The sequence below is a fragment of the Triticum urartu genome, chromosome 3A (genome assembly GCF_056163025.1).
Source record: "Triticum urartu cultivar PI428250 chromosome 3A, HENAU_Tu73, whole genome shotgun sequence".
In the NCBI taxonomy this organism is placed as follows: Eukaryota; Viridiplantae; Streptophyta; class Magnoliopsida; order Poales; family Poaceae; genus Triticum; species Triticum urartu.
Window position 1 is genome coordinate 704,407,061 of NC_141875.1, and position 72,089 is coordinate 704,479,149.

The 72,089-nt window shown below is 43.2% G+C and overlaps 2 protein-coding genes, 2 long non-coding RNA genes and 2 pseudogenes across 4 annotated transcripts; 5 read left to right on the plus strand and 1 right to left on the minus strand.

Annotated features, from left to right (window-relative positions):
* Positions 1 to 20,828: 20,828 nt before the first annotated feature.
* LOC147981903 (uncharacterized) lies at positions 20,829 to 21,482 on the plus strand. The gene is made up of 3 exons (XR_015599953.1): positions 20,829 to 20,947; positions 21,066 to 21,135; positions 21,228 to 21,482. It is a non-coding gene; the product is annotated as an uncharacterized LOC147981903 (long non-coding RNA).
* Positions 21,483 to 21,718: 236 nt separating this feature from the next.
* Positions 21,719 to 22,725, plus strand: LOC147981904 (uncharacterized; annotated as a pseudogene).
* A 4,839-nt stretch (positions 22,726 to 27,564) lies between these two features.
* LOC147981905 (uncharacterized) lies at positions 27,565 to 28,422 on the plus strand. The gene is made up of 2 exons (XM_087516141.1): positions 27,565 to 28,104; positions 28,201 to 28,422. Exons 1-2 carry the CDS (start codon positions 27,565 to 27,567, stop codon positions 28,420 to 28,422), a joined length of 762 nt encoding a protein of 253 aa, XP_087372267.1.
* Positions 28,423 to 32,013: 3,591 nt separating this feature from the next.
* Positions 32,014 to 32,984, plus strand: LOC147981906 (uncharacterized). Its single transcript, XR_015599954.1, has 2 exons — positions 32,014 to 32,692; positions 32,846 to 32,984. It is a non-coding gene; the product is annotated as an uncharacterized LOC147981906 (long non-coding RNA).
* Positions 32,985 to 53,407: 20,423 nt separating this feature from the next.
* On the plus strand, positions 53,408 to 54,270 carry LOC147981907 (cell number regulator 11-like). The gene is made up of 4 exons (XM_087517239.1): positions 53,408 to 53,511; positions 53,632 to 53,703; positions 53,786 to 53,995; positions 54,105 to 54,270. The coding sequence occupies exons 1-4, from the start codon at positions 53,457 to 53,459 to the stop codon at positions 54,170 to 54,172; spliced, it is 405 nt and encodes a 134-aa protein (XP_087373365.1). The 5' UTR covers positions 53,408 to 53,456; the 3' UTR covers positions 54,173 to 54,270.
* Positions 54,271 to 55,677: 1,407 nt separating this feature from the next.
* On the minus strand, positions 55,678 to 56,183 carry LOC125547261 (uncharacterized; annotated as a pseudogene).
* Between the last annotated feature and the right edge of the window lie 15,906 nt (positions 56,184 to 72,089).

The following is a 72,089-nucleotide window of genomic DNA, read 5'->3' on the forward strand; positions in this document are numbered from 1 at the left end:
ATGGTCCAGTACTAACTCGCTGTCTCTTTCGTCCTACTAAAGGCCCACAGTATAGTTGGGCCATATGTAGCCCGAACTTAATATCGGCCTGTTAACGACCCGTGAAATCAAATGGGCCCACCTATTGCCCGCTTCGATGTCGGCCTGTTAACGACCCAGGTGGTAAGAGGGCCAACCATTAACTTTCGGCCTGGTAACGGCCCATTAACTTAATGGGCCCACTAAAGTTCATACATGTCTGTCGGCCCAATTAGATAATTTGAGCCCATTACAACGAGCAATTATGCACATGAGCAAAACCGATCAAGCAAAGGTACGGCATACAGGAAAAAACATTGCACATGCAGCATATATTACAGGGAATTACATCCACTGGGCAATCAAAGATTGATGCCGGTGCAAATAAATGAATAGAACCTAACGTTCTACAACGTCACAATCTGCAACCTCAACACGGATGACGCCCATAAGCATGTGGGCAAGTTCTTACTGCTTTGCTACACTGTCTCTGAAAACATTGATCAATTGTTGTTGTGCAAAAATGTGCACCTCTGATTCCTCCACCATTTCCATCATTGCTTCAGCCATTAATTGGTTCACAAACATACATTTTTTCTGTTGCATTTGAGACAAAGGAAACTAAACAGATTCAGATGGCGATTTTGGCAGGCTTGTATTATTGATAATGGAGAGTGCCTCGACCACTGCATCATAACATAAATTAGGAGGGGAACCGAACAAATTAATCAAGAGTTATTGACATATTACCTAGCCTAGATTTATAGGAAAGAAACAATGGAGTTGCCTTGCTGTTTTCAGAGTTTGCCTTCTTATCTTCAACAGCCTGCACCAAATTAACACGCTAACATTTCTATCATTGGCCAGGTTAGATAATAGGAAAGCAACATTGACACAACGAACGTTTGGGCAACCAGACCACACCAGCCTACACCAAATTAACACAATATGGCATGGCTATCATCAACTAGGTAAGGTAATATGAAAGCAACATTGACATAATGAATGAATGGGCAACTAGTGCAGCACTACAATTCAGTAATGTGCATGATATGAGATAGTACACTCATGCAGCTCAGTATGCAAAACTACCAGGTAGTTTTCCTTACAAAAATCAACATTGTTGCCTTTAGGGTCTGTTTGGTTGAAGACTAGTGTGGCCAAGCCAAAGTGTGGCTAGCCACACAAGTGTGGCTGAGAAATTGGACGCCAAACTTTGGCAAAAGTTGGCAAGGAATTGTCTCTATGACAAGTGGGCCATAGGGGCAATAAAGTGTGGCAAAAACCAAACACATGCCAACTAAACTGTGGCTGGGAACCAAACAACCCCTACATTTTGCTACAACTAAATTTAGGTCAGATAAAGGTTGGATTCACGCTGATTAACAAAAGACATACTAATGTAAAAATATAGTGATATACAACAGGTACTTACGTCAGCATTGGAGCACAGAGAATTCCGCAAGATACTTTTCTCGAATACGATCCCAGTGCATAAAGTCTTGTATCGTTTAACCTTATTTTCTAAAAGAGAGATGGGCAAGAAACATGTAGAAAATATGATCAGAATGCTATAAAATTTCATGATGCAAGGATACACACACGCTTCTTAGAATGGAGTTGACACATTTTTGCTGGACTTGAGCGGACTAGTTCTTTGGACATTGGAATCTGCTTATTATTAGTAGGAGTTGGGTTTCTCTGTGCTGGAGCAGTATCTATGAAAACTGGAGTTTGTTTACTATCTCATGGCATTTGGATCTTTTGCAAAGACCTGGTTTGTAACCCTTCAGATTCTAACATAGCCGTCTTCCCCTTACATGCCTTATATAGAAGAATGATGCTTCAATTATAAAACATGCCACAACAGAGATGGAATAGGTACTGAAGAATAGAAAGGCATGGCATATCGACATGTATTCCCTCCATCCGGTAATAAATGGATGGGTCTAGGCGTATTTCAGTTCTAGATACATCCATTTTTATCCATTTCTGCCACATTTAATTCGGACGGAGGCAGTATGATGCAAGAGCTAGGGATACGACAGGACAACAGTGAAAAAACACTACTTGAATGTAAAACTATATGCTAGAGGAATACATACAGAGAAACACTAAGGCAACATATGCGTGTATGATTGGGAAACTAAGATGGCATTGCAACAGAACACTAGAACAACACTTTAATGTAAAAAAAGAACATGGTATGGTAGACAGATGAAGTACATACTGATGAATAACAATGCATAAGATATTCAGAAACATGATGTCCAAACTAAGCAGATGGCATTGCGATAGAGTAGAATGACAATACTTGAATTTGAAAACATGTTATCATGAATGGAATAGGTACTGAAAAACAGGAGGGCATTCCATATTTACATGCATGACCAGCAGGCTAAGCACAAGGCATAGCAACAGAGTAGATGTACTCCAGGACATTATATGCATGTTGTACCCATATCACGGGCCAAGTTAGAGCAAGGACCTTGTGGGGTGAATAATATTCATCATCTTTCTACAAGCCTTGTGAAGAACTGCATTTACATGTTCCATCCTATTGGGTATCATTGACGCCAAGTTTGTTGGCCGTTACATTGCCCCATGAGGTTCTTGTGGATAAATCAGTGTGTGCAATTATATCTGACATGCATGGAAGACAACTAGTAGTTAGATTTATCTAATGAGTGCCTGTAGGAGACAACATAAATAGTAGGACTGGGGTTAACTAGCAGCAACGGGTCTCGAAAACTAAAGGGAGAACACAAATGAAAGATACAGAATATGTATCGTTTGTACTCGAGATTAACTAGATGATACACAAAAGTATTAAAGAACAACATAGGTAATACTAGAAGTGGTATAATACTAAATCACCAGCCTGTGGGATAGCATTGGCTGATGGATGATAACTATGGAACAACGTTACCTAAAGAACAAGTCTCTTAGCTGAACTATGGAACAAGGTTAACTCCTAAACAAGACCCGCAAGAGATCAACATGAATATAAAGTGAAATGTGATAATATATTTTCCATGCTTAGATGAATAATAAAGCCATAAATGTTGCACACAAGTAATATGAGGGTACAACCTATCTGGCCGCCATCCATAGGAGTGAGCATCATGTGCTGACTTATCGGTGGCCTTGCAGTTGTTGTGGCTGTCCATGTCGGGCACGCGCATTCGATGCGGGGAACTGTTGAGTGGGGACTATAGCTCCCTTTTGTTGTATGCTTCCCTTGTTGGAGCACCTGCGGTGAGTCGGAAGATGGTGTGGCTGAAGATGCAGAAAATGCATAATGTTAAGAATGACACATCTCTCTGATTTGAAGAAATACCCTAAGAGATCAACATCAAGGTACGAGAGTGGTCACACGTCTGTTGACTGAAGACTAAATTGGGGTCACACGATTTTGTTTTATTTTGGTACTTTCCGATCTACGTCGGATGGCTTGATTGCCATCTTATGCCTCCCGGCTGACACAGTTCGGAATCTTCCTCGAAGAGCCAGCGACCACCGGCAGAGCAGCTTGCCTCCGCCGTCCGTGGCCGCGAGATCTCCGACCAAAACCCTGCTCCTCACCCCACCGCACTGTCGTGGTTGCGCTGTCCTCGACCAATCCACAAAGACTCGCCGTCATCCAGATCCGACGGCGACAGTACCTTCAACCCACGCAACTCTAAGATAGTCATCTAAGTGCTGCTTCCGCGGTGAACTTGCACCCCCGCACCCTTACGTTAGAAACCAGCTAACCGACAGCCTAGGATCTCCACCGCCTCGAGGGGTGCTGCTTCCCATTATGAATCGATTGGCCCAGAATAAAAATTCAGACAACTGACGCCTAAATAAAGTGATTTGATGATGGTGCGACCTATCTGGTGGCCCGGTGAAGTAGGCAACTCTAGCTGCCGAGTCGATGAGGCCGGCGCGGTTGCGGTGGCTACCGGCGGCAGGGAAACAGAGATGTCGCGACGGTCGACGGCTACGGGGAAGCAGCGATGGGGCTCTGGACGGATCCGAAGTTGGAGCCACTCCGGCACCGTGAACAATGGAAGGGGTGAATCGGCACCGGTGCAGTTCACGCGGCCATCGTCGAGGCAGCTCCGGCAGCACGGAGTAAGAGTCACATGGCCCAGTGCACGACGACAAATGGAGAGCGTCTCCGACATTAGGGAGGAGGGCGACTGTGAATTTGGTGCGGTGGGGGCGCCATGGAGGAGGGGCTGAGGTTTTGCGGCTGGGGAGAAGGGAGATTTCAGGGAGAAGGTGATTTGGCGCCCACGAGGTATGAATAGGGAATTGGGAGGGGGAACCATGTCTTACGGACGCATTTGTCTAAAATCTGGGGGAGTTATAGTTCTACCCCTCCCTTTAGGCTTCTCGGCTTGGGTCTGTGTACTGAGGGCCGGGGATAGTAGAGTAACTTTGCTTCTCCCAAATAGTGGGCGCGAGCGATTTCGGGCGAGGAGGGCGTGTTTTGAAATAGTGGGCGCGAGCGATTTTAGGCGAGGAGGGCGTGTTTTGAAATAGTGGGCGCAAGATATTTCGGGTGAGGAGGGCGTGTTTTGAAATAGTTGGCGCAAGCGATTTCGGGTGAGGAGAGGGTGTTTTGCCGCCCATGGTTTATAAATTATTTGGCACATGTCATTTCGGCCGAGGAGAAGGCGCGCTTGGAGGAAGTGTTGAACCTACCCTCGATGTACAATGGGCCAATTGATGCGTGTCCCACATAGGCCAGTAATTCTGCGTCTCCAATTTCTTTCCTCGGGCGAATTCCACTGAGCAGAGGGTGTTTAACGGTTCATTCAAATTTTGGGAGAACGAGCATCCACGTCTACCTTACCAAGTCGTTCGAATCAAATTTTGAAATATTAGCTTGCCACTTCTTTTTTAGATGGAGAGATGATGCTCGGGAGTAATGTGTTTTTACATGCTCGGTGCTAACGATTTACTATATGACAAATATTTAACCCACTCAAAAACGGGAATCAAACCCAAAATGAAATATGTCGATTCAATGAAATAGCTCGTTCACCAGGTTAAAATAGTGAACTAAATCCAAAATTGAACACCTCAATCGAGTAGCATGTTGTACAGTATTATAGTACTCCATGAACATGTTCAAAGTCAAATTAATGAACTTGTTTGATACGCATATCTCCGTTCATGTGTGGATTGCAGACAACATGTTCTCCAATTTAAATATTTGAATGCAAGTTTGTATCGAAACATGGTTTAATTATATCAGTCTTTGATGCATAAAACGCGACCTCCCCGTCTCCCGGACTCCTGCTCTCTCTCTCTCTCTCTCGCCCACACTCTTCAATTCTGTCACACGCATCCAACACACAAGCTTGTTGGTCCCTCTCCCTCTCTCTCTCTCTTTGTGTGTGTGTGTGTGGGGGGGGGGGGTCTTTCTAGTTCGCATGCATATATACTCCATGTGTAGGTCTCTCTCAGACACTATGTATGATTCTCTAGTCCAAGCTAAATATCTTGGGTGCATTCTGATGTCGCTTGAAGCTACATCGGTATTTCCCCAAAGAGGAAGGGATGACGCAGCACAACGGCGGTATGTATTTCCCTCAGATATGAAACCAAGGTTATCGAACCAGTAGGAGAACCAAGCAACACAACGTAAACAGCCCCTGCACACAAATACCAACCACTCGCAACCCGACGTGTTAAAGGGATTGTCAATCCCTTTCGAGTAACGGCGCCAAAAACGGTGCGCGGATGGGAGAAAGTTGTAATAGATTAAATAAATAGATCGCAAATAAAATAAAGTGCAGCAAGGTATTTTTGGGTTTTTGGATTAATAGATCTGAAAATAAACACAAATAAAAGCAGATCGCAAAGGCAAACATATGAGAAAGAAGACCCGGGGACCGTAGGTTTCGCTAGTGGCTTCTCTCGAGAAAATTAGCAAACGCTGGGTAAACAAATTACTGTTGGGCAATTGATAGAACTTCGAATAATCATGACGATATCCAGGCAATGATCATTATATAGGCATCACATCCAAGATTAGTAGACCGACTCCTGCCTGCATCTACTACTATTACTCCACACATCGACCGCTATCCAGCATGCATCTAGTGTATTAAGTTCATGGAGAAACGGAGTAATGCAATAAGAACGATGACATGATGTAGACAAGATGTATCTATGTAGAGATAAACCCCATCGTTTTATCCTTAGTAGCAATGATACATACGAGTCGGTACCCTTTTTGTCATTGGGATCAAGCACCGTAAGATCGAACCCACTACAAAGCACCTCTTCCCATTGTAAGATAAATAGATCAAGTTGGCCAAACAAAACCCAAATATCGGAGAAGAAATACGAGGCTATAAGCAATCATGCATATAGGAGATCAAATAAACTCAAATAACTTTCATGGATATAAAAAGATATAACTGATCATAAACTCAAAGTTCATCAGATCCCAACAAACACACCGCAAAAGAGTTACATCTTATGGATCTCCAAGAGACCATTATATTGAGAATCCAGCGAGAGAGAGATAGCCATCTAGCTACTAACTACGGACCCGAAGGTCTACAAACAACTACTCACGCATCATCGAAGAGGCACCAATGGAGGTGGTGAACCCCATCCGAGATGATGTCTAGATTGGATCTGGTGGTTCTGGACTCTGCGGTGGCTGGATGAATATTTCGTCGATGCCTTTAGGGTTTCTGGAATATTGGCATATTTATAGAGCAAAGAGGCGGTTCGGGGGGCACCCGAGGTGGGCACAACCCACCAGGGCGCGCCTGGGCCTCCTGGCATGCCCTGGTGGGTTGTGCCCCCTCGGGGCACCCCCAGGTGCAGCCAGGGTGCGTTGTGTTCCTTCTGGCCCACAAAAATTCTCCGTAAATTTGGAGCATTTGGACTCCGTCTGATATTGATTTTCTGCGATGTAAAAAACATAGAAAAACATCACTTGGCACTATGTCAATAGGTTAGTACCAAAAATGATATAAAATGACTACAAATGATTGTAAAACATCTCAGATTGATAATATAACAGCATGCAATAGTAAAAAATTATAGATACGTTGGAGACATATCACATTCATCATACGCACACAAATTCCCTGGCTCATTGCCCGTAACTCTCTCATGAACCACTCGGTCGTCTCAGAGCTCTTCCCTCTCTCTCTCTCAAACTCTCCATCTCCCTAGGTCACACATACACATGGTAGACCCATCTAAAAATCTATATCTCTCCCTCGTTCTCTCTCCATCTCACACGCACACACACAATCTCATGCCTAGACAAGTATTATGGTCTCTCACTCAATTGTAGGAACACACAGTCCCCCCTATATGTATATGACTAGCTAATTCTTAGTCTCCATCACAAACATGTGCATGGTCTATCTCGATTTCTCTCGGGGCATCTTTCTATCGCACACGCACCTCGTCCCTCGATCTCCCACCCATATAGTCCCCTAACGATCTCGAGGGGATCTCTCTATCACAAACACACCCTCTCTCCCTCCCCATACGTCCATCTTCTCCACGCGTCCCTCTCGACCTTTGTTCCCTGTTGGCCAGACCTCTATTGGACATGTGCTATAGGGGTGTCTCTCTCCGTTGCAAACAATCATGCACTACCTATTTTTGTGTATCTCCTCACCACGCTTTTCTATCTCGGAGATGCATGCGTGATATGTTTGCATAAGAAATGAACACACACACACACACACTCTCTCTCTCTAATTTATCATTTGTTGCCCCTTTCTCTTTCCCACACGTACTATTTTTGCACACTCACTCATTCTCCTTCACACGCACTTGATCTCTCTCAACTTAGGCACTCTCTTCGGTCCATAGCATATAGATTTATTGAAAAGTCAAACATCACAAAGTTTGACCATGTACGTGGAGAAAAACATTTACATCTAGAACGGCAAACATATACCATTAGATTCATCATGAGATGTAGTTTTGTATGATGTATCTTTGGTATTGTAGATATAAATAATATTTGCGTAAAACTGGTCAAAGTTTCCAAAGTCCGACTTCTAAAAAATTTATATGCACTGCATTATCGAGCGGATGGAATATCTCTTTCCCCCTCTCAGCTATCTGACGCACACCACTCAACCTTATCGGGGATCCTCTATCACTCTCAAACTTTATATCTTCCTGGTTCACACATACACATGTCTCGCTCGCGCTACATAGACCCATCTAACACTCTTCGCCTTTGTTCTCTCTCTATGTGACACGCACCCCTCTAAGTACCATAATCCCTCACTCCATCATAGGCGCACGCACTCCCCCCTAAGTATGACTATCTCTCACTAGCCATCAGGAACACACATATTGTCTCCTTCAATCCATACGTCTATCTCGGTATCTCTGGGGGTATCTTCTATCACGCACACACCTTCTCACTCGATCTCCCACCCATGTAGTCCCATCACGATCTTCAGGGGATCTCTCTATGACAAACATACTCTCTCCTCCCCATGTCTGCAGTTTCTCCGTACGTCTCTCTCGACCTCTCTCCCTTGTTCGTCATACCCCTCTTGGCCACGTGCTACGGGTCTTCCTCTCTCGGTTGCAAACAACCACACACTATCTCCTCACCTTGCTTCCGTTGTCGAAGATGCATGTGTGATATGTTTGCATAAGACACACACACTTTTTATCTACTTTTATCGTGTGTTGTCCATGTCTCTTTCACACACGCACACACACTTTTTTCAGTCACTCTTTCTATTTCACACACACATACCCTCTCTCTAGTTAGGTAGTCTCTCACGTCCATAAGCATATGGATGTTTTGAAAAGTCAAACCTCACAAAAGTTTGACCAGGTATATGTGGAGAAAAACATTTACATCTAGAACGATCATTAGATTCATCACAACATGTACTTCATACTATTATTTATCTTTGGTATTGTAGATATAAGTAATTTCTTTATAAACTTGGTCAAAGTTTCAAAAGTTTGACTTTAAAAAAATGTAGGCACTACATTATCGAACGGAGGGAGTAGCTCTTTCTCTCTCTGCTATCTCTCACGGGCCTCCCCTCTCACTCGAACTCTCTATACCGACAGATTATAAATTATAGATACGTTGGAGACATATCAACATCCCCAAGCTTAATTCCTACTCGTCCTCGAGTAGGTAATTGATAAAATAAATAATTTATGAAGTGTCAAGTGTGAATGCTAGCAAAGTGCATAAGTTTGATCAATGATAATTTCAATCACTTTTCCTAGCATCATAACAGCAACTCTTTCTCATAAAACTCATCATGACAAAGTAGCAACCAATTCACATGTTAAGGTTCAAACAATGAATTCTCGTGAAACTCAACAACCTATATTCTTAGTCACCAAACAATTGCAATTCAACTTATTCAACAGAGTCTAACACTAGTAGAAAACAAGCCTTTAGTCCCGGTTCCAGAGGGCCTTTAGTCCCGGTTCTAGAACCGGGACTAAAGGGTCGGGACTAAAGCCCAAAGCCTTTATTCCCAGTTTGCTTATGAACTGGGACTAAAGGAGCTCCACGTGGCTGGTTTCTGGAGCTCCACCTTTTGTCCCGGTTGGTAACTTCTTTTTGATTTTCAAATTTCTGAATTATTTGACAATTTAATCTCTAATCATCCCTCATCACCGCTCAAGTATGCACCACTCATTCCAAATCACGCTTAACTTTCGAGTTCTATTCTCCCTGGTTTCCAAGTGTGCACTTGCTGTTTTCCTGACAATAGTAAGCTGTCAATCCTATTAACCCTTAAGAGTTAAACTTGAGCATGAAGCACCGTTTGAGTTTGAAACTATTATTCTAAAAAACAATAATTAATTAGTAACACTAATATTTCTTGAATAAGTAGTTTGACCAAAAAATCAAAAAAACTTAAATTTGAGGATATTTTTTCCTTTCAGAATTTGAGGATTCTAAAAATTTGCAAAACGGCCTACGGTAGTCGAAATCGGAACCGGATTTTCATGCTGAATATTTTTGATATATTATACTTTTTTCGACATCGTATGCAAAAGTTATAGCCATTTTACTTTTTCATAACACTTTTTTGCAAAACATGTAGAAATTTATGCTTTTTAGTTTTCCTAACTAGTAGATGTAGTAACATAACTACATCTCGAAGGATTTTATTTTTTGAAGTTTTTATCATTTTGTTTTGTTTTTCCCAAAACTGAAATGGCGATACGGGGGGGGGGGGGGGTAGAGTTTGATGGTGTCCAACAGAAGCATACTACAACATGGTGTCCATCCAATCCTACCGTCGACTACATCTGCTAGCACCATCCTAGCCAGAGTCACAACTAAGGTTAACCAAGCCAGAGTCACGTTCTATTAAAGTGGCAAAAAGAATTACTTTTAATATAGCAAAACTAATTCTATCAACTATTATTAAAGGCTAAACAACTATTAATACAAAACTTTAGCAAAGTTAATATTAATTACTTATAAAAATTATATACTTTTGTCTAACAAAAGCATACTACAACATGCTAAAATCTATAGAAAGAACTAACATGTTAAAGCCCTGTTTTCTATTAGTGTAAGTAAGAGCTCCACATACTCAATCATCATATAGTCTTCCATGATTGCTAGTACTCCATATTCTTAAATAAATGGCATCCATCGAACATAGAGAAAGATAGGGGCTTAATGTTTCGCCTCCCAACTCATTTATCATATAGATAATTGTCAACAATAATAAATCATGATCAAATATATTTGACTGGTCATTGCCTTGATCTTTCCCCACCACATGATGCTTGCCAACTAGAGAATAGTTCAGATTGAAATGAGAATCATACTATTGAATCCTTGAATAAAAGTAAATACTGAAAAGTAAAAGATAAGCCCTTCACAGAGGGAAGCAGAGGTTGTCATGCGCTTTTTATTTGGATGCCCAAGCTCTTAATGCAAAGGAACGTCACGTTATATTGCCCCTTATGATATCAACCTTTATTATGCAGTCTGACGCTTTTATTACTTTGTCATCACAAGTTCGTACAACGCTCAATTTTCCCTTACAATAAAAGATCAAACATATTTAGTAGCAATTTTTATTGCTTTATGCACCTATGGCAACTTACTTGGAGGATCTTATTCAATCCATAGGTAGGTATGGTGGACACTCATGGCAAGAAACTGGGTTTAAGGGTTTTTGGATGCACAAGTACTATCTCTACTTAGTACGAATTTTTGGCTAGCAAAAGATCCTACGCAAACACCACATGTTGGAGGATCCATGATAATATAACTTCGATGCAAATATACACAACCATAACTCATCACGTTGTCTTCCTTGTCCAACTTCAACTAATTTGCTCAAGTTTGAAAATAATTAATGGGTATTCACAATCATACAAGATTTCTAATATAATATATTTGTATGTGAAGGTTCTCCTCTTTATATTAATCATTCATGAATTGCTTGTATGACCGATATTGTGATTGTCAAGCTTCAAAAGATTTCACTTTCTAAACCCAATGTGAAGCTGCTACTAGGCATGATATGAACATATAATTTCAACTTCATGATATTCAATTCATTCAACAATTTACTCATAGGATATAAGTGAAGCACAAGAGTAAATGATAAACAACTCCAAAAAGATATAAGTGAAGATCAAGCGAGTAGTTATGTAAATGGGTAGCTATTTGAGGACTCTCTTTTATTTAAAAACTTTCAGATCTAAGTATTTTATTAAAACATCAAGCAAAACAAAATAAATGACATTCCAAGGATAGCACACATCATGTGAAGAAGCAAATACTTAGGCTCAACCTATACTAACCGACAATTGTTGATGAAGAAAGGTGGGATGCCTACCGGGGCATCCCCAAGCTTAGATGCTTGAGACTTCTTTAAATATTATGTTGGGATGCCTTGGGAATCCCCAAGCTTGATCTTTTGTGTCTCCTTAATTTCTTTTATATCACGGTTTTCCTAAATCTTAAAAACTTCATCCACACAAAACTCAACAAGAACTCGTGAGATAAGTTAGTGTAAATCAATGCAAAAACCTTATCATTCTCTACTATATCAAATCAATAAAATTATTATTTAACATTGCATACTAAATTCCTTTGCATATTTAATACTCCTATCCTCAAATAGAATCATTAAACAAGCAAAAACGTGCAAACAATGCAAACATAACAGCAATATGCCAAAAACAGGACAGTCTATAAAAAATGCAACAAGATCTATACTTCTTTAACTCCAACAACTCTGAAAATTTGCCACACGGTAGAAAATTTATCATAGCTTATTCTTCAAAAAGTTTCAACATTTTATCACATTTTGACTATTCTCGGGAATTTTTGCAACAGCGATAAGCTTTCTGTTTTGAAACAGCAACATGTAGACTTACAAAAAAACATGGCAAAGGCTATACTTGACATTTTTATTGAAATAAAAGATGCAAAACATTATTCTAAATAACATCAAGCAAATCCTAGAAAAATAAAATGACACTCCAAGCATAACACATATCATGTGACGAATGAAAAAAAAGCTCCAAGTGAGGTTACCTATAATGTTGGAGATGAAAGAGGGGATACCTTCCGGGGCATCCCCAAGCTTAGTTGCTTGGATCTTCCTTGAATATTACCTTGGGGGTGCCTTGGGCATCCCCAAGCTTAGGATCTTGTCACTCCTTATTCTCCTCATATAGATATCTCACCCAAAACATGAAAACTTCAATCACACAAAACTTAACGGAACTTCATGAGATAGGTTAGTATGATAAAGGCAAATCATCCACTTTGGTACTGTCAAAGACAAGATTCATAATAGTTCTCACACAATGCCTGTTGTACCTTATCATTTCCACAATTTATATTGAGAAATATAAGGAATAGGAACTAGAAAGCAAGCAAACTATGCTTTGAAAACGGAATCTGTCAAAAAACTGAATAGTCTGCAATGATCTGGAAACTACGTATAATACTGTAACTCAAAAAATTCTGAAAATTTAGGAAAACGTAGGCAATTTTTATATCAATAATGTGTCATAAATTCAGGATTTTATCACATTCCAGTGAATTTTCGAAATTCTGCTACTGGACGCAAAAGTTTCTGTTTTTCAACATGAACAAATCAACTATCATCCACACTATCCCAGAGGCTTTACCTGGCACTTTATTGAAACAAAAGCTATAAAACATGATTATTACAGTAGCCTAATCATGTGAAGACACAAAAACAGTAGGTATAAGTGTTGGGTTGTCTCCCAACAAGCGCTTTTCTTTAATGCCTTTCTAGCTAGGCATGATGATTTCAATGATGCTCACATAAAATATAAGAATTGAAACATAACGGGAGCATCATGAATCACATGTTCCTCTGTCATAATAATCTTCAGTAACATCATGAATGTATTCATCAATATAACTATCATAGAAAGCATTCCTTTCATGATCCACAAGCATAGTATTTTTATTACTCTCCACACAAGCAATTTTATTCTCATTCAAAATAGTGGGAATATCATATGAAACTCGAATACTATAAATTGTTTCCACATTAAAAGAGTAATGTTCAGTAAAAGGATATTCAAAACTATGACAATAATTATCACTACTTTTTATAACATAAGTATCATCACGATACTCATCAAAAGTAGCAACTTTGTTCTCATCATAGTCAAATGAAACCTCTTCCAAAATAGTGGAATCATTACTAAATAAAATCATGAACTCTCGAAATCCACTTTTATCATTATAATAAAATTCAACACCCTCCAAAATAGTCGGATAATCATTATCTAAAGTTGACACTCTTCCAAACCCACTTACATAAAAATTACAATCATCATAAATAGGAGGCATGCAATCACCATAACAAATTTGACCATTCAAAGTAGGGGGACTAAAAATATCATATTCATTAAGAATACTATCCCCAAGCTTGGGACAAACATTAATTGTAGCAAATAAATCCTCAAATATGTCATACTCATCAAACATAGCATCCCCAAGCTAGGGCTTGGCATATCATAAGCATAATCACTCTCATCATTAATAGTATGAATAGCACCAATAGGATAACAACTATTATCATCATAATTTCCCAAGTTGGTGCCAAAAAGATTTTCAAGATTATAAGAAGTATCATTATCTTCCCAATCATAATCATCACAACAAGGAATAGGCATAAAAAATCATCATCAATAGTTCTTTTGAACATTATGCCATAAGATAAAGAAGCAATATCATCATCAAGTGCATCATCTTCCACAATTATTTTTGATTCATTTTCATGAGGCACATCAAATAGTAGGAGCAACATTATTTGGGAGAGATACCTTTTTACCTCTACTCTTTCTTCTTCTATTCTTCTTCACCACATCATGTGTGGGTTTAATTAAACTTTCCGAGCTTCTTATTGATGAGACTGGTTGAATAGGGAGCTCCTTCTCATCACCTATTTCATCATGAGAGCCAATAGAAGGGAAAGTGGAAATCTTTACCCTTTCATTAGTATTCCTTTTATATTCTATTGGTTTGTCCATCTTTCTATAGTTGGCAATATAAGCATTTTCATTGCAATTTACCATGCAAAACATATGGATTTCTTTCAAATTAGTTTCAACATGGTCTGTAAATATGAATGCTTCAAACCAACCATTTTTATGTGACAATTCTTCACACCCCAAAAATAAACAAAGTTCATTATAAAGTTCAAGGGTGATCAAGTTATTGCAATATTTGGACATGATTCGATCATGAAAAAGCATGCATTGGAAATTAAGGTGACCAATTTTATTGCAAGGTTCACAAGTAATTGGATAAAGAGAACATAATTTTGTAGAAAATCCATCTATCACTTTGAGCAAAAAATAGGTTCTATCATATTTATGCTTCTTACAAAATCTATCATCCCTACAAGGCATGTCTTCAAAGTGTCTTTCCACTCCACAAAAATTGGCATGCTTATAAGAAACCGTTTTGTCATGACTTGTGCAATCATAATTAGCATTTTGGATATTCATAGAATTCATACTAACAACATTGCAATCATGCTCATCATTTTTGCCAATCATTTTATTGAATTCTTCTTCTATCAATTGAGCATAATTTTTCTTTCCATCATTTTCAAGAAAGACATGATAAAGATGAACACTACGAGGCCACCTCAATTCCATTTTTGTTGTTTTGTTTTACAAACCAAACTAGTGATAAACAAGAAACTGAAATATTCAATTTCAAGACTTAAAGATATACCTTCATGCACTCACCTCCCCAGTAACGGCGCGGGAAAAGAGCTTGATGTCTACTACACAACTTATTCTTGTAAACTCGTGTTGGGCCTCCAAGCGCAGAGTTTTGTAGGACAATAGCAAATTTCCCTCAAGTTGATGACCTAAGGTTTATCAATCCGTGGGAAGTGTAGGATGAAGATGGTCTCTCTCATACAACCCTGCAACCAAATAATGAAAAGTCTCTTGTTTCCCCAACTCGCCAAATACAATGGTAAATTGTATAGGTACACTAGTTCGGCGAAGAGATGATGATACAAGTTTAGTAATGATAGTAGATATTGATTTTTGTAGTAGTAACAATAAAAAAATAGCAAGGTAGCAAGTGATAAAACGGATCACAAATGGTATTGCAATGCTTGAAAATGAGGCCTAGAGTCCATACTTTCGCTAGTGCAATCTCTCAATAGTACTAATATAATTGGATCACGTAACCATCCCTCAACGTGCGATGAAGAATAACTCCAAAGTTCCTATCTAGCGGAGAACGTTGATGTCTACTACGCAACTTTATTCTTGTAGACTCTTGTTGGGCCTCCAATCGCAGAGTTTTGTAGGACAATAGCAATTTTCCCTCAAGTGGATGACCTAAGGTTTATCAATCCGTGGGAGGCGTAGGATGAAGATGGTCTCTCTCAAACAACCCTCCAATCACATAAGAAAGATTCTCTTGTGTCCCCAACATACCCAATACAATGGTAAATTGTATAGGTGCACTAGTTTGGCGAAGAGATGGTGATAAAAGTGTAGTAATGATAGTAGATATAGATTTTTGTAATAGGAACAATAAAAAACAGAAAGGTAGCAATTGATAAAATGAAGCACAAACGGTATTGCAATTCTTGAAAACAAGGCCTAGGGTCCGTACTTTCGCTAGTGTAATCTCTCAACAATGCTAATGTAATTGGATCATATAACCATCCCTCAACGTATGATGAAGAAACACTCCAAAGTTCTTATCTAGCAGGGAATATAAGAAGAAATTGTTTGTAGGGTACGAAACCACCTTAAAGCTATTCTTTCCGTTTGATCTATTCAAGAGTTCGTACTGAAATAACGCAAAGTTATTCTTTCCGTTCGATCTATCCAAGAGTTCGTACTAAAATAACATCATATGATATGCATCAACCAACTCTAATGTCACCTAGAGACTCCAATGTCACAACAAGTATCCATGAGTTAATTATACGATACGCATCAAACAATTTCAAATTCATAATACTCGATCCAACACAAAGAACCTCAAAGAATGGCCCAAGATTTCTATCGGAGAAACAAGGACGAAAACATGCATCAACCCCTATGCATAGATTACCCCAATGTCACCTCGGGAATCCGCAAGTTTTGTGCCAAAACATATATCAAGTGAATTAATATAATACCTCATTGTCACCACGGGTATTCATATGCAAGACATATATCAAGTGCTCTCAAATCCATAAAAAATATTCAATCCAATAAAACGAAATCTCAAAGGGAAAACTCAATTCACCACAACAAGATAGAGAGGGAGAAACACCATATGATCCAACTATATTAACAAAGCCCGCGATACATCAAGATTGTGACATCTCAAGACCACGAGAGAGAGAGAGAGATTAAACAAATAGCTACCGGTACAAATCCTCAGCCCCGAGGGTGAACTACTCCCTCCTCACCATGGTGGCCGTTGGGATGATGAACATGGCCACCGGTGATGATTTCCCCCTACGGAAGGGTGCTGGAACGGGGTCTAGATTGGTTTTTCGTGGCTACAGAGGCTTGCGGTGGCAGAACTTCTGATCTATCGACTCCCCTAAGGTTTTTGGAATATTTGGGAATTTATAGGGCGAAAGGCGGTGCGGGAGGCCACCGAGGTGGGTACAACCCACCAAGGCGCGCCTGGGAGCCCAGGTGGGTTTTGCCCCCCTCGGGGCACCCCTCTGGAACTTCTTTGGCCCAATTTGTGCCTTCTAGTCCATCAAAAATCTCCAAAACTTTTTGCTGCATTTGGACTCCGTTTGGTATTGATTTTCTGCGATGTAAAAACAAGCAAAAACAACAACTGGCATTGGGCACTATGTCAATAGGTTAGTCCCAAGAAATGATATAAAGTTGCTATAAAATGATTTTAAAACATCCAAGAATGATAATATAACAACATGAATTCTTCATAAATTATAGATGTGTTGGAGACGTATCAAACGTAAGAGAAATTGTTTGTAGGGTATGAAACCACCTCAAAGTTATTCGTTCGGATCGATCTATCAAGAGTTCGTACTAAAATAACATCAAGTTATCATTTCCGATCGATCTGTCAAGAGTTCGTACTAAAATAGCACCATATGATACACATCAACCAACTCTAATGTCACCTAGATACTCCAATGTCACCGCGAGTATCCGTGAGTTGATTATACGATATGCATCAAACAATTTCAGATTCATAATACTCAATCCAACACAAAGAACCTCAAAGAGTGCCCTAAGATTTCTACCAGAGGAACAAAGACGAGAACGTGCATCAACCCTTATGCATAGATTACCCCAATGTCACCTCGGGCATCTGCGAGTTGAGTGCCAAAACAAATATCAATTGAATCAATATGATACCCCATTCTCACCACGGGTATTCATAGCAAGACATATATCAGGTGTTCTCAAATCCATAAAAGTATTCAATCCGATAAGAATGAAATGTCAAAGGGAAAACTCAATTCATCACAACAAGATAGAGAGGGAGAAACACCATATGATCCAACTATATTAACAAAGTCCGCGATACATCAAAATCGTGCCATCTCAAGAACAAGAGAGAGAGAGAGAGAGAGAGAGAGAGAAAGAGAGAGAAAGATTAAACACATAGCTACTGGTACAAACCCTCAGCCCCAAGGGTGGACTACTCCCTCCTCATCATAGTGGCCACCGGGATGATGAAGATAGCCTCCGGTGATGATTTCCCCCTCTGACAGGGTGCCAGAACAGTGTCTAGATTGGTTTTTCATGGCTATAGAGGCTTTTGGTGGCAGAACTTTTGATCTAGGGTTATTTCTGATCATTTCTCTATTTATAGGATTTTACAGCGTTGGAATCACGCGAAGATGGGACTCGAGGTGAGCACAACCCACCTGGGCGCGCCTGGGCCTCCTGACGCTCCCAGGTGTCACGTGCTCACCTCCTTCACCTCCTTCCAAGAAAATCATCAAAAAGTTTTGTTGCAATTGGAGAACTTTTATTTCTGCACAAAAAACAACACCACGGTAGTTCTGCTGAAAACAACGTCAGTCCGGGTTAGTTCCATGCAAATCATACCAAAACCATATAAATTTGTAGAAAACATGGCATGAGTACTTCATAAATTATAGATACGTTGGAGACGTATCAGCCCTTACTAATCTTCTATATCTAAATAGTCAGGCCGCACTAACCTTTTTTTTGAAACATAACCTCTGTTGCAAAGATTTCTGTAGCATAACATATGTTGCAAAAGTTTCCGCAATATTATCTTTGTTGCAATGGTGAAGGGTGTCGGTCAACCGCTCGATTGCGTTAGATCTGACGTCTCGTGACCCAACCGATCTTTTAAAAAGATCAGCTGGCGGACATGTAGCATGCCCTTAATACAAGACATAAGCTTTCATAGTTCTCCATACGTCACCTCTTTATATCCGTTAATTTTGTTTTAACAATAAAAATAGATGGCTGAGATTTAAATGTAGAGGTACATAACAGATCGGACCGGAACAGAGAAGATCTCTAGATGATCGTACGTCTCTGGATCAATTGATCAAAACTTCCGACATGCGTCCAACGAGGTAGGCTGTGTTATTTTCCATGGATCGAGGGAGGATGAGGAGTCTCCCACTGTGGTTTTTCTAGATATTTCATCTAGTTTTCATTCACAATAATACGTTTTGTCCATCCCTTTTATATCATGGGCGGGACTAGGCATGAACGAAATCGCGACCATAATAAGCGCTCGATATTTCGGCTCGTTTTGGCTCGTGCTCGTTAGTTAATGAACCAAGCCAAGTAGTATTTTTTTCCTCGTTAAGATTAATGAACTTAACGATTGAGCAAACGAGTTTCATGAGCTAACTCGTTTAGCTCGATAATTTTCAAAAGTTTGACATGAGACCCCTAGTTCGAATTAGCCCACTAACAAAAGAGTTGTTAGTTAGCCCAGCCTAGGGGGCTAGCGCCCCAACCCACTTCAGCACTTCTACTAGACCTAGGACCTAGCCGCCAGGAGATCCTTGTTTAATTTATTCCATCCTGAATTTTTAATGGGGTCATGGGATCTTCTGGGTTGTTTATTACCTTCACGAGCACTCGTGAATTTTCGCGACTATAACGAGCCCATAACAAACCGAGCCGAACCGAGGTTTTAGCTTATTAATATTAACGAGCTTAATGATAACGAGCTTAACGATAATGAGCTTAATGATAACGAGCCAAATGAGCCGAGCAACTCGTTAATCCAGCCCTGGCCGGGACTACATGCATCTTCAAAGCCATGGACCTGAGGCGGCGAGTTCCCATGAGGGCGGCGTGGAGTACTCCTACTTGGGCCTGAGGTGCCACGGCGCTGGCGGGAGACACATCCTTGAGGCCGTTGACCTGAGGCTCGCCGCCAGCGAGATCATGGAGGGCGACCCTCCTGATGTTGGGCTAGCGTGCAACCAACAGAACCCTAAGAGCGAAGGCCATGGTACATATCCTGGCAATGTCGACACCAGCGTTCATGTGGTATGCGCCTAAAAAAATCAGGATGCAATCCCCTCCTCTGATCTGATCTGATTCTAGCCAGATTTCACTTAGGCCTTGTTTGGCGCACAGGGTTTGGGGAGGTTTCTAGGGGATTATCCCCGAGGGGGCCAGAAACCCCACAATTCCCCGCATGTCCATTTGGCGGATAGGGTTTGTTATGGGCAAACCCCTTCGATCCACTAAAATCCCCCTCAAACCACGTGGTTTTGAAGCATCGAGGGGGGCCTCGCGGAATCATGGGGCGAGAAGGGACAAGACGGCGACACGGAAGGAGACAAAATCGCCTCCTCGACACGACACCACCGGGACCTCGACGCCGGCGTCCACCTCCTCCAGAGTGGTGTTCTCTCCCTTCCCCACCCCCGCTCCCCCTCCTAGGGTTTCTTGCAGTGGCGGAGCGCTCCGGTGGGCGAGGTATGGCACCTGCCATACCTTGATTATTGGCAAAAAAATTTTATACATATGTATCTTTCACTCGGCCCAGTTCTGCCTCGACCACAGCCAGGCCCAGGCAGAGCCAGTGGTGGCCTCGAGTGCCCTCTGCCCACAAGTCCACGACCCCACGTCCCACCCACCTAAAAAAAAGAAAACGAACGACCAGGGCACGCTCCTTCCCTGCCCGAGACCCAAACCTAGCTAGCGCCTAGCGTGGCGGCGGCGGTGGCGGCTTACCTGGCGGGCGCGAGGTCGCGAGGACCAGGGCACCAGGCGGGCGCGGGCGGCGGAAGGCTGGGGGCTTGGAGCCTTGGAGGGCGGCGGCTCCAGCGGCGCAGCAAGCGACGGCAGCAGCAAGCGGCGGCTCCGGCGGCGGCTTCACCAGCAGCTCCGGCGGCCACTCCAGTGGCGCGGCGGCTTCAATGGCGGCTACAGCAGGCGACGGCCACAGTCGGGGTTTGGGATTCAGGTGAGACCAACTGACCAAACTCTGAACTTTGATGGGCAGTAGCGTTTTTTCTTCTGTCAAAGTGTCAATTCTTCATGGACAGAAAGGCAGTGACTAATAAGATGCCCAACCGGCTCAGTTTTGTCTAGATTGCTAGAAGATGGAAGGAAAGGGAAAGGGACTAGTAAATCCAAAGAAAAGAGGAAGAGGTAATTTCTCATTTTTCTGAAAATTTTGTAGCAATTTTGAATAGCCTTAAATTCAACCATATTTTAGTGATATATTAATCTATTCATTGCAGATTTGAAAAAGTATTTTGAAGTGCTTGGTAGTGGCAGCAACTCACAAACAAATCCAAGCACCCGCGAAAGTGTCAATATTTCAGCAAATGTCAATCATCAAGATCAAGTGACTTCCATGGAAGAAGAGCATGAAAATTTGATGCCAACCGAACAAGTGGAAGAACAAACTGCAGATTCGGTCGAAGCTATAGTAGAAGAGAATGTTGAAGTTCACGGGGTTGAAGGTACAACTATTTTTAGTGAAGATTACATAAATGGTGATCCAGGCCTTCGCATTCCACTTGATAGTTTTGCCCCCAACATTAGAGATGATGTTAGATTTACTTATATCCGAATGGGTGCAACTCAACCAACTAGTTGCACTTTCCCCCCAAATAGAGATGGAAGATGCTTCCGGCCACAATGGTATAAGGATTTTGAGTGGTTGGAATATAGTGTGGATAAGCGTAAGGCATATTGCTTCTATTGTTATCTTTTTAAGCATGACCGAATGGATGATAAATTTGGGCATGATGTTTTCTCCAAATTGGGTTTTGACTGTTGGAAAAATGCGGTTGCAGCATTCCGTAAACATGTTGGTGGGCCATGTAGCATCCACAATATTTCAAAAACAGCATGTGATGATTTTAAAAATCAAAGGGCAAGTGTGAAAAGTAAAGTTACAACTTACAGCAAAGGTTCACTAGTCAAGTATGAAACTCGTGTGGATACATCTTTGGCCATTGTAAGTTATCTAGCATTGCAAGGTGAACCATTTCGTGGACACGATGAATCCAGTTCTTCTTTGAACAAGGGGAATTTTTTGGAGCTACTTGATTGGGTGAAAGAAAGAATTCCAGAAGTGAAGGTTGCATTTGATGAGCTATGCCCTAAGAATGCCCAAATGACTTCCGGAAAAATTCAAAAAATCCTTATTTCCCATTGTGCAAATGCGGTCACCAAAGCAATCAAAGAAGAGATGTGTGATTGTCTTTTCTCTGTCCTTATTGATGAGTGTCGTGATATATCAGTGAAAGAACAAATGGCTGTGGTTATTAGGTACGTGTTTAAGCTTTTGAAGTGTCTATGTGCTTTTTGATCATTTTGTTCTATGTGGAGTGGTCAACTAATTATATGACATTTTGTAGGTACTTGAGCAAACAAGGAGAGACTATTGAACGATTTTTAGGTATTAAGCATGTCCCGGACACAACATCTGCTTCTTTAAAGAAGGCATTGTTGGAGGTTTTTGCAAAACACGGTCTGGTTGTTGCGCGACTATGAGGGCAAGGGTATGATGGGGCATCTAATATGAGAGGAGAATTCAATGGCCTTCAGAAGTTAATTCGAGATGAGAACTCATATGCTTTCTATATCCATTGCTTTGCCCACCAACTGCAGTTGGTAGTTGTTGCTGTTTCGAGATGCTGCAAGGGTGTTGAGGATTTTTTTTGAATATGTGACCATGATATCTAATCTCAGTACGTCATCTTGCAAGAGGAAGGATAAATTGCTTGACAAGCAAAAACAAGTTCTTTTGGATAAGATTAGGGGAGGTGAGATGCCCACAGGAAAAGGGAAAAATCAAGAAACATCATTGGTCAGACCTGGAGATACAAGATGGGGCTCTCATTACACAACCTTATCTCGCATTGAATCAATGTGGGATGCAGTCATAGAAGTTTTGGGCATTGTTGAGGATGATGTGCGTGTTCCATGTAGAGCAGGAGGTTTGGTTCATCAAATGGAGACTTTTAGCTTTGTGTTCATCCTGAAGATGATGCTAAAGATCCTTCATATGACAAATGATTTGTCTCTTCTATTGCAAAAGAAGGATCAAAATGTTGTTCAGGTATGTGATCGATCATGTTATATGTATCTACTCTGCTTGATATATTTTGTTCATGTAAACATACATGCATCTAAAATTGTAATTGTCTCATTTCAGGCAATGTCGTTGGTTACGGATGTGAGAACACGTTTGATCAACTGGAGAAATGATGGTTGGGAGCCACTCTTGGAAGATGTCAAAGCCTTTTGCCCCAAAAACGACATTCCAATACCAAATATGGATGACATGTTTACAAAGTGGGGAAAATCAAGAAAAGGTGGACGAAACAATATCACAGCTGATCATTTTTTTTCGTGTGGACACATTCTATGCTGCCATAGACTCCATCACCACAGAGTTTGATCATCGTTTTAATGAGGTATCTTCAGAGCTGCTCCAGAACTTCTCTTGTCTTGACCCAAGAAACTCCTTTTCTAGGTTCAATGTGAATAAGCTTGCTAGACTCACAGAGATTTATTATGAGGATTTCTCAGATTATGAACGTGAACATATAGTTGATAACCTCGAGCTATTCATTATCCATATGAGAAGAATTGAAGAATTTAGAGCTTGTCATGATATTGCAAGCCTAGCTAAAAAGATGGTTGAACTTGAAAGGCATGTCATGTTTCCTGCTGTTTATCGCCTCATTGAGTTGGCATTGCTACTACCGGTAGCGACGACAACAGTTGAAAGAGCCTTCTCATCAATGAAAATCATCAAGACTGAGTTGCGCAGCAAGATGTCTGATGGCTGGCTTAATGACTTGATGGTGTGTTACATTGAGCGAGCGATCTTCAAAAGTATTGATCTTGATAAAATTAAGGAAGATTTTCAGAAGGAAGGTAGGGCACTGCCATTGCCTGGGTCTTCTACACTCCATTAAAAGCTTCATTATCGGTATGTTTTAGGTTGTTTTCCTATTGAGACATGTCTACATTTCCATTGTATTTGGTTATTCATTCGTAGTGTGTAACTGTGTATTGTTAGTGTATTGACTCTTTGATTCGCATTAAAAAAAATCTTAATGAGACTTCGCCACACCTTAATTTTTTTCTGTGGTCCGCCTTTCTTGCCACGGACACTCGCCCGTCTCCCACTTGCCGCCACCGCCAATCTATTCTTTTTGTTGTGAGCCGACCAAATCGATCCACACACAATCCATGCTTTCTCTTACTATAGATTGAATTGCTGGAGTTGGGGTGAGGACAAGGGCTGGTGTAGATCTCAATTTTGGGCCCTGGATTTGCTGCCTGCAAGATGTTAGCTTAAGATGTTCAACCAGAGAATGTTTCCTGCGACTTGTCTCTGATAATGGCCGTAAAGTAACTATCCTATGCAGATTGTTATCTCAGCTATGTTTCAGCTTGCTTGCATTGTAGGCGTCCAAGTTGTTTAGCATGCTCCAGATTTTCTAGCAACCTCTACCCCTGAATCAACTAAACAATGACTTCATGTGCAGGTTCTTGCTTACTTGGTTGCATACAACAGCTTTTGATGACTTATAACAGTAGTTAGGTGCTCATTGCCTACAAATTTGTGGCTCTAGAATTTGGCTTCAGACCTGAACATGTACTAGTTTTATTAGCCAAATTGTAATGGATCCAGTAACCATGCGCAGATGAAATAATTTGCAGTGCCCCAAGACGGTAGCTAGTCCCCCAAAACCTACAGCAATTGTATCACTGTCCTTATCTGAATGAACTAGTTGTAATCGCATACTAGATTAAGTTGTTTGTTGTCAATGTTCTCTCTGTATGCTCAAGATCTTAATTGTCTTTTTTGTCAAAACTAAATCTTAAGATATAGGGCCTCATGGTTTGCAACGGAGAAAGTACTTGACTTAAATATTTACTTGTAGTAATTGTACACTTCTTTCTTTGTATCTAGAGGTAAGTTTTCTAGGAAATGTCATGTGCAGGTGTGAAGGGCGATCTCTCCGGAGCTCGACTTCGTCTAGCCAGTACCACCACCTCAGCTGCAGATGCGCCATCTCCTCCCTCGGGTACCATCGCCACCTTCACTGCTACTACACTAGTATTAGCTACGCCGGAGCTATGTTGAGGCCGGGGAGGGGGCTAGCTGCCCCCCACCCTTGTATCAATTCCTAAAGCAAAAAAATTTAAGAAAGGCTTACATTAGAATTTTTTTAGCATTTGCCCCCCCCCCCCCCCCCCTCTCAATCACTGATCATTTCTGTTTCGCGCCCCGGTGATTTTTGGCTGCTTCAGCCACTGATTATTAGTACACCATGATCCACTGAGCTGATTGTGATGTATGTACAGTAGTAAATAAAGGACCAGTGCACTCTATGGATGATGATTTTAATGGACCACACACACATGATTATTATTAGCTTCTTTTTTTCCTTTCAATTTCTTGATTTGAAGACTCTATGATTTGAATCACTCTTGATTAATCTGCCCGTGGAGGATGACAGTGGCGGAGCGCTCCGGTGGGCGAGGTATGGCACCTGCCATACCTTGATTATTGGCAAAAAAAATTTATACATATGTATCTTTCACTCGGCCCACTTCTGCCTCGACCACAGCCAGGCCCAGGCAGAGCCAGTGGTGGCCTCGAGCGCCCTCTGCCCACAAGTCCACAACCCCACGTCCCACCCACCTAAAAAAAAGAAAACGAACGACCAGGGCACGCTCCTTCCCTGCCCGAGACCCAAACCTAGCTAGCGCCTAGCGCGGCGGCGGCGGTGGCGGCTTACCTGGCGGGCGCGAGGTCGCGAGGACCAGGGCACCAGGCGGGCGCGGGCGGCGGAAGGCTGGGGGCTTGGAGCCTTGGAGGGCGGCGGCTCCAGCGGCGCGGCAAGCGACGGCAGCAGCAAGCGGCGGCTCCGGCGGCGGCTTCACCAGCAGCTCCGGCGGCCACTCCAGTGGCGTGGCGGCTTCAACGGCGGCTACAGCAGGCGACGACCACAGTCGGGGTTTGGGATTCAGGTGAGACCAACTGACCAAACTCTGAACTTTGATGGGCAGTAGCGTTTTTTTCTTCTGTCAAAGTGTCAATTCTTCATGGACAGAAAGGCAGTGACTAATAAGATGCCCAACCGGCTCAGTTTTGTCTAGATTGCTAGAAGATGGAAGGAAAGGGAAAGGGACTAGTAAATCCAAAGAAAAGAGGAAGAGGTAATTTCTCATTTTTCTGAAAATTTTGTAGCAATTTTGAACAGCCTTAAATTCAACCATATTTTAGTGATATATTAATCTTCTCATTGCAGATTTAAAAAAGTATTTTGAAGTGCTTGGTAGTGGCAGCAACTCACAAACAAATCCAAGCACCCGCGAAAGTGTCAATATTTTAGCAAATGTCAATCATCAAGATCAAGTGACTTCCATGGAAGAAGAGCATGAAAATTTGATGCCAACCGAACAAGTGGAAGAACAAACTGCAGATTCGGTCGAAGCTATAGTAGAAGAGAATGTTGAAGTTCACGGGGTTGAAGGTATAACTATTTTTAGTGAAGATTACATAAATGGTGATCCAGGCCTTCGCATTCCACTTGATAGTTTTGCCCCGAACATTAGAGATGATGTTAGATTTGCTTATATCCGAATGGGTGCAACTCAACCAACTAGTTGCACTTTCCCCCCAAATAGAGATGGAAGATGCTTCCGGCCACAATGGTATAAGGATTTTGAGTGGTTGGAATATAGTGTGGATAAGCGTAAGGCATATTGCTTCTATTGTTATCTTTTTAAGCATGACCGAATGGATGATAAATTTGGGCATGATGTTTTCTCCAAATTGGGTTTTGACTGTTGGAAAAATGCGGTTGCAGCATTCCGTAAACATGTTGGTGGGCCATGTAGCATCCACAATATTTCAAAAACAGCATGTGATGATTTTAAAAATCAAAGGGCAAGTGTGAAAAGTAAAGTTACAACTTACAGCAAAGGTTCACTAGTCAAGTATGAAACTCGTGTGGATACATCTTTGGCCATTGTAAGTTATCTAGCATTGCAAGGTGAACCATTTCGTGGACACGATGAATCCAGTTCTTCTTTGAACAAGGGGAATTTTTTGGAGCTACTTGATTGGGTGAAAGAAAGAATTCCAGAAGTGAAGGTTGCATTTGATGAGCTATGCCCTAAGAATGCCCAAATGACTTCCGGAAAAATTCAAAAAATCCTTATTTCCCATTGTGCAAATGCGGTCACCAAAGCAATGAAAGAAGAGATGGGTGACTGTCTTTTCTCTGTCCTTATTGATGAGTGTCATGATATATCGGTGAAAGAACAAATGGCCGTGGTTATTAGGTACGTGTTTAAGCTTTTGAAGTGTCTATGTGCTTTTTGATCATTTTGTTCTATGTGGAGTGGTCAACTAATTATATGACATTTTGTAGGTACTTGAGCAAACAAGGAGAGACTATTGAACGATTTTTAGGTATTAAGCATGTCCCGAACACAACATCTGCTTCTTTAAAGAAGGCATTGTTGGAGGTTTTTGCAAAACACGGTCTGGTTTTTGCGCGACTACGAGGGCAAGGGTATGATGGGGCATCTAATATGAGAGGAGAATTCAATGGCCTTCAGAAATTAATTCGAGATGAGAACCCATATGCTTTCTATATCCATTGCTTTGCCCACCAACTGCAGTTGGTAGTTGTTGCTGTTTCGAGATGCTGCAAGGGTGTTGAGGATTTTTTTGAATATGTGACCATGATATCTAATCTCAGTACGTCATCTTGCAAGAGGAAGGATAAATTGCTTGACAAGCAAAAACAAGTTCTTTTGGATAAGATTAGGGGAGGTGAGATGCCCACAGGAAAAGGGAAAAATCAAGAAACATCATTGGTCAGACCTGGAGATACAAGATGGGGCTCTCATTACACAACCTTATCTCGCATTGAATCAATGTGGGATGCAGTCATAGAAGTTTTGGGCATTGTTGAGGATGATGTGCGTGTTCCATGTAGAGCAGGAGGTTTGGTTCATCAAATGGAGACTTTTAGCTTTGTGTTCATCCTGAAGATGATGCTAAAGATCCTTCGTATGACAAATGATTTGTCTCTTCTATTGCAAAAGAAGGATCAAAATGTTGTTCAAGTATGTGATCGATCATGTTATATGTATCTACTCTGCTTGATATATTTTGTTCATGTAAACATACATGCATCTAAAATTGTAATTATCTCATTTCAGGCAATGTTATTGGTTACGGATGTGAGAACACGTTTGATCAATTGGAGAAATGATGGTTGGGAGCCACTCTTGGAAGATGTCAAAGCCTTTTGCACCAAAAACGACATTCCAATACCAAATATGGATGACATGTTTACAAAGTGGGGAAAATCAAGAAAAGGTGGACGAAACAATATCATAGCTGATCATTTTTTCGTGTGGACACATTCTATGCTGCCATAGACTCCATCACCACAGAGTTTGATCATCGTTTTAATGAGGTATCTTCAGAGCTGCTCCAGAACTTCTCTTGTCTTGACCCAAGAAACTCCTTTTCTAGGTTCAATGTGAATAAGCTTGCTAGACTCACAGAGATTTATTATGAGGATTTCTCAGATTATGAACGTGAACATATAGTTGATAACCTCGAGCTATTCATTATCCATATGAGAAGAATTGAAGAATTTAGAGCTTGTCATGATATTGCAAGCCTAGCTAAAAAGATGGTTGAACTTGAAAGGCATGTCATGTTTCCTGCTGTTTATCGCCTCATTGAGTTGGCATTGCTACTACCGGTAGCGACGGCAACAGTTGAAAGAGCCTTCTTATCAATGAAAATCATCAAGACTGAGTTGCGCAGCAAGATGTCTGATGGCTGGCTTAATGACTTGATGGTGTGTTACATTGAGCGAGCGATCTTCAAAAGTATTGATCTTGATAAAATTAAGGAAGATTTTCAGAAGGAAGGTAGGGCACTGCCATTGCCTGGGTCTTCTACACGCCATTAAAAGCTTCATTATCGGTATGTTTTAGGTTGTTTTCCTATTGAGACATGTCTACATTTCCATTATATTTGGTTATTCGTTCATAGTGTGTAACTGTGTATTGTTAGTGTATTGACTCTTTGATTCGCATAAAAAAAAGTTTAATGAGACTTCGCCACACCTTAATTTTTTTCCGTGGTCCGCCTCTGGAGGATGATTTTGTTGTTTGTTTCCTGAAGTCATCCTTCCATGTGCCACGTGTTTTTTTACTCGTTCAGTTATGTGCTTACGAACGAGTGTTGTGCGGTTGATTGGAGTACTTGACAAGAAAGTTTTATTATGACCACCGTTTATCAGTTGTGTGTATTAGACAGTAGACGTATCAGGAAGTAGACTCTAGAGACCATATTAGGCGGTGTCCGTTTAGGAAAGTATGCTAGATTTTAGAGTCTATTAGATTATTTATTTGATATATGTAACTTAGCATTGAAAGAAAGAACAACCAACATTCTTACTCAAGACCAGCACTAGTATTGCTCGAGCAAAATACATGATGCCACTAGCAGTACTCAACATGTAAATTCTGCAGCAACAAGTCTTTGCTACTAAACAATCATCGGAGTACCCAAAATAGGCCGTTTAACTTGTACACTTAGGCCACAAAAGACTATTGTTAGCCCCAACTATAGTTAACTCTGTCCAAAATACTATCTAGAAGATTTGCACATGCTAAAATAAATAATGAACATCACAAGATGGAGCTGTCAAGAGTTGGGTGAAAGTGAAGATTGCATTGCACTCTTGAAACTCCAAGTTTGCTCGACAGCTGATAGTATAAACAACATAAGTCAGTTTTGATCAAACATGCATCACCAATTCATGAACGCATCCAGCCATCATCCACACATTAGAAAACTGAAGAAGAAAAAAAAAATACATACTTACTATTCTTTAGACAGCCGACGGTACAAACAACATCAGTCAGTTTCCATGCAATTAGAGGTGAAAACAACATCAACTATTTGAGGTTAAAAAGAGGTAAAAAAATATATGTTGTACATGATCGAGTCCATAAATTCAACACTTAGCATTGAAAGAAACAACAACCAACATTCTTACTCAAGACCAGCACTAGTATTGTTCGACCAAATTAAATGAGTACTCAACATGTAAATTCTACAGCAACAAGTCTTGCTACTAAACAATCATCAGAATACCCAAAATAGGCCGTTTAACTTGTACACTTAGGCCACAAAAGACTATAGTTAGCCCCAACTATAGTTAACTCTGTCCGAAATACTATCTAGAAGACTTGCGCATTCTAAAACAAATCATGAACATCACAAGATGGAGCTGTCAAGAGTTGGGTGAAACTGAAGATTGCATTGCACTCTTGAAACTCCAAGTTTGCTCCTTTGTTCTTGTCATCCTACTCCACTTCCTTTGTGAGGCCAACAAGTGGCGGGTTTGTGGCAGTCCAAGGTAGTTGTTGTGTTCCAATATAACTTCAGTAATTTCATAACTTTCTGTCGCTTGATCCAATGTAATAACCATCCAAACTAGACAACTAGTTCTTGTTTCAGCTCTAAAACGCTTTGGCTCACGTTCGATTTGACATTTCCTTCTAAGACCCTCATTGGAACAAAAAAAATCTGCATGAAGTCACCTTTTCATCAAATTTGCTTTCCTTGGTGCATCTTTTCCTCACATCAAAGCCTATGTGACCCCCCGTATCTACCCAAAACAACCAAGCCTCATCTGAATCTTTGAATCTCATACCAACTTGAGGTATCCTCTTGTCAATTTGTGCCATTGCACAACACTTCCACAATTGCATCATACCCAAATTCTGCCAAAATCCAAAATGACATATATATTAGAGAAAAAACAAGCACGAATGTGAAATAATGATTAAGAAAACTGAATGTCGTGCACAAATACAATGACATCACTTCAACATTAGGGACCTTGTTCTAACTGTTGTCTTCATTCAAAAGATATAAACAGAATGATACTTTTCTACAGATTACCTCCTCAAGCAACACACATAGTTGTGCTAAATTTTGAACTAAATATCCTCAGACAAAAACATATACGAAACAAAGGAGGGGTTGTGCCTTCGTACCTCTGAACCTTCCTGCAAGTTGCTCCTGTTTAGCTGGAGAAGCTCCACAATCTGTAGCGGAGAAGCCCCAAAATCGGCGGAATCGGAGAGGTTCGATGCGTCGGCGTGGCACTTCCGCATTGGCTTAGCCCCGACCCCCTCGAGCACCTCTGCAGCAGCTCAGTCCCAGCCCCCCTTGAGCACCACCGCGGCGGCTCAGCCCCAGCCCCCTTGCTCACCTTAGCGGCCGTGATGCCCCAACCCCGTCGCCATCCGTGAGATGCCCGTCCACCCCAACCCCTCGTCCAGTCCCTTGCGGCGGCTTGGTGGTGGACCTCGGCGGCCCGGTGGTGGACGCCAGCAGTGAACCCATTGTTGTCGAGTGTGGCTTGGCGTATGTACGTTTGCCAAGTGCCCATGGTTTGGCTCTCGGCGAAGAGCCAGACACCCAACATATACGAAATTCCAGTAGTGAGTGTTAGAACCACATATTTTTGCAAGAAAACCAACCATCATTCTTTAGGCTCTGAGCATTATCTATAATTGTGACTAACACATTGATACCGCCAAGGAAGTTATCACACGTACAGTTATTACAATGACACATGGCATGCCTTGACAAAACATGAGGAAGCGGAAGAGATGGCATACATAATATACAAGAGAAATATATATCGGGAACAGACAATGTATATCAGAGATGTCACTATCAGTGCATATGAGAAGGTGATCCGCACGACCACGCCACCAACTTTAATGCACCATCATACTGAATTCAACTCTTGATTTTCTCAGTAACTATCATACAAATTGCGAAACATGATCTTTAGTCTGTACACAGCAGACATGACGGATATGCAGAATTAATTGTACGAATCTCGTTCTTGTGTGTCAGAACTGAAGTAAACAAATGTGAACATCATCGTAAGGAATGTAGAAATGTAAAGAGTTATCCTACTAAATTGCTGCTTTTCTACTTTGGACATCTATATATAGACAACCAAAGCAGATTACCTTTCTTTACATCATTGGGAACGTAGAAGATGCTAGAAGCTGGAAATGCTTACTTCTTGTTGTTAATTAAAGTAGCCTAATTGCTTAAAAGTGCAGCTGCGCGATTTAGCTGCCGCGAGCGCACGCGCTACCGACAAAAAACATACGCGTCAACCAACTTCCTCACGTTATCCACTCATCCCACTTCCTACTCGTCGTCCCACCACAAGTCGTCCAGCGCCTCCTCACTGAGATGCGGCCGCCGCCCCGCTCCTCCTCCGGGCTGCGTGTGCCTCCGCCGTGCTCCTACTCCCGGCTACGAGGCTGCCGCCCTGATCCTCCTACCGGCGCCGCTCGGCGCGCCAAGCACATCCCCGGCCGCCTCCTCCTCTTATCTTCTCCCGGCGATGAGCGCCGCACCCAGTACGCGCCCGTCCGTCCCGCTCCTCCTGGTGCCGTACGCCGAGCCCGGTAGGACCTGCTCTCCTGGTCCCCTGCGCCGCCGGTCGCCAGCCCCTTATGCCTCCCTACGGCAGAAGCCCATTGTGGCGAGGCGCAGCCGCAGCTGGCCTTCAAGGCGCTGCTGCAGACGCAGCTGTTGAGGGAAGGGAAGTACATCCAGGACTCCATCAAGTTCCTCTCTCATCCCAAGGTTAGTGGATCGGCCGTCGTCTAACGCCGCTCCTTCCTCAACAACAAGGGCCTCACCGCCGAGGAGATCGAAGAACAGATTTGTGAAATGTGCAGTTTTGAGAACCTATCTGTAGTTGCCTGTGTGATTGATGCAGGGCACTATTTTTGCTAGGGGGTGAGCGTTGCTTGAGAAGGTGGAGTGTGCTCCCACAGTGCAGGAAATCAAGAAGTACTGCCGTTGTAGACTCGTTGTAAATTCTGAACTGGCTTTGTATCTACAAATAGAAATAAAACTCGTTGTCCATTCTGAACTGTGGCCATTTTTTTATTCCGTTTGTGATGCAGACTGGTCACTGGTGTGTGTTGCTTCGTACTAGGTAACCCATTTTAAGTGAATAATCAGCATGGGCAGCTATAATTTTCTTCCAGGAAATTTTTCTATGCGATCAGGCAAGTTGTAACCAAAATTTAGGCAAGTATATGTCAGTAGGGAGGCTACCCTCCACTTTTTTTCATGCAAAACCAACCGATGCATATACTGTTTGTTGGTTTTGAGAGGTGGATGCAGTGATTAAGGCATCTACATAGTCTACATTTTCTTTTGCCTATACAAGATTGCAAACTTATTATGCACTCTATTGTATATGCAGCCTAGGATTGCGTCGTTGTAGCTTGACTGTGGTACATCGAGGGGACTAACTTGGTATGGTTTTGTGATCGGTGGATTAGAAGTGCCTTGTTTTTTTTTCATGTTTTTCTATTTGTCGAGTGGAGTTGCCCAGTAGCAATTTTTTTGTAAGTGTTTTATGTGATAGGAGCTTGGAGCTAAATACAGTACTAGAAGTTGGACAAGTTAGGGTGACGTGCCGGGGGGAGGGGGGTCATCACAGTTGCATAAAGATCAGAAGTTGCATAGTTGTATGGGGCGATTAGTCATCACAATTTGTTGCTTCAGTTACAAGCATGAGTTTGCCTGCAATATTCAACTAAAGTTGCTTCGATTTTACTGAATTCATGGGGGCTTTATATTCAGTAATCTTTAGTCTACCTTTTTTATTTGTTACTCTACAAACCAATTCCTACTATCATGGAACTACTTTTTTGGTAATGCAGTTGCTGGGTTTTGTTAGGACAGTTGCTTGGTTTTGATAGGACATTTTGCATTTCTTTTCTGTAATACAGTTGCTTGATTTTGCTAGTACAGTTGCTTGAATTTGCTAGAACAATTTTTGCATTGTGTTTTCGTAGTCCAGTTGCTTGGATTTTGGTAGGACAGTTGCTTGAACTTTTTGCTAGGGATGAGTGATGAACTAGATTCAGAGATGGTTTTACAAGGCAACAATCAACCCACGCCAAGCCTGATTGAAATTGAAGAGGAACTTTCAAGATTTCTTGATGGAATAAGCACAATGCCATGTTGATCTCGATTCCATCAGCCTTGAATAGAGGGTTGTAGTGGGTCTGTTGTTTGTTGGAATGTATACACATGTTTTGCAATCTCTGGAATGTAGGTGGCATAAAAGTTTCCCAAAATTAAGACATAGTGCATGGAGTGGTGTGTGTGGGGGAGATATAGGTGGAGGGTGGTGAGGTGTGAGATAGGGTGTGTGGCGGGGGAGACGAAGGTGGTGGGCGGCGAGGCAAGAGAGAGGAAGCGTGTGTGGTGGATGAAGGTGGAGGGAACTGCCCAGGTTATGGCTGGAGTTGCACAATACAATGTCGAAAGGAGCTGCCTAGGAGTGGATCGGAAGTGGCCCATTTTTATTTTCTTTTTTTGTTTGTCGAGTGGATTTGCCCAACATTTTTTATAAGTGTTTTCTGGTGGTGCTCTTCTTGATTGGATAGGTTGGTTCAGATGAGTGTTCTTTTCTCCCTGCTACTATTTGGTTGCATTTATTTTTTGCCTATAGTCGTCAGCTGCATTGATGAGTACGTATAACATCGTGTGATTTCAGAAAAATTACCGCACATCAAAAGCAACAAAAACACACAGCCACAATTGCCCTACATAGTTTGCATCCCCTTTTTATGCACAATGCATGAAAGATAACATAGTTGCCCACAATTAATCATATAGTTGCCTACAACCATGTATCCCATTGCCCAATCCTCATGAACAGAAACATTACCAAGACCATGATTTGGCCAATATCTAAAGGTTTTAGATACCTTTCAATTAAGTTTGTGTCATAGTCGTATGTCAAGAATTTCTTCTCTTTAGGTGGAAATGGGATCCCTTTGGTATGATCGTAAACATCTGGCGAATGATCATAGAGGGTGGCGGGATGGAGCTGGTCATGGGGACATAACTAAAACCATGTTGTTTCTTATGGGATTAAGTTTATCTGTGAACCCCTAATAAAAAGAACATGTGCATGTTCTTTCTCCCTTTTTCAGTTGTCAGTTGCTCACAATCAGCCATACGGTTGCCTAGAACCATGTATCCAGTTGCCCAATCCTCATGAACAGAAACATTACCAAGACCATAATTTAGCTAATATGTAAAGGTTTTAGATACCTTTCAATTAAGATTGTGTCATAGAGCTGCATCAAGAATTTCATCTCCTCAGGATGGGATCCCTTGGTATGACCGTAAATACTTGGCGAAAGATCATAGAGGGGGAGCGGTGTGGAGCTGGTATGGGGGCATAACTAAAACCATAGTGTTTTAGGGGATTAAGTTTATTTGTGGCCCCCTCCAAAAATGAACATGTTTATGTTCTTTATCCCCCTTTTTAGGTGCCATAGTTGCCTACAACCAACCATATTGTTGTCTAAAACCATGTATCCAGTTGCCCATAATCAATCATACGGTTGTCTAAAATCATGTATCCAGTTTCCCACAATCAATCATACCATTGTCTAAAATCATGTATCCAGTTGTCCAATCCTCATGAACAGAAACATTACCAAGACCATAATTTGACTAGTATGTAACAGTTTTAGATACCTTTCAAGTATATTTCATAGAGATGCGTAAAGAATTTATCTCCTCACAGTGAGATCCCTTGGTATGATCGTAAATACTCGGGAAAAGATTACAGAGGGGGAGCAAGGTGGAGTTGGTCATGGGGATGTAACTTAAACCGTGAAGTGTTTTTAGGTGATTATAAATTTATCTATGAACCCTCCAAAAATGAACATGTGTAAGTTCTTTATCCCCTTTTTTAGGTTTCATAGTTGCCCACAATCAACCATACAGTTGCCTAAAACAATGTATCCGGTTGCCCATAATCAACCATACAGTTTGCCTAAAACCATGTATCCAGTTTCCCAATCCTCATAAACAGAAACATTATCAAGACCATTATTTGGTAAATATCTATAGGTTTTATATACCTGCAATTAAGTTTGTTTCATAGAGGTGGAGTCGACATTTTCATCTCCTCGGGTGGGATCCCTTGGTGCAGCCGTAGATGGGACGGGGCGGAACTGGTAAGGTTTCCTAGATAGAGATATGAGGCACATGAATGTGTGTGTGTGTGTATGTGTGTGTTTTTTTTCTTCTCTGCTACTGCCTAGTTGCCCAAGGAAAACAATGGAGTTGTTCCGAAAAATGCACATAGTTGCCCACTAATCACATCTCATCAGGATCACAAGCACCCGCAAAATTAGGGAGGGCTAGGGGGTTGCGTTGGGTCGCCTTTACTGTGTGCGTTTTTCTGCTGTACTACTACCTAGTTGCCCGAGGAAAACAGTAGATTTGTTCAAAAAAGTCCACATAGTTTCTCGCTAAACGACATCATCAAGATCACATGCACCAGCACTACTGGGAGGAAGTTGCTCCTTTTTAAATAGTAGGACATAAACAATTTATTTATTTTTCCTTGTATTTTTGTTTTAGAACCAAAATAGTTTCTAAGCTTGTGTGGGCAAAGTTTGATCGTTTTCCCATTCTTTTGACATTACATGGAGGCAAGTTTAGCACTGAAGGAGGCAAATTTCATTATGAAGGAGCTTACACTATATATATTGCATACACGGTCCTATAATGATATATTCATGTTTTGTAAAAGTAGGTAAAATATTTTTCTCGTATGTATACCATGGTTTTGAAGTTGCCTATAGCATAATATGTGGATCAAATTAGGATTAAAGTTAGAAAAACAAATAGGTTGGCTGCTTCACTCCATTTAAAAGTAAATAGTTAGCAATGATAGAAACAAATTAGCAACAATGAGCAACTTGTGGAGTTTCTACCAGTCATTCGGGGCACAAGCGCTACACGACAAGACTAACGCACCCCGACTTCCCTAACCTAGATTCACTTGATGTGGACGAACCAATATCAAATGTTGTCCCTCTGGTTGCCTAAGATGTGCACAGGAGTTGCACAACCCAAGTGCAAAGTTGCTTTATCATTCTTCTTTTAGTGTTTTTACCCGTTCTTTGAACTAAGTTAGTACTAATACATTTTATAAGTTGTTTTTATCTTTCAACTATATTTTTTCTATGCATACATATGTAGATATTTTCTGAACATAATTTTGTGTGTTTTCTTGGTCCAATCTTGTTCGGTTTGTATGCAAACTTTTTTGCTTGATGAAAACACACAATGAGTTGCCTGATGAATGCACTAGAGTTACACAAAAACATCCCAAAAGTTGATGGATATTTATGTGCAACTTTAGTGCATATCAATCACAAACTTGTTGTCCTTTTTACCCCCAATAGTCTCAATTTGGTGCACTTGGTCTTTTCTACATGTGACTACTTTATTTAGATACCAAGTCGAGCCAGGACTACACACGAGTTGCCTGAAAATGCACTGGAGTTGCACAAATACCCAAAAGTTTTTGACTTCTTATTATGCAACTCCAATGCATATCAATCATAAAGTTGTTGTCCTTTTCCACTCCTAATAGGCCATGTTAGTTGAACTTAGTCTTTTCTATATGTGGCTTCTTTATATAGATACCAAGTCAGACTTGGACTATGCACACGTTGTTTGGTGAATACACTAGAGTTACACAAAAACACCACAAAAAGTTGTTGACTTTTCAGTGTGCAACTCTAGTGCATATCAATCACAAAGTTGTTGTCCTTTTTATCCCCAATAGGCTATGTTGGGTGAACTTAGTATTTTCTATATGTGGCCGCTTTATCTAGATACCGAGTCAGACTGGGACTACACACGAGTTGTCTGGTGAATGCACTGGAGTGGCACAAAAACACCCCAAAAGTTGCTGCCTTTTTTAAGTACAACTTCAGTGCATATAAATCACATAGTTGTTTTCCTTTTCTACCCCCAACGGGCTCTGCTGGGTGAACTTATTATTTTCTATATGTGGCTGCGTTTATCAATATCCAAAGTTGCTGTTCCCACCTCCTTGTTACAACATAAATGGTTGGCACGGTGGGGACAACGTCTCCTCCTTTACGCGACATCCAGTTTTGGACGCCGTGTTTGCTCGGGAGCTGCAAAGAGGGCATCGTCAGACCACGATCGAAGATTGACAGTTGGATTAGCATCTCCATGTGTAGCATGTACTCTTTGTCCATCATGGCAGCCTCGACTAGGAGGGGCGGATTCTACTCTTCTTGTTGTTTGAGGAGATGGGATTCGACTTGATGTCGGAGGGAGCAACGGACACAGAGGGACCTTGAGAACGCCCCCTCATCATTTGGTTTGGAGGGTTTTAGATCTACAAACTTGTTCAAACAAATTGGATGACCATCATTTGATGGTTAAAGATTTCTAGAGAGGCCGATCCCGACATTTGGATCAATTTCGTGATCCGCGTTGGAGTTGCCCTTATGGTAGGCGACTTAGAGGTGAAGCTAGTCAATTGGTAGTCATGGTAACTAACTTAGAAGGATCCTCCACTCATAGGTAGTAATACTAGGGGGGAAATTAATGAGTTGCTTTCCTATAGCACTAAAGTTGTCTCTATATCACACAAAGTTGCTCGGAAGAAAAAATTCGTCGAAACCTACTCATATGGGATCTAGTTTTAAAGAACATAGATGAGGGCCACACAACGACAAGGTACGCAATGGAGTGATGCCTTGGTTCAGGGGCAGGGGGTGGATCCGCTTCATTGTGGTGGTCGTCGCAAGAGGCATAGATCGGGCATCGTAGTGATCATCATAAAGGAACTAATTGTTGGAAATATGCCCTAGAGGCAATAATAAATAAGTTATTATTATATTTCCTTGTTCATGATAATTGTTTATTATCCACGCTAGAATTGTATTGATAGGAAACTCAGATACATGTGTGGATACATAGACAACACCATGTCCCTAGTAAGCCTCTAGTTGACTAGCTCGTTGATCAATAGATGGTTACGGTTTCCTGATCATGGACATTGGATGTCATTGATAACGGGATCACATCATTAGGAGAATGATGTGATGGAAAAGACCCAATCCTAAGCATAGCACAAGATCGTGTAGTTCGTATGCTAAAGCTTTTCTAATGTCAAGTATCATTTCCTTAGACCATGAGATTGTGCAACTCCCACATACCGTAGGAATGCTTTGGGTGTACCAAACGTCACAACGTAACTGGGTGACTATAAAGGTGCACTACAGGTATCTCCGAAAGTGTCTGTTGGGTTGGCACGAATCGAGACTAGGATTTGTCACTCCGTGTGACGGAGAGGTATCTCTGGGCCCACTCGGTAGGACATCATCATAATGTGCACAATGTGATCAAGGAGTTGATCACGGGATGATGTGTTATGGAACGAGTAAAGAGACTTGCCGGTAACGAGATTGAACAAGGTATCGGGATACCGACGATCGAATCTCGGGCAAGTACAATACCGCTAGACAAAGGGAATTGTATACGGGATTGATTAAGTCCTTGACATCGTGGTTCATCCGATGAGATCATCGTGGAACATGTGGGAGCCAACATGGGTATCCAGATCCCGCTGTTGGTTATTGACCGGAGAACGTCTCGGTCATGTCTGCATGTCTCCCGAACCCGTAGGGTCTACACACTTAAGGTTCGATGACGCTAGGGTTATAAAGGAAGTTTGTATGTGGTTACCGAATGTTGTTCGGAGTCCCGGATGAGATCCCGGACGTCATGAGGAGTTCCGGAATGGTCCGGAGGTAAAGATTTATATATAGAAAGTTCTATTTCGGCCATCGGGACAAGTTTCGGGGTCATCGGTATTGTACCGGGACCACCGGAAGGGTCCCGGGGGCCCACCGGGTGGGGCCACCTATCCCGGAGGGTCCCATGGGCTGAAGTGGGAAGGGATCCAGCCCAAAGTGGGCTGGGGCGCCACTTTCCCCTAGGGCCCATGCACCTAGTGTGGGGGAAACCCTAAAGGAAGAGTCCCAGAAGGGGAAGGCACCTCCTAGGTGCCTTGGGGAGGAGGGATTCCTCCCCTGGCCGCCGCCCCCCTAGGAGATTGGATCTCCTAGGGCCGGCGCCCCCCCTTGGGCTCCCTATATATAGTGGGGAAGGAGGGCCTCTCAAGACACACCTTTTGCCTTTGGTGCAGCCCTCCCCCTCTCCCAAGTCCTTCTCCTCTCCCGTGGTGCTTGGCGAAGCCCTGCAGGATTGCCACGCTCCTCAACCACCACCACGCTGTTGTGCTGCTGTTGGATGGAGTCTTCCTCAACCTTTCCCTCTCTCCTTACTGGATCAAGGCGTGGGAGACGTCGTCGGGCTGTACGTGTGTTGAACGCGGAGGTGCTGTCCGTTCGGCACTAGGATCTCCGGTGATTTGGATCACGACGAGTACGACTCCATCAACCCCGTTCTCTTGAACGCTTCCGCTTAGCGATCTACAAGGGTATGTAGATGCACTCTCCTTCCCCTCGTTGCTAGTCTCTCCATAGATAGATCTTGGTGACACGTAGGAAAATTTTGAATTTCTGCTACGTTCCCCGACAGTGGCATCATGAGTTAGGTCTATGCGTAGTTACTATGCACGAGTAGAACACAAAGTAGTTGTGGGCGTTGATTTTGTTCAATATGCTTACCGTTACCAGTCCAATCTTGATTCGGCGGCATTGTGGGATGAAGCAGCCCGGACCAACCTTACACTTACGCTTACGTGAGACCGGTTCCACCGACAAACATGCACTAGTTGCATAAGGTGGCTGGCGGGTGTTTGTCTCTCCCACTTTAGTCGGATCGGATTCGATGAAAAGGGTCCTTATGAAGGGTAAATAGCAATTGGCATATCATGTTGTGGTCTTTGCGTAGGTAAGAAACATTCCTGCTAGAAACCCATAGCAGCCACGTAAAACATGCAAACAACAATTAGAGGACGTCTAACTTGTTTTTGCAGGGTATGCTATGTGATGTGATATGGCCAAAGGATGTGATGAATGATATATGTGATGTATGAGATTGATCATGTTCTTGTAATAGGAATCACGACTTGCATGTCGATGAGTATGACAACCGGCAGGAGCCATAGGAGTTGTCTTAATTTATTTATGACCTGCGTGTCAACATAAACGTCATGTAATTACTTTACTTTATTGCTAACCGTTAGCTGTAGTAGTAGAAGTAATAGTTGGCGATACAACTTCATGGAGACACAATGATGGAGATCATGATGATGGAGATCATGGTGTCATGCCGGTGACGATGATGATCATGGAGCCCCGAAGATGGAGATCAAAAGGAGCAATATGATATTGGCCATATCATGTCACTATTTGATTGCATGTGATGTTTATCATGTTTATACATCTTATTTGCTTAGAACGACGGTAGTAAATAAGATGATCCCTCATTAAAATTTCAAGAAAGTGTTCCCCCTAACTGTGCACCGTTGCGACAGTTCGTTGTTTCAATGCACCACGTGATGATCGGGTGTTTGATCCAAACGTTCACATACAACGGGTGTAAGACAGATTTACACATGCAAACACTTAGGTTGACTTGACGAGCCTAGCATGTGTATAGACATGGCCTCGAAACACAGATGACCGAAAGGTCGAGCATGAGTCGTATAGAAGATACGATCAACATGAAGATGTTCACCGATGTTGACTAGTCCGTCTCACGTGATGATCGCACACGGCCTAGTTGACTCGGATCATGTAATCACTTAGATGACTAGAGGGATGTCTATCTGAGTGGGAGTTCATAAGATGAACTTAATTATCCTGAACATAGTCAAAAGGATTTTGCAAATTATGTCGTAGCTCGTGCTTCAGTTCTACTGTTTAGATATGTTCCTAGAGAAAATTTAGTTGAAAGTTGATAGTAGCAATTATGCGGACTAGGTCCGTAAACTAAGGATTGTCCTCATTGCTTCATAGAAGGCTTATGTCCTTAATGCATCGCTCGGTGTGCTGAACCTCGAACGTTGTCTGTGGATGTTGCGAACATCTGACATACACATTTTGATAACTACGTGATAGTTCAGTTAAACGGTTTAGAGTTGAGGCACCGAAGACGTTTTGGAACGTCGCGAAACATATGAGATGTTTCAAGGGCTGAAATTGGGATTTCAGGCTCGTGCCCACGTCAAGAGGTATAAGACCTCCGACGATTTTCTTAGCCTGCAAACTAAAGGAGAAAAGCTCAATTGTTGTGCTTGTGCTCAGATTGTCTGAGTACAACAATCGCTTGAATCGAGTGGGAGTTGATCTTCCAGATGAGATAGTGATGTTTCTCCGAAGTCATTACCACCAAGCTGCTAGAGCTTTGTGATGAACTATAATGTATCAGGGACATATATGATGATCCTTGAGATATTCGCGATGTTTGACACCACAAAAGTAGAAATCAAGAAGGAGCATCAATTGTTGATGGTTAGTGAAACCACTAGTTTCAAGAAGGGCAAGGGCAAGAAGGGATACTTCATGAAACGGCAATTCAGCTGCTGCTCTAGTGAAGAAACCCAAGGTTGAACCCAAACCCGAGACTAAGTGCTTCTGTAATAAGAGGAACAGCCACTGGAGCAGAATTACCCTAGATACTTGGTAGATGAGAAGGCTGGCAAAGTCGATAGAGGTATATTGGATATACATTGTGTTAATGTGTACTTTACTAGTACTCCTAGTAGCACCATGGTATTAGATACCGGTTCGGTTGCTAAGTGTTAGTAACTCGAAACAAAAGGCTACGAAATAAACGGAGACTAGCTAAAAGGTGAGATGATGATATGTGTTGGAAGTGTTTCCAAGGTTGATATGATCAAGCATCGCACGCTCCCTCTACCATCGAGATTGGTGTTTGCGTTGAGCATAGACATGATTGGATTATGTCTATCGCAATACGGTTATTCATTTAAGGAGAATAATGGTTACTCTGTTTATTTGAATAATACCTTCAATGGTCTTACACCTAAAATGAATGGTTTATTGAATCTCGATCGTAGTGATACACATGTTCATGCCAAAAGATAGTAATGATAGTACCACCTACTTGTGGCACTGCCACGTAAGTCATATCGGTATAAAACGCATGAAGAAGCTCCATGTTGATGGATCTTTGGGCTCACTCATTTTTGAAAAGTTTGAGGCATGTGAACCATGTCTATTGGTAGATATGCATGAAGAAACTCTATACAGATGGATCGTTTGGACTCACTTGATTTTGAATCACTTGAGACATGCAAATCATACCACATGGGCAAGATGACTGAAAGCCTCGTTTTCAGTAAAATGGAACTAGAAAGCAACTTGTTGGAAGTAATACATTTTGATGTGTGCAGTCCAATGAGTGCTGAGGCATGTAGTGGATATCATTATGTTCTTACTTCACAGATGATTTGAGTAGATGTTGAGTATATTTACTTGATGAATCACAAGTCTGAATTATTGAAAGGTTCAAGTAATTTCAGGGTGAAGTTGAAAGATCGTCGTGACAAGAGGATAAAATATCTATGATATGATCATAGAGATGAATATCTGAATTACGAGTTTGGCACAGAATTAAGACATTGTGGAAATTATTTCACAACTAATACAGCCTGGAACACCATAGTGTGATGGTGTGTCCGAACATTATAACTGCACCCTATTGGATATGATGCATACCATGATGTCTCTTATCGAATTACCATGATAGTTTATGGGTTAGGCATTAGAGACAACCACATTCACTTTAAAAGGGGCACCACGTAATTCCGATGAGATGACACCGTATGAACTATGGTTTAGAGAAACCTAAGCTGTCGTTTCTTAGAAGTTTGGGGCTGCAACGCTTATGTGAAAAAGTTTCAGGCTGATAAGCTCGAACCCAAAGCGGATAAATGCATCTTCATAGGACACCCAAAATAGTTGGGTATACCTCCTATCTCAGATCCGAAAGCAATAAGGGATTGTTTCTAGAATCGGATCCTTTCTCGAGGAAAAGTTTCTCTCGAAAGAATTGAGTGGGAGGATGGTGGAGACTTGATGAGGTTATTGAACCGTCTCTTCAACTAGTGTGTGGCAGGGCACAGGAAGTTGTTCCTGTGGCACCTACAACAATTGAAGTGGAAGCTTATGATAGTGATCATGAAACTTCAGATCAAGTCACTACCAAACCTCGTGGGATGACAAGGATGCATACTACTTCAGAGTGGTACGTAATTCTGTCTTGGAAGTCATGTTGCTAGACAACAATGAACCTACGAGCTATGGAGAAGCGATGGTGGGCCTGGATTCCGATAAATGGCTCGAGGCCATAAAATCCGAGAGAGGATCCATGTATGGAAACAAAGTGTAGACTTTGACAGAACAGCTCGATGGTCGTGAGGCTATTGAGTACAGATGGATTTTAAAAGGAAGACGGACAATGATGGTAAATGTCACCATTAAAAAGCTCGACTTGTCATTAAGATGTTTTTCGACAAGTTCAAGGAGTTGACTACGATGAGACTTTCTCACTCGTAGCGATGCTAAGAGTCTGTTGGAATTATGTTAGCGATTACTGCATTATTTATGAAATCTTGCAGATAGGATATCAAAACATTGTTTCCTCGACGATTTTTGAGGAAAGGTTGTATGTGATACAACTGGAAGGTTTTGTCAATCCTGAAAGATGCTAATAAGTATGCAAAAGCTCCAGCAATCCTTCTGAGGACTGGAGTAAGCATCTCGGAGTTGGAATGTATGCTTTGATGATGATCAAAGATTTTGGGTTTATACAAAGTTTATGAGAAACTTGTATTTCCAAAGAAGTGAGTGGGAGCACTATAGAATTTCTGATGAATATATGTTGTTGACATGTTGTTAATCAGAAATGACGTAGAATTTCTGGAAAGCATATAGGGTTATTTGGAAAGTGTTTTTCAATGGAAAGCCTGGATTAAGCTACTTGAACATTGAGCATCAAGATCTATAAGAATAGATCAAAACGCTTAATGGTATTTTCAAATGAGCACATTCCTTGACATGATCTTGAAGGTGTTCAAGATGGATCAGTCAAAGAAGGAGTTCTTGCCTGAGTTGTAAGGTATGAAGTTAAGACTTAAAGCTCGACCACGGCAGAATAGAGAGAAAGGACGAAGGTCGTCCCCTATGCTTAAGACATAGGCTCTACAGTATGCTATGCTGTGTACCGCACCTGAAATGTGCCTTGCCATGAGTCAGTCAAGGGGTACAAGAGTGATCCAAGAATGGATCACAAGACAGCGGTCAAAGTTATCCTTAGTAACTAGTGGACTAAGGAATTTTCTCGATTATGGAGGTGGTAAAAGAGTTCATCGTAAAGGGTTACACCGATGCGAACTTTGACACTAATCCAGATTATTCTGAGTAGTAAACTGGATTCATATAGTAGAACAGTTATTTGGAATAGCTCCAAATATAGCGTAGTAGTTGCATCTACAAGATGACATAGAAATTTGCGAAATACATACGGATCTGAATGTTGTAGATCCGTTGACTAAAACCTCTCTCACAAGCAACATGATCAAACCCAGAACTCATTGATTGTTAATCACATAGTGATGTGAACTAGATTATTGACTCTAGTAAACTCTTTGGATGTTGGTCACATGGCGATGTGACCTGTGAGTGTTAATCACATGGCGATGTGAACTAGATTATTGACTCTAGTGCAAGTGGGAGACTGTTGGAAATATGCCCTAGAGGCAATAATAAATAAGTTATTATTATATTTCCTTGTTCATGATAATCGTTTATTATCCATGCTAGAATTGTATTGATAGGAAACTCAAATACATGTGTGGATACATAGACAACACCATGTCCCTAGTAAGCCTCTAGTTGACTAGCTCGTTGATCAATAGATGGTTACGGTTTCCTGACCATGGACATTGGATGTCATTGATAACGAGATCACATCATTAGGAGAATGATGTGATGGACAAGACCCAATCCTAAGCATAGCACAAGATCGTGTAGTTCGTATGCTAAAGCTTTTCTAATGTCAAGTATCATTTCCTTAGACCATGAGATTGTGCAACTCCCGGATACCGTAGGAATGCTTTGGGTGTACCAAACGTCACAACGTAACTGGGTGACTATAAAGGTGCACTACATGTATCTCCGAAAGTGTCTGTTGGGTTGGCACGAATCGAGACTTGGATTTGTCACTCCGTGTGACGGAGAGGTATCTCTGGGCCCACTCGGTAGGACATCATCATAATGTGCACAATGTGATCAAGGAGTTGATCACGAGATGATGTGTTACGGAACGAGTAAAGAGACTTGCCGGTAACGAGATTGAACAAGGTATCGGGATACCGACGATCGAATCTCGGGCAAGTACAATACCGCTAGACAAAGGGAATTGTATACGGGATTGATTAAGTCCTTGACATCGTGGTTCATCCGATGAGATCAATGTGGAACATGTGGGAGACAACATGGGTATCCAGATCCCGCTGTTGGTTATTGACCAGAGAACGTCTCGGTCATGTCTGCATGTCTTCCGAACCCGTAGGGTCTACACACTTAAGGTTCGATGACGCTAGGGTTATAAAGGAAGTTTGTATGTGGTTACCGAATGTTGTTCGGAGTCCCGGATGAGATCCCGGACGTCACGAGGAGTTCCGGAATGGTCCGGAGGTAAAGATTTATATATAGAAAGTCCTATTTCGGCCATCGGGACAAGTTTCGGGGTCATCGGTATTGTACCGGGACCACCGGAAGGGTCCCGGGGGCCCACCGGGTGGGGCCACCTATCCCGGAGGGTCCCATGGGCTGAAGTGGGAAGGGATCCAGCCCAAAGTGGGCTGGGGCGCAACTTTCCCCTAGGGCCCATGCGCCTAGTGTGGGGGAAACCCTAAAGGAAGAGTCCCAGAAGGGGAAGGCACCTCCTAGGTGCCTTGGGGAGGAGGGATTCCTCCCCTGGCCGCCGCCCCCCTAGGAGATTGGATCTCCTAGGGCCGGCGCCCCCCCTTGGGCTCCCTATATATAGTGGGGAAGGAGGGCCTCTCAAGACACACCTTTTGCCTTTGGTGCAGCCCTCCCCCTCTCCCAAGTCCTTCTCCTCTCCCGTGGTGCTTGGCGAAGCCCTGCAGGATTGCCACGCTCCTCCACCACCACCACGCCGTTGTGCTGCTGTTGGATGGAGTCTTCCTCAACCTCTCCCTCTCTCCTTGCTGGATCAAGGCGTGGGAGACGTCGTCGGGCTGTACGTGTGTTGAACGCGGAGGTGCCGTCCGTTCGGCACTAGGATCTCCGGTGATTTGGATCACGACGAGTACGACTCCATCAACCCCGTTCTCTTGAACGCTTCCGCTTAGCGATCTACAAGGGTATGTAGATGCACTCTCCTTCCCCTTGTTGCTAGTCTCTCCATAGATAGATCTTGGTGACACGTAGGAAAATTTTGAATTTCTGCTATGTTCCCCGACAGTAATGAGGTCAACTCCATCGTGCGCCCCAAACGGACGTCCGTTTTGTCCGAATTCTGTCTGTTTGGGTAGGGCAATGGGGTCGTGTCCGGGCGTGTCCTGGGATGCGGTGGCCGTGCGCCCAGCGCGCGGACGCATCCGTTTGCCCCATCCTATCCGCGTCTATTTTTAAAAAAGGAACAACTTTCAAATGCCAAGCCCTAGTTCATCAGGCCAGCAGCCCAGTTCATCACGCGGGAAACAGAGCCAGTGGCCTACACGTCCATCGCCGGCATCAGCCAACAGCCGGCAACACAGCCAGCCTCCAAAATGAAAAGTTGTCCTTGCCGGCAACACAGGCAACACAACCGACCTCCAAAATGAATGTTTTCTCGCCGGCACACTGCCAGCGGCCCAGCGGGCGGGCGGCACCCATGCCAGCCTCCAAAAAAGAATGGCCACGGCCGATCGGACGACCTTGTTCAGGCCTTCGGCGTCGAGCATCTCCTTCTGCCTAGCCTCGAACCAGGCCCTCGTATTCTCGCTCATCTTCGACAAGTCCACGCTCATGATCTCAAGGGCCACCTCCTTCGCTTTGGTGGCGGCATTGGTGGCCTCGATGTCGAGCTGCCTCTGCCTGGCCTTGACGTTGTCGGCCTCGATGTCGAGCTGCCTTTGCCGGGCCGCCTCCTCCATGTCGAGCTGCCTTTGTCGGGCCGCCTCCTCCATGTCGATCTTCCTCCTCTTGGCCGCCTCCTCCATCTCAAGCTTCTTTCTTGAAGGTCTAGGTATTGCTTCATTTGCTCGTCCTTGCTTTGCTGCTTCTTCTCGTCCCTCACATCCTTTTGAGACATCATGCCATGCAAAGTGTCATGCAATGCCATGGATGAGGCATCACGTATGTCGTCAACCTTGGAGTTGGTCTTGCCCCTCGGCCTCTTCAACGCCTCGCCATCTACACCTCCGGCGAACTTGGCCATCTCCAGTCCTCTCTTTCTTTGTAGTTCACGGTATTGGTCCTTGAACTTAGGGCAATTGTTGATGATCGTCCAACAATGCGTAAGAGTGAATGGCTTGTCATTGTGTCGGGCCTTGAATGCCTCCAAAGATTTAAATGCATACACGACATGATCAACAACAAGTGAACATGCAAACATATACACGGCCGAAGTCTCATGGCCGTGGCAAGGAAAGGGCTAGGAAGAGGAGAGCATACCATGTCCCCAACGCCGAGACCACTCACGGGCCGTGCTTCAACGCTCTCAAATGCGGCGCAATACTTGTTGCACTCTTGTTGGATGAACAACCACCTCTTTTGAATCGAGCCGATGCCACGGTTGCTTGTAATTTGGTAGGGCTCAAACATCTTCCTTTCATGGAATGTTTTGTGGACTCTCGTCCAAAAAACAATGCCCTTTTGTTGCGTGCCGGTCCTCGGATCTTGGCTAATCTCCATCCAAGCTTGGCAAATCAACTTGTCCTCATCTTGTGTATATGAACCCGTGCGAATGCTCTTCCTCTTCTTTTGTGCTTCCGCTCTTTGGGTGAGCTCGTTGATGAACAATGGCTCGCTACTAATATCAACGTCATTGCCTTCTTCTTCATCACCATCACCTTCGACATAGATGTCATCGTCTTCATGTCACGAGTCACCATGGTCATAGCGGCCATGCCCACCCTCGAAGATCACGTCCTCCATGTACTAGTTGTAGAAGGGGTTGTCGACCGTTGGCGTTGGTGTTGGCATTCCGTCAAACAAGACGCGGGAGGCCGACATGGTGCCCGTGAACGGTGCCCGTGCTTGCTTTCTTTGCATCTCGACGGACGGCCGGCCGGCCGCTGCTGCTTGACCCAGGCGTGACATTGAGGTCGATGACGGCCGCTGGGCGCGGTGTGGACGGCGCGAACAAGCCCATGTCTGGCGACCCCGAGAAACGGGTCTGGTCGTCGTGCCTTGGTGAAGAAAAGCCGGGCGACATGGGCACGGTCCGCGATGTCGGCGACTGGCAGGGCGGAGGCCGGGCGACCGACGAGCCTGTGCTCGCCGGGCCGACGGCCGCTGCAGGGAACCCGGCCGGATGGCCCATGCCAAGCATGAGGAGGGCGTGCGCTTTGTTGACGAGGTCCTCCTTCTCGTCGACCGCGGCCTTACGCCGCGCGGCCTCCATCGCATCGCGCTGGGCGGCGAACTTGGCCGCGGCGGCATTGACCTTGACGATCGTTCTCCGTTCCCTCCTCTTCGCCGATTCCGCGTCCAACTTGGCGATCTCCTCCGGCGTGCACTCCGATCGCGGCTTCCTTGGCGCCTTGGCCGCCTTCTTCTTCACCTTTGTGGGCGGGTCGACGGGTAGGCCGCCGGAATTCGGCCGGGTATCGGCCATGGACGGGGGAGAGAGGGGGCGGCGGGAGGGACGTGGGAGGGTTTGGGGAAATGACGCCAAATGGGGCGGGGGGGGGGGGGGGGGGGTTGGTTTCTCCCACCGACAGGCGGGTCAGGGGAGGACAAGCGTGTGCGTCCCGCCCGTCCGCGCGCTGTCCGTTTCACCCCAAAACCGGCGCAAACTTGGGCCGAAGATGGTTCGAAAGCGGACACAAAGCGGACAAAAGTCCGTTTGCGCCCGCGCGTTGGGCCGTCTGGTTTGTCCGTTTTACCCAGTCGGATGAGGACGAATAGGATAGGGTCACGAGATAGAGTTGGCTTGAGAAATGCGATCGAGCACACGCCTTGAAAGAGAGAAACGCGACGGACGTAGTCTGACGTCGGAGTCGTCATATCAGTCTACCCGGCTCCTGACCAGGGGTGCCAATGAGCGGTACGCTAGGCAGCATACAGACGCATCGGCCGACAACGTGGCGCTCGGCGTTGTATACTAGACAGCACGCAGACGACTCGGTCAGCGAGGGATTGACGACGGGCCGCAACGCAGCGAGCATGGCGGGTGCGTGGAGCCGTGCTGGGGGCGTTCGGTTCGGCGAGCGGAGGAAGGGTGCGCTGGAAACCTCTAACAAGCGCCGCTGCGCTCTGTAGTCGGGTCCTTAAAGTAGAGATGATCTACTACTTCGACAATCCTAAATGAGTATGTACAGGAAAGAGATGGCACCTGCAAATCAGTCAAATTAAAACTTGCAGACACGAACATACCTAGCATACTGTTTTTCTTTCCATGTGAACTCCCTGCTCAGCATGCTTGAGTTAAAGTGGATAAAGCTCCGCCTCATTCGCAACCGCGAGCGAAGAAGTGCTGCAGAAACTATTTGTTTGCAAATAAAACACTCATACTAATAGTGGAATCCATTGTAGCCTTCGTTCGGACCTTATCCCCTTCCCCCGAGCCGCTCCCGCGAGCGGACGGGGGAACCCGCGGCCGCCGCCTCCCAGTCCCTCTCCTCGGCCCCCCTCCCTCGCCGCCGCCTAGAGGCGTCGCCGGGCGAAGCCCGGCCGGCGCAGGCGGCGGCGGGCCTCTCCTTTCCCCTTTGCACGGAACCCCTAGCCGGTGCGGGACGGCTGGCCGCCGAGGGCGCTGCGCTATGGTGGGGTTTAGCGGTGCGGCGTCGGGCTCGCGCGGGAGCGGTGGCTCCGTCCGGTGGCGGCGCGGCCTCTCCAGGCGGCTTGGTTGCGGCACGGTGGCTGCTGGGGCAGCGGTCCAAGGTGGTGATGGGGACATCTGCTTCGGGTCGTTCGCGGGTGACGGCCCGGTCAGGTCCAGCCGGATCTGCTGCCGGTGGCCCGTCCAGTGGCAAGGGCTGAGGCCAGCAGGGGCCACAGGCGACCGGTGCTGCCGTGGATCGTTTGGCGGTGCTGGTGGCGTGGCTGCGGTGGTGGAGGTGCGTGTGCATCTTGGCGTTTGGCTGGGCTTCTCTTCCTGGACGACGGCGTGCGGCGTGGGAGGGCTTGCTTGGGCCCGTCCTTGGTGGCGGTGGCGGCGGATCAACCATCCTTCTTTGGCGGACGGGCGGCTGTTGGTGGTCTCTCATCGGTCAGTGCCAGTATCTGTGTTGGGGCGACGTGGTTGAGCTGCCCGTCGCCGGCACAGGGGGTGCCGGTCGTGGCCGTGTGCCGCTCCTCCCCCTTCCTCCTTCCCTGACATGGTGTTTTCTGTTCGCTTTCCTGTGATGCTTGAGGCGGGATAATCGCTGCCGATTCCGACGGTGGTTGGGTTTGGTGGAGCTGTCCAAAGCCTTCCCCTTTGATGGTCTTAGGGCAGCCTGGGTGCAGGGAGGTGGGAGACGTGTTGGTCTTGGACAGACTGCGCGACTCGGGTGTGGGCGAGCAAACATGGCCGCTCGGGCGGCATGGTTGCAGGTGGTTGTCGGAGAGGGGTTGCATCGGAGGGGTCAGAGCAACGGGGTTTATCACCTGCCCGGTCCTTGGACTAGCCGATGGCGGTGGCGACTGCGGTCGTCGTTTCCTCCTTGCAGGCTCAGTCGCGGTGCTTCTACTCCCTTCGTGTTGCTCCGGGCGAATGCTTGATCCGCGAGGATCGGACGGTGGCGGCTGTCCATGGTCGTGCCCTTCTTGGAGGCACCATTTTGGAGTCCCGCTCCGACATTGGCCGTATCACCTCTCCTCGGTGGATTGCACTTGTGGTGGTCTTCGTCGGCTCAAAGCGGTTCTTCTTTGCTTATTTGTAGTGTGCTTCGTAGTCGTTGGGGTAGTGTGTCCGTGTCCGGCACCCTTGTATCTTGCCTTGGGTGTGTGTGTGGTTGTGTGGTGATGGCGTGTGTTTGTATCGGTGTTCTCGGATATTGCGGTGTTGGTTGCTTTCTATATATAAAGCAGGGAAAACTCTTTTTCATAATCCACTGTAGCCAATCCACTAAAATATATACCTCGGCGGAGTGCACGTCAGATCGTCATTTATACCATTTTTATGCAAGCATTCCTTTTCTTTTTATCAACAACACTAAGCTGCTGAAATACAAAAAATACTGACTAACTGCCATAGAGCAATCTGCTCTCTCAAGGTTACAAAATATGAGCGATTTGAGGGCTAAAAGAACGGATCAAACCAACTATAATTTGTGGTCATTTAAATTAATGCTTTTAGAAATCTTGGCCAAACACATGCATGGTATGCACAAACTAGACTTGAATACTTGATGCATAACTAATTAATAGGAAAAGGAGTTTAACCTACTACTTATAGAACAGTGGTACCCATGTATATTAATTATATTGATACATACAGATGCGTATAAATATCATCAAGAATGTCATACATTTTACCATAGCAAAATACAGAAGCAGAGAAGGGAAGTGAGAGAGGAATTACTGTACTTCTATCGCCATCTTGGCACTAACTATATGCAGCAACCTGCATGGATTCGAGGATCTCGCTTAAATGCCATCGACGCAGCATTACAAACTCTAACTAAGCCATCTTCCAGATTAATCGATGGGAAAAAGAATTGTTTTCTTTTATTTTCACAATAATAGTTTTGGCAAAAGGTGGCACCCCAATGATTAGTAACAAACATTTTAAACAACATGTAGAGAGAGAACAAGCCGATGATTCCAATTGCATATATCTTCATCAGTGCGTGAATTCCAATCAACATGGTGAGCAGCTGTTACTTGCCAAACAATGAATTAAGGAAAATAAGAAAAAGGATCAATTGTACCACCAAAACTGGAAGTTCCAAGTAGCTGCCACTTGTCAAATTCTGATCGAGCATAGGATTTACCGAAGGAACAATCCAGCAGAACAAGCTGAGTGAGCCCTATGTGCCCCGGATGGACCAATCACAGCAAAACCTGTAAACACAACACACAATCTTAAGTGCAAGTAGAAGGAGAAAACCCACAAAACAACAAAAATGGTGCACTGGAATCCACTATGAGAAGATACTTCTGAATATGGGCATTGATAAGAGAAAGCACACCAGACAACAAATATTGTGCGCTGGAATCTACTCTGAGCAGATACCTGTAAACAAAGGGCATTGATACGCGTTGTTGCTACTTTATAAGTACCAACATGATCAAGACATTCCTGCACACAAAGGCACAGCTACACAACATTTGTTTCCATATTCCACAGATCACAATCCCAAGGAATTAACATGTTGGGGAACTGGTCAGTTGGGCTTTGTGACTGCTTCAGCGATTCCGGCACCTGTACGGACAACTATCCCTCATGCTCTTCTCGCACGTCCTTATGGCATATGCATTATGGGGTTTATAAGACTTCATTTCACTTATATCTCGATGCTCCATGTTTTGTTGCTAATGTTACAGGTTGCTTGACTTGTTGGTGCCCCTGCATTACATTTGGACGCATTGCCAAGGTTGTGGACGAAGGTTCATCATGTATGCGCTTCCTTATATTTTACGCTGGGGATCAAGCATAAAGAATGCCCATATCTTGTTGGCTAACTACCCTTGTTTTCAGCATGCTGCATGCATGGGACCCTCTATCTTTTGCTAGGGTCCGTAGGCTGGAACTGGTTGTATTCTTGTACCAAGCGCACCTCAATGCGCGCACAATACAACTTCCCAGGGTCACCCTACATGGACTGCCTTGTTCACCTGTGCTGTGAGAGGTGCGCGCTATGCCAAGAGTACAAAGAGCTGGAAAATCGCGGCTTCAACATGTCCAAAGGTATCTCTCCTTCTTACTGATACAAGATACTATAAGATAAAACATTCCTGTTCACAATACATGCCTTGATGACTAAAATACTAACTTGTGATCTGCATCACATTTGCAGGAAAGATGATGGAAAGCATGGCAGCACCAGAAAAACAAGGGATGGATGCACTTTTAGACCGCGAATAAATCCAGAATTTGATGGCTGTGATGGTTGGCACCTGTCTTCAACAGTTCTCTGTTAATCTTCATTTCCCAATCCCAAGCCACATTTGGGTTTCAAGTTGTTAAATCTCCTTTTTATGTAACCTTGTGTTTCGGTTCATTTTTCTTACTTCTATTTCTGTCCAACACCACCAGGAATATATGCAATATAAATATCTATTCAGTGAGCAAGCTATAAATTGTTTTTGCATTATGATGTAAAATATATCCCTAATTTCCAAAATGAAATGACTCATTAGTGCACCACTCAGTGGCAAACTGGCATAGGCAAACAAGTGTTCACTTAAGGACAAGGCATCATCCAGGTACAGTTTAACTGATTGACAGAACATGGATGAATTTTTGTGAAGTTCTGCTAACTACAGAACCTCATTATTGCAACGCCAAAAATGACTAGACAGAACATGGATGAATGTTTGTAAAGGTCCAGTATCTCTAGAAAACCTCATGACAAAGCCAAAAATGCACACAGGAGTTGAACTATAAAAATACTTTGTCCTAATCAGCATAACAAACACCTGGGAAAATGTTTAAAATCCAGGGAAATGTACCTCAAATATGCTCCTCACTGAAGTTCCATTTCTTGGGATAATGATATTTGCTATACAAAACATACTCCACAGGAAGGCTACGACTCTAACTGTCCTCAAATATCAAACAATATCACGGTGCTCTGTTCTGTAGTTAGTCAACTGCACATGCTTGTATGCAACATTTTGTTCTCATGGGTTCTGTTCTCTCTGACGATATAAGACCAGTCTGCTTTGGCATTTCACTTGCAAGTTCCTGCAGGTCTTTCGATCTTGATCACACACATTGTCAACTGATTTCATCCATGTGTTTGGTTTCCTCGACAGAAATCACTTTTACCCCATCATTTATTCTGATGTGTGATTGCTGTGGTACATGGTACGATCTACCGAAAGATCAAACTAACTTGCTGGAGGTATTTTGCAGTTCTTCAATCACAATGTTCTTGCAGGAAACACTAGCAGGTCAGGAATATATTCCCTTTGACAAGCAATAAGCCCACAACCACCCAAACTATTCCCACCTGCAGATGGATACGGTCTTGCCTCTTGCCTTGGTAGCAATATCCCTCTTAATGCATCCATCAGTCACTGCTTTAATGCACTGCAAAATATCACCCTTGGTGATTCGTGAACAATGTGTATGAGGGAAGGGCCTCAGAGTCAGACCTGCATACACCAATAGCCGAACAACACTTATAAAACCTCCGTCTTTCCTCCCTCTTCTCCGCGCTATCCAAGCGGACCACTGCGTCTGCAGACCTTCCTGCATCAGCTCCCTGAGTCTATCCTTATTCCTTCGCCGCCATCCCACCACTGGATCCTTCACTCTCAGCTCGGACCCCTCGTAGCCCTTACGGAGCACAGCCGTCAGCCGTGTGAATCTTGTGCCGATTCGACACATAGAAGAAGCATGAGCACGAATGCCGGAGCAGCGTCCTAAGTCCTAACAATGTCCTCCGGCAGGCCAAACTCCCATCTGAAATGCTCTAGCTTGGTAACCCAAACCTTTTGAGCCATCGGCATCGACTCCAGGCGCCGTCCAGTTCTCAAAGTAGGGCGAAATGTAAGGCGTGGTGGAGTGGAAGCCCGCCATCTTGTTCTTTTCGTGCTCGTGCGACTGGAGACCTGGAGGCGGCGGCACCGCGCGAGGCGGTCCGCCATGGCCGGGGCGGACACGACGGCGCTGGCCTCCTGGTCATCGCCGAGCTCCGCCATTCGCTTGTCGAAGCCGAACCGGAACTCCCCGCCGCTCCTCGCCGGGCCAGTTGCCGGCGCGGCCGAGCGTCTTGAAGCTGGAGTGGAAGAGGCGGACGGGCGCGGAGCGGGACGGGAAGCAGAGGAGGAGCCGCTTGATCTTGTTGTTCACGAATCACGACCCAGCGCCGGTTTTGGCGCGAGGCAGCCACCAGAGACGGGTCCTTCGGAGACGACCACCGCGCCATGCCGCGGTTCGGCGGCGGCGGCAACAAGGGGTGATGCCAGTGATTGGGCCGGTGCTCCACGGCCATGGATGATGGATTGCGTTCGTCTGGTTAACGGGGCCCCAACAGGCCCTTTTCCATTGGACTCGGTTTACGGGATGGTTTCTTGGCAAAAAGAAACGAAAACACTTAAATTCTGATGTTTCCTCAAAGAAAAACTAAAATTCTGAAGTTATTCTAAAAAAACTAAAATTATGATGTCATATTTTTAGGCATGACTAGCACATATGCCCGTGCGTTGCAATGGGAAAAATTGATGTTTTACAAGCATAATGTCCTATAGCACCTACAAAATGAAATATAAAAAAAACGTTGCAATTTAGCCGTGTTCATATTTTCTTTGCCGGGCATAATCTCCCACTAATTCCATTTAAATTCAATCCTTTTTAATGACATTTAAGTATAATCCTTTCATTAATTACCATGATGCTCTCACCCGTTTTAGTCGGGAATCAAATCCTTCCTTTTTTAATTTAGTAGCCACAACTCATTGATGCCTATAGATCCTTTCTTTTAATTATCCTACTACCTTTTTACCTCACATCCTTCATGTTGAATTAATTAAGATCACAATCTTTCTTTTAGTTGTTCCACCAGTTTACTCATAATCCTTTATTTAATTAGCCACATTCATTTAAATATTCTATTTAAGCCCATAATCCTTCCTTTATTAGTTCATTCGCTTAATTAGCTCACCCTAAACATGATGACTACCACTTGTATATTTAGAGCGAGTTGGGATTAGTAAATGTGAAATGCGCATTAGTCGTTGGTTGTTACATCAAAGAGCTAGATAGGAGGTCATGTGTTCAATTCCCACGATGTTGATTTATTTTGACCTAATTATTTTTCGCGGTCTCTAAGTACCTGGCCCAGATCGCTTAGCATGTGTAAACCAACCAACAATACATATTCCCTTTAATAGTAGATATAGATAAATCTGATATTTTTTATGATAATTTATATTGGTGCGATGATGGCAAATTTAGTTTGCAAGCACGGTAATATTCTGATAAAAAAAATGAACTGAGACATATTCGCCATGCTCGCCAACTAAATTTGTCATCCTCGAAAAACATAATTTGCCATAAAAATGTTCAATTGGTAAAACATCTCATGTCAGATTTGTAGTGGAGTTCAAGAGAAAGGGGTTTTCTAAGAAAAGGCAAAAGGAAAAGATTAAAACTCAGCTTAAACCACTATGATGTTGATATAATTTTCCTTAGAACTGCACTGGTATATGATTTTAGTTCTTTAAGTGGCATTCCTCTAATGAAAATTCACAATCACTTTCTTTCTTGTGAACAAGAAAACAAACTAAAACCCTAAACATGATGACTACCACTTGTATATTTAGAGCGAGTTGGGATTAGTAAATGTGAAATGCGCATTAGTCGTTGGTTGTTACATCAAAGATCTAGATAGGAGGTCATGTGTTCAATTCCCACAATGTTGATTTATTTTGACCTAATTATTTTTCGCGGTCTCTAAGTACCTGGCCCAGATCGCTTAGCATGTGTAAACCAACCAACAATACATATTCCCTTTAATAGTAGATATACATAAATCTGATATTTTTTATGATAATTTATATTGGTGCGATGATGGCAAATTTAGTTTGCAAGCACGGTAATATTCTCATAAAAAAAGAACTGAGACATATTCGCCATGCTCGCCAACTAAATTTGTCATCCTCGAAAAACATAATTTGCCATGAAAAATGTTCAATTGGTAAAACATCTCATGTCAGATTTGTAGTGGAGTTCAAGAGAAAGGGGTTTTCTAAAAAAAGGCAAAAGGAAAAGATCAAAACTCAGCTTAAACCACTATGATGTTGATATAATTTTCCTTAGAACTGCACTGGTATATGATTTTAGTTCTTTAAGTGGCATTCCTCTAATGAAAATTCACAATCACTTTCTTTCTTGTGAACAAGAAAACAAACTAAAACCCTTGTGAAAACTAAAACATGTTGTCTCTAGTGCTAGCACACAGCGAAAAGAATGCGCATCAGGTGCACCATCCGAAGCCACCTTTGGTTCAAGAAAAAGTGGACGAATCACATAGGAAAATTTTGTTTCTATGATGACGCTATTCAAGCCTTTGGTTCAAATAAAAAGTGGAGGAAACACATATGAAAATTTTGTTTCTATGATGTCGCTATTCAAGCCTTTTGTTCAAAGAAATGTAGCAAATAAAAAAATGGGTGAAATTTTTCTTTGGTCTCAGTTTTAGAGGAAAACACATGTTTTTTTATAATCCACTTGGATCTATTTTTCAAATTTCTGTGCATGAAGAGGGAGACTGGAAACCTTAGTGGCACAATAACATGCTAATTACACATTTCCTTGTGTTTTGACTTTGATTTGACTTTGTTTATTAGGATTCATGTGTGTGTTTTTACTCCTATGAACCAAATATCTAAGTATGCAAAATTCCTAACTTTTTCTATCCTCTGTTTTACACATGCAATCCAATCCAATTTTCAGGTTTTTTTCCTTTCCTGTGTTTCTAGAATACTGTGAACCAAAGGTGGCCTGAGTGTTTTGGGGCTATTTTTTCACCCGATCAAGAAGAGCAATCGAGTCCCTCTTGATAGTTATACTAGTTTTGTGATATCCAAATTTTAAATAGAATCATCTTTTGAATAAAGTCTTCAACTACGATTCATCTTTACCATTGCATAGCTGTTTGAAATGATATCCCATGATGATAGGTTTCGACAAACGTTTTTCCATGCAAGTTGTGATTCTCACAATAGTTAATTGTACTTTCCTACGTTTGTAATTCATATTCATATTCTAGTTCCAACACCCTAGCATTGAGAAGAACATGTATATGTCCATAGGGATCTATCCAACCAAGCCTAAATCACTATTAGTAGCATTATGTCACATAATTTTTAAAATATCGATGGTAGCACAAACTTACCAAACAAAATTTCACAATTTCAGTGCAACATAGCAGGTCAATGAGAACCACATGCACATCTAATTTTAGTTTTTTCTAAGAGTGATGTTTTCAGTGTGCATGAAATACCTGATGCACCATTGCTTTGAAATTGATGTCATGTTTTTCTAATCTTGATAAAATGATACCCAACGAAGCACTACGATACAATTTGAAAAATAGTACATTATGTAACACAATGAGTGAAAGGAAATTTTGTCACAGTTTTTTTTCTTCTTTTCTGAGAAACTTTGTGTCACAATTTAGATGGTACAAATCTGAAAGCAATGATGGATGCTGGATATATGCATGGGATATCCGAATATCATTTATCACTTTTCCTTGCTTATTATATTAATAAAAATTCTATGTTATATTATGTTTAAAGCAAACAATATGTTTAAAGCAAAAATCTATGACGGATGATGAGTAACCTTAGCCAAACATACACCATTTCAGAATGCACTCAATTCTTTAAAGCAACACACAACTCTCATTCAAAGTAAATAGCGTTTTATTTTCCAAGAAAAATCTATGCTGTGTTTCGGAGAGCATTTTCTTTTGAGCCGAGGACCGTAGAACAATAGTTGTACGGTAATTTCATTAACTAAAATATGTACAGAAGGGGAAAAACAAATGGTGCAACAATCAACCTATGCCACTTTTGGGAAACTTAGATGACCAAGAGGATTCAACAGCTATCTCGTTTTTCTTAAGAATATATGTACCGAGAATAGTGTTCATCTTCTTCAAGTACCCACATAAAAATATGCACAATATATGGAATGGAAACCCAATAAACTAGTTCATCTCTTAATATTTTTGGAAAAAAATGAACATCATATGCTGAAGAACAGTACTGTGCTATGTCTTCATTAGTCATGCTTGGCCCTACTTCTTGAATCCTTGTGTGGGTTACACCAAATTCTAGTATTGTTATTAGTGGAAGCAAATTTCTGTTGTGTGGGAAACAAAAATAAAGTGTACACTGGATACAAGTTTTCATCACATCAAAGAAATTTAAAGAAAAGTTTACTAACGTCTAAGAAAATTGTTGAATAATCTTTTCCAAAAATAAACAAGTACTATAAGATTTCACTAGTACTATTAGTTGAGCGATGGAACGGAGAGTTAACGACACGGCCAGAAATAGTTACAAGAAGTGTGTAATGTACGATGGCCATTACTAATCTTCTATATCTAAATAGACAGCTCCCACTGACTTATTTCTCTCAACATGCAAACATGGTACCTCATCAAGCAACATGCATTTTAGAAAAGGCCCACGTCAACATTCAATGAGCCATAGAAAAAGGTTAACCTCAACATGCAAACATGCATGATATATTTAATAAATATTTTGCAAAAATACAATAATCAAACAAAAATATCTTTGAGATATATTGCAAAATATTCCCGCAACAACGTCCCGGAGGGATCATCTAGTAAATCTAACAAACCCACTTTCTTCACGCACATGATCTGACGTCTAGTGTGTTGCTAATCCCACGGCCACTGACTAGTCTGATGGAACACTAAGGATCAGTAGTCTGATCCGTAGTGGTTCCCTATTTTTTATCATAGGGTAAGAAAATAATTAGGCAGGTTGAGGTTGTTCTTAATGAGAAAAAAGTGTTCCTGTTAACCATGATGATATATCTAATTATTGTTCTATGGTTGTTGACTTGTACAAGTAATAGGTTCTTCTTGTAGTGCTAGCCTCCATTAAACCTTTTAAGGCATGTTTAGGTCTGAAGATTAGTGTTGATAGAAGCGCACTACACACTAGTCTCCATTAAACTTTTGGTTTATAGTAGGGTTAGGTTTGATTGGTGTTAATAGCGCGCAGGTGCAGCTGTAGCTCCAGCTCCGGAGCTCGAGCTTGTCTAGCAAATACCACCACCCCAGCTGCAGATGCGTCGTCTCCTACCTCGGGTACCACCGACACCTTCACTGCTACTACACTATTATTAGCAGTGGCGGAGCTATGTTGAGACCAGGGGGCGCTGCCCCCCCCCCCCCCCCCCCCGCCCCCCAACCACCACCCTTGGATCAATTCCTGAAGCAAAAAACTTAAGAAGGGCTTAGATTAGGATTTTTTAGCATTTTCCCTGCTCTTGATGAGAAAAAAAGTGCACATTAGGTACATGTAAGTCGCCTGGAAAAATGAATTTGGGTCAGTCAATTTTTGAGCCATTGATTTCTGCTTCACGATTTGTGCTATTTGTTTTTTTTCTGTTGCGTGTTGTCTTGTTTTGAGCTAATATTTTCAACATACCACTGTTTTGGGTCAGTCGAATGCCAATTGGGCTAAAGCCCACTTCCTGTTTTTATAGGCCCATGGTGCTTATCTTTTCTTCTGTTTGCATGCCTTTTTTTCTTTTTTCTTTATCTTAGCCGGTTACTATGGGTATTTTTAGGATGGTGGGTGAGTGTAAAATGTATAGATGTGAATACCATATAACATAGTATAAATTAAATTAGAGTGTAAAAATTACACCATTGTACGTTTATTTCTTACATACTAAATATGTGCAAAGTTGTGTGCAAATTTATAACCTCATTTTTTTGTTTTTCTTTATTCTTAAATGAAAAACTTCATTTTTATTATCTTACAGTTTTATTTCATTTCCTTTCTTCTTTGAGGTTGATACTAATGTCACTATATCATTCCTATTTAAGAAACATCTTTTTTTTCTTCAAGTACCACCATTATATGCTCATTCTTGCATATTATAGAAAAGCATAATTTTCGTGTAAATTTTGTGCAAATTTTTTCACTGTTTGCTTCTTTCATATTCTGTGTTGTTAAATGGTAATACAAAATTCATTTCTTATTAGGAAAATTTATTTTTTAAAATTTATTTCTATGTAAGTTGTGTGCAAATTTTGTCTTATCTATTTATTTTTCTTTCTTCTGGATGAAAAATACTAATGCTAGAAATTCATTCTTCCATAGAAAATTTCATTTCTTTTTTTTGTTTCATTTTCTTCCTTCTTTATATTATACTAATGCCATTAAATTCATTTCATCTTAGGAAAATTCATTTTTTGAAATTCCACTATTATATACTTATTCTTGCATATTATAAGAAAGTGCAATTTCTCTGGAAATTGTGTGTAAATTTTAACATTTTGTTGTTTTTTTCTTCTGAAATGGTAATACCAATGCTACAAATTCATTCTTCCTTAGAAAAACTTCATTATTTTGTTTTTGTTTCTTTTTATTTTTTCTTTAAGGGTAATACCAATACCACTAAATTATTTTCTTTTTAGGGAACTTCATTATTTCAAAATTTCACTATGTTATGCTTATTCTTTCATATTATAAAAAAAGTGCAATTTCTATGTAAGCTGTGTGCAAATTTTATTTTTCTTTTTTCTTTCTTCTGGAAGGGAAATACTAATGCCACAATTCTTCCATAGAAAGCTTTCTTATTTGGTTTTTATGTTTTTGTTTCATTTTCTTTGTTTTAAGGGTAATACAAATGCCACTAAATTCCATTATTTATATGCCTGCATAAAATATTATAAGAATAATTAGGAAATACTTTGCTATCAAACAGAGCCTTAGCTATATATGATTTGGAATTTGTGCGCGTGCATTATTAGGTAATACTCCCTCCGTCTCAAAATGAGTATCTCAACTTTGTACTAACTTTAAATTTAGTACAAAATTGTACTAATGTTGAGACTCGAACGGAGGGAGTAATAGGTACATAGTTTAGACAAGAACTCACAAGTATTAGAAGGCTAATACAAATCCACATTTGTAAAGAATATCTTTAACCCTTACGGCGTCCGCCGGTATGCATCGACAGAGGCTGGGCATTGACAATAAATAAAGTAATAAAATAACTAAACAACGGTGACTGTGATTACAAACGAAACACGTGATGTACGTGCATGCAAGCAGATAAACCCAATGCGTGTGGATCAAGGTCGTGCGTCAAACATTTGGCCCAAATTTGTACGCACGCGCATATTGTCAACTTTTTTATCGAGAATCGTGTGTATTGTCAGCTGAGAGCAAATCAACTTAAACAGGCTAAAAGTAAAAAAGCAAATCGACTTACACAAACCTCTGGTCAGTTGACTGACCCAAGTTTTATTTTCAGTCAACTTACCAATAGCCGGTCCCAAAAAAGTGTTCCTGGTAAAAATGATGATATATCTAATTATTGTTCTATGGCTGTTGACTTGTACAAGTAATAGGTTCTTCTTGTAGTGCTAGCATCCATTAAACCTTTTAAGGTATGTCTATGTCTCAAGGTTAGTGTTGATAGAAGCGCACTACACACTAGCCTCCATTAAACTTTTTGTTTATAGTATGTTTAGGTCTCATGTTTAGTGTTAATAGAAGCAGAATGTGCACTGAATAGAAAGACGGTGGCGGTGTGCGCAGGTGCAACTGTACCTGCAGCTCCAGTGGTCGAGCTCGTCTAGCCAATACCACCACCCCAGCTGCGGATGTGTCGTCTCCTACCTCGAGTACCACCGCCACCTTCACTGCTACTACACTACTATTAGCAGTGGCGGAGCTATGTTGAGGCCAGGGGGCGCTGCCCCCCACCCTTGGATCAACTCCTGAAGCAAAAAACTTAGGGCTTAGATTAGAAAAAAAATAGCAATCCCCCCCCCCCCCCCCCCCCCCAAAAAAAAGAAAAAACACTAATCATTTGTGTTTCACCACCCAGTTATTTTTGGCTAGCTCCGCCACAGATTATTAGTACGCCATGATCCGGCGAGCTGATTGTGATGTATGTACAATAGTAAATAAAGGACCTGTGCACTCTATGGATGACAATTGTGATGGATTATGATTGGGATGGACTATGTACATATATACGCGCGCTCACACACACACACTTGATTATTATTATCTTTTTGTGCCTTTCAATTTCTTGATTCGAAGACTGTTTCGAAAACAAAATACAATGACAAACGTGTAAATAATTATGGGAACTATGTATCTTTATTTCTCATCATACATATTACAAGTACATAGACGTTACATGCTCCCATGGGAGTTTGCCTATTTTGTCTTCTTGAGACTATGCTTAAGGAGTATCTGACTTGGAGAGATTGTGTGTAATCCGCTGATTCCCGGCGCTTTGCTTTTGCAATGCATCCGGTCAATTACATCTGCAGGTTGAGCCTTCAAAAAACCTCCGATTAAGTTGCGCGCGATCGTCGTCGTGCAATTTGCTCATCAATATACTTGCAAAATGTAGGGGAGAAAAGCTATTGATCGTGGTGATGCATAGGTGCGGGTGGCTATTTTTTACCTGGACCTAGTCACAATACGCCATTGTCATGTCAGTATTTGGAACAAAATTTGTTGATGAAGATGGTGACTTTCGTCTTGTCGGTGCCCAGTCATGTACCCATGAATTCATCGAACATGGACGTGTGTGTTGCTTTTGCCTCGTCGGTGCCCTGGAACAAAGTGTCCCATCTTGTTTGGGATTGTGACATATTGATAGAATATAGTGACCCAGCCTACTCGGCGCTCGGCCATAAATTTTTCTAGCCTTGTTGGCACTAGACAATGATGATCACGATCTATCTTGGGACTGATGTAGATTTTTGCAACAAACACATCAGCGCCCTCCATGGGATTGATGTAGAGTTTTGAAACAAACACACCAACACCCGTCATCAGACCGATGTAGGATTTTCTTTGGTAGAACAAGCCTTTTGCTCGTCAGTACCCAGCCACGGTACTAATAGTAGGCCCTTTTTCTCGTCAGTTTTCGGCCAAGATACTAATGTAGAACTTTCTTTTGGTAGTAGAGGCCTTTTGCTCGTCATTATCCGGCCACGGTATTGATATACAACTTGCTTTTCATGGGACAGGCCTTTTGATCGTCAGTATCCGGCCATATGTAGACCCTTTTTCTCGTCAGTACTCGGCCAAGGTACTGATGTAGAATTTGTTTTTGCCACAACCTCGAGGCCGGTGAGATAAAACGAATCAAACTCCCTCGTAAGGGGCAAGATCAATTTATTTGCCGCTTGTTTTCACGGATGCATAGTTTGGTATAAACTTGCTTCTTTTGTAATCATCGATGTAACCTTACGATCGGCTCTTACAACTTCCATCAAACCCACCGGTTGGCCAAAGGTTAACTTCGATGAAGCTTTGGCGTGCTCCCGTGATCGAGGAAATTATGTGGTGGTGGTTGAGGAGGGAAGGGATGGTGTGCGCGTGGAGTTAGTTGATTGCCGATGAGAGCCTCGCGTGCGTGGAAAAGAGCTGCGGTTGGCGGCGTGCGTTTCTGAGCCTGGCGTGGCGTGCGGCGTCTCCGTGCGAATGTCTTCTCTTGGTACGCGGATGCCGGCTATATGTAGGCGTCTGGCAGTGCCCACGTCGGTTCAGCGACACATTGTTCGTTTTTTTTTTCGGGTTCAAAACTTGTATTACTCAGTTAATATCAGTACAATCCATCGCAACCAGTTCTAACACATCCGGAGGAGCCGAACCAATCCAGGTCATGGTTCTACCTTAAGCTCTACCAAAAGCAGCTAGACTATCGCTGGCCTTATTTTCCGACCGCGAGACATGAGTAATACAAGATTGACGAAGACTAAGAAGATATCTAATCTCCTTTACCAGAAAAGTATAAGCAGACCGATCACAACCATCACATGTGATCATAGATACCGTCACAAGAGAATCCGATTCGACTGCAATAGGCAAATCTGACCGCTGCAAAGCATAGGAGATGCCCTCCATACATGCACACCGTTCAGCCTCCAAAGCATCTCTACAGGAGAAGAGAGCCCTGCACGCCGAGAAGATGATCTTTTCTTGGCAGCTAAAGCGGGCACCCTTGAGCATCTCTCCAGTCCGTTACATGCGGAGGCGCTGGCATGTGTCAAGGCTACAGAAGCGAGCGCCAAACTGGGCGTCCATAGGCTGGTGCTGGAGTCCGATTGCCAAGTTCTGGTGAAGGCGCTGCACACTGATGAGTATGAGCCAGCGATGGTTGGTGTTCTTCTACGGGAGACACGCAATTTGTGCCATGCAAACTTTCAGTCATTCAAGTTCAGCTTTTGTAGTCGAGATTGTAATAAGGCTGCCCATGAACTAGCTGCCTACAGCTTCAGGGCAGGAGCTATTGATCTCTCCTGGATTGATCAGGCTCCAGACTTTATCTCTGCTATGGTCGCCAGCGATATGGCTGTGCGGGTCTAGGTTTGGAATGAATTGTTCCAGGTTCAAAAAAAAAGTTGGATCCCCGTGTCCTAGCATCTCACCACTCCACTGAGTCAAGGCCGAGTTTAGGTTGCTTGAGCGGAGTATGATTTAATTCGTAACCATGTACAGTTCTGTCTGGTTTGATTTCACCATTTTAGATCATGAAACAAACATGTATTGGATGGATAAAGGCAATGTGCACGTCAAGCAGAGTCTATCAATTCCTTGAGATTACAACCATGTCTACACAAGTCTAGACTCGAGACAGTCAAAATCTTCATGCACTAAACACTCATTGTACTGAGTTTTTTTTGACAACTCACTCATTGTACTGAGTATTTTTAGCAATACTCATTGTAATATGTGGTCAATACATATTTTTGTTACCCCGTTGCAACGCACGGGCCCTTTTGCTAGTCTATCCCTAATAATAAAGCACGGATTGACTCCGTGGGTTCACCGTCACAATACGCTTCTTTCCGTGATTTTACACTTTCATTTTTTTCACCTATATTATTTTCTACATCCAAGGTGGTACTATTGCTTCTTATCATTGAAATTTTGTCCGCTCACATCAAACACAAGCGACCTACGGTATATTGGGCTTCAACGTGTTCAGCCCAACAAACAAATCGAACGAAGAGACCGATAAGAAGACGAATCAGAGGCCCATAAAAAACAAGACAGATCCGAACACGTCCTCCCGCTCCTAAGTGGCGCCGATGGATCCGTGGAGGTTGGATTTCTCTGCGGGGTGGGAGATGAGAGAAGAACGTGACGCACGTTCTTCTCTCATCTCCCACCCCGCAGAGAAATCCAACCTCCACGGATCCATCGCCGCCACCATACCAAGATCCGGCGAGAGAGCGATCGTCCCAGACGTGGGCGACCATCTGGAACATGGAGCTGCCATGAAAACACTCGGTGTCATGGAGGGCGAGGTCAAGGTCCGCTACCTAGGCCACGAGCCCACGATCTCAACTTGAGCTTGTCGAGGCGGATGTTTTGCAAGCTGCTGGCGCGCCGTGTGCAGCCCCAGCGCCAACGATAGCCTGATCATCCCGGCAGCCGAGGTAGCCAACCAGCTTGGCCTTTGCCCTCGCTGCGCCGCCGTTGGAGTGTGTGGCCGCGGTGGAGTAGCTCTATAGGGCGGCTGCACGGAGACCGGCAGAAGATTGTGAAGAGCCATGACTGTGATCGATAGCAGCAATCGCGATTATGAATTCTACTTTTGTTTCCCTTTGAGTTGATGGGGGCTAGATGTACTTCAAACAAGGCTTCAACAAGGAAAAGCGGAAGACCACTAATACTTTTTAGTATTGAATGATGTAGTGTACTATCTATCTATCCATTCAAGAAAATTGATGGCGATGGAATCCGCTTGTGTGCGTGTGTGGGTGTGCCTCTGCACTAGTAGAAAACGGGCCTATTGTCCCGGTTCGTAAGGGCCTTTTGTCCCGGTTCCTGCGGGACTAAAGGGTCGTTACTAATGCCCTGACCCTCTGGGACAGATGGGCCTCCACGTGGCCTGTGCGCTGAGCCCAGGCAGGAGGGCCTTTGGTCTCGGTTGGTGGCACCAACCGGGACCAATAGGCATCCACGCGTCAGCATTTCTGTGGCTGGGGTTTTTGTTTTTTTGAAGGGGGGGGGGGGGTTGGGGGTTTTAGGGGGGTTAATTTAGGTATTTCATATATTGTGTTAGCTAGCTAATTAATAGAGAGAAGTGTCCTCTCTTATGTCCGTGCTTGGTCGACGCTACGTACTATACATACATATAGAGAGGACTAGACACGCTAGCTAGCTAGTAAGCAAACGAAGGAAACAGAAGATCGTCATGAACATATATGCATACAGAGAGAAGTGATATCGACCACCTCTTCTTCTCCGAGAGATTGGTCGAACAACAAGTTCTCGTATATCTATCCGACACTACCGGCTACATATATACAATAATTATCTCTTACAAATATAATCTCCTAAATTACGGACGCATGGTCCACATAGTATTCTCCGTCTTCAGCGATCACGAGGTCAAGAAAAAATGCCGCCAATTCCTCTTGAATTGCTCGCATGCGATCTGGTGCTAGGAGTTCATCCCGCATCCGGAACATCTAATTTGAAGAAGGGGGTCAATACATGTATATATATGAATGAATGGAACTCAACACAAATGATGGTAATAAAATAAAATTGTGAATATTGTTATTTACGCACTTCATATTGTTCGGCAGAGTAGCCCTGCTCACAGGTCGTGTGGCGGATGGACTCGCAAACGTAGTATCCACAGAAATCATTCCCTTGGTCTTGCCACAACCACTTTACAAGAAATAGAGGTCAATCGAACAGATAAGCAAGAATGCCAAATGGTATTGATGAAACTAGCGCTTGAATCAATAGCTAGGAGATGCGCGGAACATGCTACTATAGTACTTACTTTCGGGTGTCTAAATTGCAGCTCCTTCGGCAGTCCCGGAGCTTTTTTGGTGAATTTTCTCCAAACCCTGCCAGACAAAGAAAACAATTACTTGATATCAGAAATGAACAAAGTTGCTGATATGGTGGATAATGATCGATTTAACTTACTTCTGGAGTATTTGAGTCATATCCGCATACTCCTGGGGATCTTTTCGTTTAGAGTCCAAGACAATTAATACTCCCTGCTCAAGCCTAATCTCTAGGAGAATATAGTGGTACCTGTGCATGCATGCATAACTCATCAATTACATTACTATAACCTGGACTAATATATAAGGGAAACCGAATATGCACAAGACAGTAACACTCACTTGAAGTTGTAAGGAAAGAGTATTATATCTTTGTTTTCATTTATTTTGAATGATCGTAGCAAGTTGGCCTCGGTATCTGCGGCATGAAATTCAACCTCAGTTGCATCTATGAGATATGTGTTAATGAACCCAATATCACCGACTTGTCTTTTCTTCAATTCGGCGATCTTCAATCTGCATAATTAATATAGTGAGGATAATTATAAATACATGCAATGAAAGAGCTAAGCTATATAGAGAGACTTAATGACAGAAGTAGTAGTACAGACAGTAGCAGGTGACCGTTGCTTTATCGAGGGCCAATTGATTGAAAAACTGATAGAACTCCTCAAATGGATAGGCAACAGATCAATTCCAACGAGGTCATGCTCCTTTTTAACTCTCACATATAAAGTACTCCTCCCCCCAGACTCTCTGCAGATTTTCAAGTACCAATCATGCAATCTTCGCATCATCGTTGATAGAGATCTTTCATCTTTGACGAGAGGCTTCCCGTACTCGTATCTGTGTATCTGCACGTCCATGAAATCATAATGCACATCGTCGGGCAGGTAATCTCCAAGATTGCTATAACCGGGCACCATCCTCGGATCGACGATGTTGCTAGGCACCTTGAGCGGGGGGCACGATTGATTCCCTTGTTCGCCGAGCTGGGCAATTTGTTTCCCAGCTGCTCGTCGTTCTTTCATCCTTTGATCACTGACTGTACTTCCCGACCGCTCCGCTTCGGCCCATGTCTTTCCAATAATGCGCTCATAGTTCCCTTTCGGCGGAGACTTGGGTGGTTTTGCCAGGGCAGCCATAGTGCGCTTCGCTTTTACCGGATCTACCTTCTCCTCCGGAGGTGGACGTCTCTTTGCTTTCAACCCTTGAAACCAGTCATCCACTTCGGTTCGCGCGATCTTCGCGTTCTCCTCCGGGGTCCTCTCGTATGGTAACTTCTCTGGAGTCTTCAGAGAAGGACCGAATCTGTATGTCCTCCCGCCTCTGGCTGTACTGCTAGACGCCGGCCGAGCAGACGGAGCGACTGTCTTCTTTACTTGCTTACGAGGCGGAGGAGAAGGACTATGACGCGCCAGAGCAGCTGCCGGAGCGGCGGCGGGTCTCTTCCGCCCTTGCTGACGAGGCGGAGAAGGAGGAGGCTGGCTGCTCGGGCGCGCCGGCGCAGGCCGAGAAGGAGGCGGAGTGCCGCCACGCGCCGGAGAAGGAGCCGGCCGAGGGCCCTGATCGTCACTCGCCGGAGGAGGAGGCGGTGGAGGAGGCGGAGTGCCCTGACTCGCCGGAGGAGGAGGAGGAGGCGGAGGCGGAGGCGTCCAGTTCGGAAGGTTGATGAGCTCCTTCCGCCATAGGCATGGAGTCTTCAGAGAAGAACCCAGCCGAGTCTCCCCTTCTCCGGTAGGGTGGTCAAGCGGGAGCTCCTCAAATCCCTCCGTTATTTCATCCACCATCACCTTAGCACATCCTTCTGGATTCGGCCGGCAGTGAAAAGTTGCGCTGGGTTCATTAGGAAAAACAGAGCCAACAGCCGCCTTGACCTTCATATTAATCCATTGCGTCATAAGGTGGCAATTTTGAGACTCCGTGATAGCATCCACGGGATAGCTGGCAGGAGCCATCAAGACATGCTCCGGCTGAAGCAGCTCGGTGAAAGCCACGCTGCTTCTCCGCTGAGATGGCGGGGTAGCTTCAGGGGAAGCTTCGGCAAGTCATTTGCTGCGATTTGCTTCTCGTTCCTCTATCGCTTCTACCCTTGCGTGCAGCGCCTACAGTTCGGTCTGCTGCACTTTCTTCCTCCTCTCATGGCTTTTGTAACCGCCTGCGTCCAGAAACCCAGCCTTCCACGGAATGGAGCCTGGCGTGCCTCGTCTTCGTCCAGGGTGCTCAGGATTTTCGAGGGCCTTTGTGAGCTCGTCGTTCTCTCTGTCTGGAAGGAACGTCCGTTTCTGCGCTGCATCGATATAGTACCGAAGCTTCTTCAAGGGTATGTCAAGTTGCTCGTCCGTCCAAATGCACTTCCCTGTTATAGGGTCCAAGGATCCGCCAGCCCCGAAGAACCAAGTCCGGCAACGGTCTGGCCAGTTCATTGTCTCTGGTTCGATCCCTTTATCAAGCAGATCAGTCTCAGCCTTTGCCCACTTAGGCCGGCCTTTGAGGTAGCCACCTGACCCCGTGCGATGGTGAAGCATCTTCTTCGCAGCATTTTTCTTGTTTGTCTCCGACATCTTCTTACTCTTATCCGATGTCTTGTGGGCCACAAATGCGGGCCATTGATCTCTGCTCTTCTCATATTTTCCCTTGAATTCTGGTGTCTCTTCTTTGTCGACAAACCTTTTCAGCTCATTCTTCCACCTCCTGAATAGCTCTGCCATCTTCTTAAGAGCAGTAGACTTAATTAATTGCTCTATAACCGGCTTCTCCAGATCCTCCGCTGGCGGTAGGGTGAAATTTGCCTTCAGCTCCTTCCAAAGATCATCTTTCTGCATATCATTGACATAAGACACCTCAGGGTCTTCTTTAGTCGGCTTAAATCATTGGTGGATGCTGATCGGGATCTTGTCCCTAACAAGAACCCCGCACTGAGCAGTAAATGCATCCTTCGTCCGGATGGGTTCAATAGGTAGGCCGTCGCGCACGATTGCTGTGATCTCAAACCTTTCATCCTCGCGCAAATTTTTCTTCGGGCCTCGTCTCTTTACCGAAGTTGTGCTCGATCCGGAGGGCTAGAAAAAAGAAGAAAGACGAGAGTTAATTAATATGTGTACCTACCAAAACAATGAATGCATCAATTAGCTAGTCTCAGCACAGGCTTAACTAATATATTTACCTGGCCGGACTCTGTTCGGTCATCGGAGCCGTCACCCTGTTCTTCCGGACCTGCTTCTTCACCTTGCTGTTCTTCCGGACCTGCTTCTTCACCCTGCCGTTCTT

Coding starts and splice junctions, on each gene's coding strand:
- LOC147981905 (XM_087516141.1), top strand. CDS start 27,565: ATGAGAGGAGAATTCAATGGCCTTCAGAAATTAATTCGAGATGAGAAC. Junction 28,105..28,200: donor AGGATCAAAATGTTGTTCAA/GTATGTGATCGA, acceptor ATCTCATTTCAG/GCAATGTTATTGGTTACGGA.
- LOC147981907 (XM_087517239.1), top strand. CDS start 53,457: ATGTTGGGGAACTGGTCAGTTGGGCTTTGTGACTGCTTCAGCGATTCC. Junction 53,512..53,631: donor CTTCAGCGATTCCGGCACCT/GTACGGACAACT, acceptor CTAATGTTACAG/GTTGCTTGACTTGTTGGTGC. Junction 53,704..53,785: donor TGTGGACGAAGGTTCATCAT/GTATGCGCTTCC, acceptor CCTTGTTTTCAG/CATGCTGCATGCATGGGACC.